This window comes from Coffea eugenioides, chromosome 10 (assembly GCF_003713205.1).
Source record: "Coffea eugenioides isolate CCC68of chromosome 10, Ceug_1.0, whole genome shotgun sequence".
Lineage (NCBI taxonomy): Eukaryota > Viridiplantae > Streptophyta > Magnoliopsida > Gentianales > Rubiaceae > Coffea > Coffea eugenioides.
In genome coordinates, this window is record NC_040044.1 from 13,852,299 (window position 1) to 13,924,387 (window position 72,089).

The 72,089-nt window shown below is 34.8% G+C and overlaps 4 protein-coding genes across 5 annotated transcripts; 2 read left to right on the forward strand and 2 right to left on the reverse strand.

Annotated features, from left to right (window-relative positions):
* Positions 1 to 2,956: 2,956 nt before the first annotated feature.
* Positions 2,957 to 6,466, forward strand: LOC113750467. The gene has a single exon (XM_027294436.1). It carries the CDS (start codon positions 2,957 to 2,959, stop codon positions 6,464 to 6,466), a length of 3,510 nt encoding a protein of 1,169 aa, XP_027150237.1.
* Positions 6,467 to 39,221: 32,755 nt separating this feature from the next.
* Positions 39,222 to 44,208, forward strand: LOC113749511. Its single transcript, XM_027293267.1, has 3 exons — positions 39,222 to 39,507; positions 43,765 to 44,032; positions 44,064 to 44,208. The coding sequence occupies exons 1-2, from the start codon at positions 39,432 to 39,434 to the stop codon at positions 43,986 to 43,988; spliced, it is 300 nt and encodes a 99-aa protein (XP_027149068.1). The 5' UTR covers positions 39,222 to 39,431; the 3' UTR covers positions 43,989 to 44,032; positions 44,064 to 44,208.
* Positions 44,209 to 47,697: 3,489 nt separating this feature from the next.
* On the reverse strand, positions 47,698 to 49,773 carry LOC113749689 (transcription factor TCP23). The gene has a single exon (XM_027293516.1). The coding sequence runs from the start codon at positions 49,395 to 49,397 to the stop codon at positions 48,171 to 48,173; it is 1,227 nt and encodes a 408-aa protein (XP_027149317.1). The 5' UTR covers positions 49,398 to 49,773; the 3' UTR covers positions 47,698 to 48,170.
* Positions 49,774 to 61,250: 11,477 nt separating this feature from the next.
* On the reverse strand, positions 61,251 to 68,428 carry LOC113749519 (probable alkaline/neutral invertase D). 2 transcript variants are annotated; one of them, XM_027293278.1, is made up of 5 exons: positions 68,285 to 68,428; positions 66,994 to 67,417; positions 66,297 to 66,728; positions 62,210 to 62,768; positions 61,251 to 61,755 (listed from the first exon to the last, which is right to left on the reverse strand). In XM_027293278.1, the coding sequence occupies exons 2-5, from the start codon at positions 67,381 to 67,383 to the stop codon at positions 61,460 to 61,462; spliced, it is 1,677 nt and encodes a 558-aa protein (XP_027149079.1). In that variant the 5' UTR covers positions 67,384 to 67,417; positions 68,285 to 68,428; the 3' UTR covers positions 61,251 to 61,459. The 2 variants fall into 2 exon arrangements, with proteins under 2 accessions (XP_027149079.1, XP_027149078.1); XM_027293277.1 differs by having other exon boundaries at positions 66,994 to 67,422.
* Between the last annotated feature and the right edge of the window lie 3,661 nt (positions 68,429 to 72,089).

The window sequence follows — 72,089 nt, forward strand, 5'->3', positions numbered from 1 at the left end:
GACTCCACTGGGGAAGCTAGAGAGTCCAAGCACTTGGTTTAGTTGTCTTTTCTCTTTTTAACCCTTTTATTTATCATATTTGGATGTTTTAGGTTGCATTTTTCTTTTTTTGGGATATTTTGCATATCACACTCGTATTCGTACATCGTTCCTCGTGTATGTGATGAATAATTATTTATTTACTTTTGTTTATTTACTTATTCATTTCGCGCTTTGCATTTGGTGTGGGGAATATTACCTTAGAGCCTTCACGTGCATTTAATGTTAATCCCTCCCCTCAGAGGAGCACTTCATACGTGCATATGTTATTACTTTTAACCCTTTATCTTATTTTCTTTTAGTGGTTGTCACACCACTCCTCCCTATTAGAATTAGAATCGATCCAGTTAAACATGTGACCGTGGCACGACATGCACGTAGCAATGTCTGGAGGATCACTCGAGCCACCGACCAAAGGCCTTGGGATTGATGACCCTTCGCCTCTTGGTCTGAAGGCTTGGGAGCCTGAAGTTTATCGAGTCTAGATGCATTAGTAAGCCAAACCTCATGCATCCATATTAGAAATTACCTAAAATAGAGTCAACCTTACCAAATTAGTAACACTAGACACGAGGGGAGGGATTTCACCCTTATTTCTTTGCTGTTCCATTCTTGTATCATCTATTGTCCCAACGTGTTATGTGTTATATATTGAACTAACCACTTCTTATTTTTTTCTTTTTCTGCATACACGAACCTTAGAAATAAGGGTCCTAACATGGTAATCGTTAAGGACAGACCACCTTTTGTAAATAGCACGTTTAAATTTCAATCCATCGCATGTATACATATATGCATGTCATTTTAGGCTTATCCCGACATCTAAATGGGGCACCCTTAGATCATGTTTCAATTATCGTATTGCATATGTATTCGTTTAATAAATTGTCATCATGCATTAACCCTAGAAGAAATGCCATTTAGGAAATCCTATTTTAGGAATGTACCAATCTTGTTTTCCCTGGGTAACTAACTCTCTATGGGATATTCATGTTTAAATTTTTGTAAAACTAAAGAAGTGAGGCCTATAGGTAAGGTATTTAATCAAGGCTACGTGCTTCAGATGGACAAACTTCAATGAACCAGTCAACTGTTAGCGGTTCCAATGGGAGTTCGAAGATGGCCAGGGCTTCTCTCATTTAGCAAGATCAATCAGGTTGCCTCTCACCTCGGGCCAATTGGAGATTTCAAAGACATTGAATCAATGGGTATTTGGTAGAATCTTTAATTCAACTGTGGGATCCCAACAGTTCAACATTTAGGATAGGAAACAAGGAGTTGACTCTGACAATTGAAGAGGTAGCCGGCCTTCTGAATTTGCCAGTAAAGGGTACAACAGTGATATTTCCGATTGCTTCTGGCAAGATCAAATTCTGTCATTTTACTGGATTAAAAGAGTTTGTAGTACGAGGATCAGATCAAAGCATAGATGTAAAATTTTTGTTTGATAGATTTTCAATAAAGACGGATTTGATAAGCATTCGAAGGATTTTTCATTTACATCTAAGGCAACATGGGAATGTAAGAGGCCACTGGTGTATGGACTTGTAATGGCAATGATTTATTTGTTTCCTAGAAAAGATAAGAAAATTGGTTTCAAAATCACTAAGCTCCTATCTGACTTATTTTTTGGGATTAAGGATCGACAAGCCTCTATAATACCGACTGTGTTGGCTGATATTCTTGTTGCATGTACTAATTGTCAAAAAAAGGTCAAAGTTCTTTTATGGGTCAAATCGAATTTTACATATATGGGCCATGGAACACTTTCGGAGGCAGTTACCTGCTCCTGATGGTTTACCATTGATTGGGTATAATTGGATAGTTACCCATCATAAGAGGGTTGACAAAAGCAATTTGCCCAGAAATGCATCGAAATGGTTAGATTTTCTGAGGATATTGTCAGATCAAAAGATTAGATGGGTACTAGATTGGACCGACTGTTACAAACCCGCTCTGTGTGCCAAGTCAACAGATTTTATACCGCTATTGGGAACTCAAGGCATCATAGCATACACTCCAAAAAGATTTCTCAAACAGTTAGGACGCGTTCAAGGAATACCACTTACACCTGATTTGATCGATTTCATCATCAGTTTTGACAAAGGGATCTGTTCGGATAAAATTCCGATGAAAATGTCAATTGTCGAAGCCTGGGGAACATTGTCCAATGATGAGGAGATCGCTTATACTCCACAACTTAAGCAGATGGCCTTAGTTACTCCTCAATACGAGGAGTGGCTCAGAGAATCTAATGCCGAGCGACCACTGATGGAACAATCCGAGGAAGTCAAGAAATTAATGGCTATCATTGAGGCGAAAGACAGAGAAAATGCGCAATTAAGGCAATCTGTGGAAGTGAATAAATGGCTGGCAGAGAAGAATAAGAGACTGTGTGAAGAAATGCAAGAAAGACATCAAGAGTTGAAAAGAAAGTGTGGCAAGTTGTATGATCAAGCTGAACACATGCAGAATCCCTATTCCAGAGAGTCAAAAGACACTGTGATAAATAGATTGAAAAAGTTTAATGATCTTGCACGAAATCAACTTCGAGAAATGATGTAGATGATGTATGAGATTTTGAAGTTCATCAATGAAACGATCCTTATCTTCTGCAAGGTTATTTTCGAAACACAGGTTTGGTGAACAGGCCTCACTTCAAAGGTGTTGCATCATATTAGACCTACCCTTGGCAGAAAAGGGCTTCCCCATAGGACATGCATCCGAATTATTTAAATATCTACTAATTCATGTTTTTTTTTCTTTTTTTTTCTTGAATAAATTACAGCAATTTGACAGAAAATCCACTCCTAAATCAATTTCTTTTCTGCACTATCAGATATTTCTCACAATAGCTACCCGAAGAAGCCCCATCATCACCAGATCTCGAAGTAGAGCCTTGAGACAGCCTGTAAACATGAGTTTAGTACCAGAAACTTCGGAAAGATCTGCTATGGTTACATCACCGGACTTCACAGCATTGGGAGCTCAGTTAAGTGAGGTACTTGGCAAGTTTAATGAGTTAAGTACTGAAATAGCCGCACAAAGGCGTGTAATTGATCAGTTGATCGCAAGCAGTAGTGGTGGTGTCCTGAACGACCAAAAATCTGTCGATAATCATCCATCTGCACAAGACCATCAACCACCCCACACATCCAATGCCCAAACAACTTTCCTTCCTCCCTTCGCTAATCCTCTTGAAAATACCTTTACCCGACTAAACTCAGACCTTTACTATATGCATTCGAATTATATATTGATTAACTCAACCAATAACCAAATCCCTCAAACTCATCCACAAACCAATCTGAACGTTCCCCCTAACCCTCAGGAACCCCACCACCACATTGCAGAACCTTTTGTGTTGGATACTGCATCTCAAGGGAAGGCGGCGATAGAAGAACAACCCGCACCTATTGACAAGGATCTGTTGAGAAAGTTGGATCGATTCGATGATTTTATGAAGAAGAATCAAGGATTGAGCAGACATGGTCGGTTGGACTACTATGAATTGTGTCTTTTCCCAGATATTCAGCTACCATTGAGATTCAAAACTCCCAAATTCAGTAAGTATGATGGAACTGGAATTCCTAAGACGCATCTCAAGATGTTTGCCAACAAGTTGGGTAAGCCCATGGATGATGAAAATCTGCCTATGCGTCTATTTTCGGAAAGTTTAGAGGGAGATGCTCTAGATTGGTATTCAAATTTGAAGTTTGGAGAGGTCAAAATCTGGTTGGATTTGTCAATAGCTTTTGCGAAGCAATATGAGTTTAACTGTGAGTTAGCACCGACACGAATAACACTGGAGGGTACAAAAAGAAAGCCATTGGAAGATCATAAGACCTACGCAAAGCGGTGGAGAAAGTTAGCTGCCAAAGTGGAACCTCCTATTACTGAGGACGAGATTGTTCGTACTTTCATCAAGACTCATGATCCACCATACTTTGAAGAGATCTTTCGCATGACTGAAAGTTCATTTACTGCTATTATTAACAAGCTGGAGGAATACGATGAGTTTGTCAAAACAAGGAAGATTGTTAATGTATCGGCATTAAAGTTGCAATTGGACGCTCTACAGAATCAAAGTAACATTGGAAAAAAGCCCCAATTCAAGAAGAAAGAAGGAGACACTGCTTTTATATGGGATCAAGGCCCGTCTTTTAGACCCAAAATCCGAAACCCTCCCACATATTCGGTTCCTTATCCATATTATCCTAACCCTCAACCAGTCTACCAAACTACTACCCAATTTCATCATTCCCGACCAAGTCACTTGAATACTTCACCGTTTCCTCCAACCCCACAACCTATCTTTCAAAATCACTCCCATCCCGTTTACCATTCTAGACCAACCCTGCAAAACAATAACCCCACTCAAAATTCTTTTCAAACCAGTGGAGTTCAAATTCAAAGGCAATTTCGAACATTTACCACCTTGGGCCGACCTATTGATCAATTGTATGAGCAGTTAAAAGCAACTGGAAAAATTGGCACCGTTCCTCCTAAACTTTATCCCAAAGGCATTCCTCCAAGTTATAATGCGCAAGCAATTTGTGCTAATCACTCTGGAAGTCCAGGTCATACCACTGGCAATTATTGGGCTCTAAAACATAAGATCCAGAATATGATTGTTTCTGGAGACATTCTTCTTAGAAGAAAGGGAGAACAAAGACCCAATGTCAGTAAGAATCTTTTACCTGAGCATGGAAGCACTGTAGGAGTTATCATCACTGATGAAAATTTTATCGATCCCACTCAGTACATTGTAGATGAAACTGAGGTGTTTGGTGTAATAGAAACTGACCACACGAGAATGAGAAAATCGCTGTCTGCTGAGAAGTTCATGACTAATGATGATGTTGAGGAAAATTTGAAATCTCTTGTATTTGAAAAAGAGGAACCATTTATAGTGGAAAGAGGAGTTTCTGAGGTTGACAAATCTCTTTTTATTCTGGATCTACCATCTTTTGAATGGGATATATCAGAGCCTGTCATTCTTGAATTTTCGGAACAAATGCCTATCAATAACTTGCAAGAGGTGCCATGGAACTACAAAGAGTCTATTCTATTGGTTGGAGATAAAAAATGCTTAAAGGAAGAGGTATCTACTATTGCCACGTCAGGGAGAATTGTGAAAAACTCCGATATTGATGTTCAGTCCAGGGCCAAGGTTAAATCTCCGACGCCCAAGCCTCGTGTGTCTGAAAATGAAGCTGTAGATTTTCTGAAGATGTTGAAGAGAAGTGAATACAAAATAGTGGAGCAGTTGGATAGGATGCCTAGTCAGATTTCTTTTCTGAATCTTCTCTTGACCTCCCAGCTACACAAAGAAGCATTGCTCAAAATTCTGAACGAAACTCAAATCCCTAAAGATATTCCGGTGGATAAATTATCTAACATTGTGGGGAATATACTTGCTGCTAATCATATTACCTTCTTCGATGATGATCTGACTGCAGAAGGGATCGGGCATAACAGAGTCTTGTATATATCAGTCCGCTGCAATGAAAAGCTGTTGCCGAGGGTTTTAGTGGATAATGGGTCAGCGTTGAATATCTGTTCATGGAACACTCTCACCAAACTTGGATTTCTTGACATTAAACTCCGTCCATCTGTAACTGTAGTTCGAGGATTTGATGGCTCAAGGAGGGAATCTATGGGTGAAGCAGATCTGGTATTGGAGATAGGTCCTGCTCAATTCCAAGTTACTTGCCAAGTCATGGATTTCTCCAGCGTTTACAATATTTTGTTTGGAAGACCTTGGATACTTGTTTCCAATTCAGTGTCATCTTCTTTGCATCAAATGTTGAGGTTTATTGTGAATTATCAGCTCATTACTGTGTTTGCTGAGAATGACTGTACCATGATTGTTGATGCAAAATTCAAAAGTGAAAACAGAAAAAGGACTCCAATTTCATCTCATCACATTGCTGACATCGTCTCTGTGGGATGGGTATCCAGAGATAAGTCGCTAACTAAATCAGACTTACCAGAGGCCAGTATCATGATGGCTAAGGAGATGGTCAGAGGCGGATATGAAATAGGAAAAGGTCTTGGGCGGGAATTGCAAGGAATTTTGGAACCAATAGAGATCCCGATGCAAATTGATACATTTGGACTGAGATTTCATCCAACTGCTAAGGATAGAAAGGAAATGCAAGCTCGAAAACAAGCTGAAAAAAAGGGTAAGCAAATTGTCTTAAATGTCCCACCGCTATATCACACTTTTTCTCGGCCATCAGAAGTGATCATGCCAGAAATAAAAAATCCTGTGGAGGAGATTGAAGTGGACCTATCTCAATTATTTGTCGGGGCAACTTGTGAGGAGGAGCCATCAGAGAATTCAGAATTTTTGCCAATTACCGAAGGAGCCATTCAAAATTGGACTGTTGATTATCTTCCCTCTCGAAGAGAATTTCGGTAAATTTAAGGGGATTGTCTTTTGTCTAGATTCATATCTATATTGGACGGTAGTCTGGATCTTTTGTTAAAATAAATTATTTTTACTTTCTGAAGCTTTATTCTCATTTCAGTTAATATAGCCTGTTTTGTTCAAAAAAAATTGTTGAAACGGAAGTAAAGGTTTAAGTTAGATATGTCTTTAAATGGCAATCGTGTCTGTGTATTTGTCTTTTTGTGAAGTCTCGATGCATTTTAAATTTAATAAAATGGAAGATCTCTCATGAATTTTCTATTTATTTTTTACGTATGTTCTATTTTATTTACAGATGGCCACAAATAAAATCTTTTGACCATTTGGATGTCACCATTTTGGAATTCAATGGCTGCAACCTCGATATCTCTCATGAACTTGAAATTATGCAATCTGAAATTCAAAACGAAAGCGATATCGAGGAAGAATTTGAGTCTATTTCAAGGAATTTAAAATAGTATGAAGAGAAACCCAAACCGAATTTAGAAGAAACAGAAATCATCAATATTGACACTAAGACGGAGGATAAAAAAGTTAAAGTCAGCATTTATTTGAATAAGAAACAGAAGGAAGAAATGATTGAATTCTTAATGTTATTTCAAGATGTGTTTGCATGGTCATACGATGATATGCCAGGGATCTCTACAGATATAGTGGTTCACAAGTTGCCAACTGATCCAAATTTTTTATCTGTAAGCAGAAGCCCCGTAAATTCAAACCAGAAATGAGCCTCAAGATAAAAGAACAAATTGTGAAACAGCTCAATGCCAAGATAATCGTGGTATCTCATTACCCCATCTGGCTCTCGAATCCTGTGCCAGTGCTTAAGAAATCTGGGGAGGTGCGAGTATGTGTTGATTATAGAGATCTGAATAAGGCCAGTCCGAAAGATGATTTTTCTTTGCCAAATATTCATATTCTTTTGGACAAAACTGCTGGACACGAAATTGAATCTTTTGGTGATTGTTTTGCTGAGTATCATCAAATCTTAATGGTAGAAGAAGACAGAGAGAAGACTTCTTTTATCACCCCATGGGGAACATTTTGTTATTGAGTGATGCCTTTCGGGTTGAAAAATGCTGGAGCCACTTATCAGAGGACCATGACTACCCTGTTCCATGACATGATTCACAAAGAGATGGAGGTTTATGTGGATGATATCATAATTAAATCCAAGAAGGTCGAGGACCATTTGGTTGATTTAAAGAAGCTGTTTGAAAGATTGAGAAGATATAATTTGAAGTTGAATCCTGCGAAATGTGCTTTTGGAGCCCCAGCTGGCAAATTATTGGGTTTTATTGTCAGCAAACAGGGTATAGAAATAGATCCTGCGAAAATAAAAGTAATTCGAGATATGCTGCCCATTCCAAAAACTCAAAAAGATGTGAAGAATTTTCTTGAAAAAATCAATTTTATTAGCCGATTCATTGCACAGTTAACCTCTACCTGTGAGTCTTTGTTAAAATTGTTGAAAAAGAATGCGCCAATGGATTGGAATGAAGATTGTCAGCAAGCTTTTAATAAGATCAAAAATTGCTTGTTAAATCCTCGGTCTTAGTGCCACCTCAGCCAGGAAGACCTCTGATTATGTATTTGTCTGTTCTTGATGAGGCTGTCAGATGCATTCTGGGACAGCATGACGAATCTGGGAGAAAGGAACAAGCATCTACTATCTGAGTAAGAAATTTACAGCATATGAGGCTAACTATTCTTTCCTTGAAAAGAGTTGTTGTGCTTTAGTATGGGCAGCTCAGAAGTTGAGACATTATTTGCTCGATTATACCACTTACTTGATTTCTCATTCTGATCTTCTAAAATACCTGTTGGAAAAGTCTATGCCCAAGGGACGTATGGCTAAGTGGCAAATGATCCTTTCCAAGTTCGACATTATCTTCACAACACAAAAGGCAGTCAAGGGTCAAGCCATAGCAGATCATTTGGCAGAAAATCCAAGAGATGATGATTACCAGTCATTGCATACCTACTTTCCTGATAAAGAAATTCTGTTCATTGAAGCAGTTGAGAACATGAGTGAGCAGTATCTTGGGTGGAGGTTATTTTTCGACGGTGCGTCAAATTCTTTTGGAGCTGGAATTGGAGCAATTTTAGTGTCGCCTGAGAGGAAACACTATCCTGCTACTGCCAAATTACGATTTTCTTGTACCAACAACATGGCCGAGTATGAAACTTATATTTTTGGATTAAAAATGGCATTGGACATGGAGATTAAGGACCTGATAGCATTCAGTGATTCCGATCTACTTGTGCACCAGACGGTTAAACTATGGGTAACTCGGAATTCAAAAATTATGTTGTATCATTATAATTTGCTGAGTTTGGCCAACAAATTTAGGAATTTGGAACTCAGACATATTCCCCGCACTCGTAACGCCTTTGCTGATGCTTTAGCTATTTTGTTTTCGATGATCCAACATCCAGATGAGCTGGTGGTTGAACCCATACAGATTCAACTTCAAGATAGACCAGCGCATTGTCTAGTTACAGAAAGGGTCTCTGATACAGCGCATTGTCTTGGTATAATGACATTAAGGAATTCATAAAAATGAGATCCTACCCTCCTGATGCTGATTCTGTTGCAAAAAGTTTTTACGCAGAATGTCCTCGAGATTCTTCTTAAACGCGGAAGTGTTATACAAGAAAACATCTGATTTGGGCCTTCTGAGATGTATTGATGTAGAGGAAGCTGATTATATGATGAAGGAAGTGCATAGTGGGGTTTACGGGCCATACATGAATAGGCATCTACTGGCTAAGAAAATCATGAGATCAGGGTATTTTTTGGTTTACTATGGAGCATGATTGTACAGATTTTGTCAGAAAGTGTGTCAAGTGTCAAATGCATGGTGATGTCATACGTGCTCCCCCTACAGAATTGCATAGCATGACTGCTCCATGGCCATGTTCGATCTGGGGAATGGATGTGATCGGAACTATTGATCCTCCTGCTTTGAATGGGCATCGATTCATTTTAGTGGCGATTGAATATTTCACCAAATGGATTGAGGCCGCATCCTATAAGCATGTGACTAAGAAAGTGGTGTCGGATTTCTTGAGAAATAATATTATCTGTCGTTTTGGAGTACCAGAGACATTGATCACCGACAATGCCAAGAACATCAATAATGATATGGTGGATGGATTGTGTGAACAACTCAAGATTAGGCATCGAAATTCGGCTATTTACAGGCCTCAGATGAATGGAGCCGTTGAAGCCACAAATAAGAATTTGAAAAAGATCATCCGCAAGATGACTGAAACACACAGGGATTAGCATGAGAAACTACCTTTTACACTGATGGCATACAGAACTGCGATCAGGACTTCTACTGGTGCAACTCCTTACTCTCTTATGTATGGAATGGAAACAGTATTGCCTGCAGAAGTTGAAATCCCTTCCTTACGCATTCTGATGGAAGCTCAGATAGAAGAAACTGAATGGGTCAGAGAACGTCAGGAGCAGTTGTCTTTAATTGATGAAAAGAGGTTGAATGCTGTCTGTCATGAACAGTGTTATCAGCAACGAATGGCTCGGGCTTACAACCAAAAAAGTCAAGCCCCGTTTGTTTGAAGTTGGAGATAAGGTCTTGAAACGGATTCTTCCAATGCAAGATGAGGCTAAAGGGAAATTTGCTCCCAATTGACAAGGACCATTCATTGTTAAGAAAGTGTTATCCGGAGGAGTGTTTATTCTTATGAAAATTGACGGTCAAGTTTTTCTCCAATCAATCAATGCAGATAAGTGCAAAAAGTTTTTCATTTGATTATAAAAAATTTTCTTTAAAAATACAGCAAGAAACGGATTTAAGGCATACTTCCTCTTATTTTTTTTCATTTCGATATTCTATCCCTAATTTTTTTTTCTTCTTCCTTTTGACTTTTCATAACCACCTTCCTTTTTTTTCGCTTGGCAGTCCCTTAAGATCACTAACCCCATACTGGGGCAATTTTGTATCTTAAAAAAAATAAAAAAAAAGATAAAAAAAAAGAGAAGAAAAAGAAAAAAAAATAGAAAAAGAAAAAAAAATAGAGGAAAAAAATAGAGAAATTCGGTGAGAATTAAATTAGGGCAAATTTTATCTCTTTCTCACCCTAGATCGGAGCAAGTTTTGAAAGAATGCTATCTTAAATGATTGCAAACCCATCATATGATCCACTGTCAAGCCTTTCAAGCCTTAACCTTTCCTTTATTACTCTATCCGATCCTAATCACAAGAGCCAAAATTGCCGACTTTCATTTTTTGAAGTATTTTGGAAAGAAATTTTTTCTTAATCAACTAGCAAATGATGTAAATACAAACTTTTATAAAACATGTCAGAGAAGATTGTCTCACTGATGCTACTCATTATCAGAGTATGACTGAATTGATACAGTTTGGGTTAAAATTGTCTTGTCTATGTCTCTAGGTGAAAATCTGAAATGGTACCTTCTAAAAAAAAAAGAAAATTGAAAAAAAAGAGAGAAAAATAAAAAATAAAAAAAAATAAAAAACAAAGAAAGAAAAAAAAAGAAGAAAAACAAAAACAAAAACAAACAAAAAAAAGAGAAAAGAGGTGAGGATAACCTTAGTGAAAACCCGAAAGGGCGTTGAGGTAGGATTTTAAAATACAAGAGGATCAACAACAAAGAAGAAGATGCTGAGATCTGAAAGCTGGTGACTATGTTGATTTGGGTCTCTTTCATACTGTTGTTCTTTTGCCGATAATGAATTCCAAAATGGATGACATCGAAGGGGTCAAATGGAGCATTTTTCCTCATCAAAGGCCGTCCTCTAAATATGAATCCAACTTTTGATCCTTGGACCAATATTCAAAAAATTCAACAATTTTGTTTTATTGTTCTATTTACTATTTTATTTATTTATTCTGTATCATTATTTATTTCATATTAGCATTATTGCATGATGAATAATATTTTTTTTTGTTTATGTTTCTCATTTATTGGGTCTCATTCAAAAGACAATCCCCTATAATTTATCCCAAAGGAGTCATGAAATTGAAAGTCCTATGATAATAAAGTATGGTCAATTGACATTGAGCAGTTGCAAAGATTCTGAAAGGGTTGTCGACTGAACGTAAGGGAGCGATTTGTCGATATTGAAACTCATGTTTACACGGCTCTCAAGGCAAAGGGATCACATGGTGGTGGCAGTGTTTCTGTCACGGTTGTTTCTTTTCCTTTTTCTTTTTTGCAGAAAAATTATGTGACACAATACTAGGTTAGTTGAGCATGATTTACACTGGGGCAAACGGTAGAAGGATTGAGCTCCAAGTTTCGTTGTACATTTCCGAAGAAAAAAAAGCAAATCATTATTCTCTTTCTTTTAAAGTTCGAAAAATCAAAAGAGTTGTAAGTCCAACAGGTAAGTTTTCTTGATTTATTACCTTTTGAGCAACATGCATTCTGATCTTGTAGTTCGATAGCATAGAACTTGTGTTTTTCATTTCTTTCGTTTTTATGTTCGTTGGACTTGGATTTTATCCCACCAACCTCAGCAGGCTCGGGTTTCATCCCACTGACTGTTTTTATTTTCGTTGGGTTTGGATTTTATCCCATCAACCTCGACAGGTTTGGGTTTTATCCCACTGACCGTTTTTATTTTCGTTGGGTTTCGGTTGTATCCCACCAACATCGGCAGGCTCGGGTTTTATCCCACTGATCGCTTTTATTCCGTTGGGCTTGGGTTTTATCCCACCAATCTCGGCAGGCTCAGGTTTTATCCCACTGACCATTTTTATTCCGTTGGGTTTGGGTTTTATCCTACCAACATCGGCAAACTTGAGTTTTATCCCACTGATCGTTTTATTTCGTTGGGTTTGGGTTGTATCCCACCAATTTCGGCAGGTTCGGGTTTTATCCCACTGACCATTTTTATATTCATTAGGTTTAGATTTTATCCCACCAACCTCGGCAGGCTTGGGTTTTATCCCACTGACTGTTTTTATTTTCGTTGAGCTTGGCTTTTATCCCACCAACCTCGGCAGGTTCGAGTTTTATCCCACTGACCGTTTTATTTTATTGGGCTCGGGTCTTATCCTACCAATTTGTTATTTCCTGACAATCAAATTTAATTTCTTGTTGGCGAATCTCAGCGACCGCCGTGCACTCTTCTAACTCCCTTCTTGGAGTGTAACTGCATCTCTCCGTACATCTTTTTCTAGTTATGACAATTTACTTCTTTTGACTGTTTTAATTAACAATTGTGTTTTTTCATTCATTTTGTGTTTCATGTTTAGAAGTTCTGAGAGCTCAGACTTCTTATACTTTGCAAAGATCATATATGGTCAATGCCCTTGTTTCATTTGTGGTTCACTGGTATTCGAACTACGTTTGACCTGATTCCCATGGTAGGATACGTAGGCAACTCTATACGAGTTCGGTCACGTCTTTTGCAACCTTATTGCATCATTTTTTATCCAATAATTTTAACCAAATGTTGGCTTGTTATTTCAGCCCCGATGCAGTTAGAAGAAACATGTAAGTAATTTGGTGTCTACGTCTTTGTCTTGAATTTCTTCGAAATTTTAGACAAAGAGGGGCAAGTTGTAGACATCAAATTTTTGTCAAATTTTAATGTTTTTTTGAATTTTTTTCTATTTAACGAGCTATTTATTTTCTTGCAATTTACTATGCATTTTTCTTATATTTGCAGGTTTGTTTTAAAAAAAATAAAAAATAAACAAATAAACAACAGAAAAAAAATTAGTTTTTGTATTTTTTTTAAAAAAAAGGGAAGTCATCATGAGCCATCATGAGCCTTCATGATGACTCATGATGGCCATCACCTCTTTGACCAAAGCACACGAGAGAAAGGAATGAAGCAACGGAAAGAAAAAAGAGGCAACGGATCCAAGAGAAAAAATTGCAAAGAAGGGCTCCTAAGATTGCCTTTAAGACCTCTCTCTCGGCCTTTTCTTTCTGGACTCTCGATAGACAAGCAAAAAGGAAGCAAGAAAAAAAAAGACTCCACCCTTGCTCCAGCATATACCAAGCTCTCAGCTCTCTCCCTAAAAAGAGGAGACAAGACACAGAACAAAAAAAAAAAAAAAAAAAGGTCTCCCTTTCGGCTTTCCTTGAGCTTTCAACGGACAGAAAAAGCCAGACAAAAGAAATTTTGGGTGCCCGAGGCTCCTGACTCTCCATTTTTCTTCGGCTACCAACACATTCTCTCCTTCATTAAGGTACTTATTTATTTTTTATTTTTTTTTCTTTTTCCAGCTTTCCTTTCCTCAATTAATCAGATTAAATTCATGCTGCCGTTTATTTATCCCTTGCTTTCGTTTGTTGTTGTTACTACTGATATTGTTGAAGTTTTGGGGTAAAGCCATGAATAAACATTAAGAAAAAGATGATTTCTGTGAATGCATATTAGGTGTTTGTAAAAATGCAAAAAATGGAAAACGAATTAAAAGCTGAATATTGTGCATGTTTTTCTTGTCAAAATAGATAACCGTTTGATAGTGTAGGTCTGAAAATGTTGGAATTATCTAAAAATTTTGGAGTTTTTGAGCTTTAAAGGCATTGAAGTAGTTTTCTTCGTTTAGGGGCTGCTTTTGCTTTAATTTAGCCATTTTATGTTGTTTTCTTGTCAAATTAAAATCATAATTGTATTATAGAAGTTGTAAGAGTCTGTAGTATAATTTTTATGATTTTTGGTGAAAGATAAGGTGATTTGAAAAATAAAAACCGCGGCTGTTTTTTGGCATTTTGGCCACATTCAGGTCATCTTTTGTAAAAATTAACTCCAGAAATGGAATCTACGCGAAAAATGAAGTGAGGGGGTGTATTTTAGCAATTTTTGGCGACCGGAAAATTCGCCGGTGGCCAGCGGCGGCACCGTCGGCAGCTACCATGGCCACCAGCTGAAGAAGGCTTCCGAAGAAGAAGAGAAAGAAACGGTTGTGAAGTGGAGGAAGAAGGAAGAAAAGAAAAAAAGGAAAGAAAAGAAAGAAAAATGATAGGTTGGGCTAATTTTTATTTATTTTGTGGGCTTGTTTCTTATTTTCGGTTGGGCTAGAAGGTCAAACCCAAGTTTTATTTTGGTTGGATTTGAGTGATAAAAGACGGGTTGGCCTGTGTGTTTTGGCTTGGACTTTTGGCTGGGCTTAGGTAGTATCTGGCCCAAGCGCCTGTTGGGTTAGGAAAACCAGAAATGAATATGCTCTTTCGTCCCTGTACTTTTACTTTATTGTATTGTGACCCTAAATACTTTAAATTTCTTTCAATTAGGTCCTTAATTAATTACAAATAGGTCCTTAAACTTTATTTTCCTTTAATTTGGACCCCTAATTTTTGTAGTAATTATAATTTAACCCTGAAACTTTATTAATCTTTGTAATTAGGTCCCTGATAGATTTGATTTCTTAAATAGAAGTTGCTTTTCTTCTTAGATTATTAATTATATTCCATTTGAATGATTTAATTGATTGATTTCATATTTATTTTCATTTTTTATGATTTATTTGTTAATTAAATTGGTGCCTTAATGATTCTGTTAATTTTGGAGTTAAATAGGGCAAATCCCATTCCTCATTAGCTACTACGTCAAGGGAGGTTTCTTCTTGTGTCATTTTAAATTCTCCTATGTGCTCCTATGTGATTTTATGTGTGTAATTGCATGTTTTTGAATGTTTTTATTTTATTTTATTTAGTTATTCATTTTATTTGTTTTTTAATTTTGTATATTTATTTTAATTTAATTTTTTATTATTTGAGAGGCATTTAAATGCCAAATTGTAATCGTTAGATTATTATTTTATTCTTCGCCCTTTTAGATTGTAGTTAGGACCCCCGAATATAATAGTTAGGTTTCTATTTACTTTTATTTATTTGTGTGCTTGCATGCTTGTGTGATTACGTGTTTACTCGCTCCTTTAGGATATTTGCATCTAGATATTATGCTCACGTGTTATGTGCTACGTGCTCTTATATGTTTATTTGTTTTAATTTATGTATTATTTATTTTACTATGTATTATTAATGCATGGCGTCACCACACTATCCAACGCTAGTTGTAGTTTCTCCCTCCGTATGCTTGCTAGTTCAACGCTAGTAAGGTTCTTTAGAAATGGGTTAGTCCAACGCTAGACCCTTATATTGTTCATGTATTAGATTCATTTGTGTGATATTCATTACATTTTCATGCATATTTTTATTCTAGGATCTTTTCTCATTTGCATGATATTTTCTATTATATTATCCTCTATCCCCTACCCTCTACATGTGTTAATCATATCATTTAGAATTGCATTTCATTTAAGAAATTGTGGAATAAGTTAGTTCATTTGCTTGTTCATATTAGGAGAATTATTCTTTAAATATGGATATGGGTGATTATAACTATTTAGTTTAAATACCCCATTAATCTTTGTATAAGAAAATTATGTCACGAGTTTTCGCCTCCCGTACCCATTATGTTGCATTCCCTATTCTTTGATCACTTATATCTATGTATACAATTTAATTTTCTTTTCTTTTTCATTAAATTTCATCATTCGTATATTCGTGACCCCTTCAAGGAATTATTTTGACATTCGCAATTAATACGATTGGTATCAATTAAACCCTTGAATGGACATTTTGTCCCTCTCGATATTTTTATTTGCATCCATGTAGGAAACATCCAAATGTGATAAATTTAAGGGTTAGATTAAGAAAATTTTGACTAAACCACGCAACTAGCTTAGACTAGGTTGAAAGGGTGCCTTAGATTTGAGATAATCAAACCTTTGCATTCCCTTTTTTCAACTGACTCCCGAACTCATTTTCTCTGTTTTCAAAGACCTGGAGTTGTCGAAAAGAGTTTTATTTTATTTTATTTAAAAATATATTTGGGTGACTTGGTACACCAAAACTCAATACCAAGTGGCGACTCCTATTTTTTCTTAAAAACACTTTTTAGACTAAATTTTGGACCCAAACTGTCGCATTCTTTAAAGTCCCATTTTAGGTCCTTTTTCACTTATTTTTGAATAAAATCACATTTTTATAAACACCACCTCTTATTTTCTCATCGCGAAAAATGGGACGCGACAAACATCTCCTAGGCCTAAACCTAGAGCTGAACCATCTCATGAGTCATTTTGAGAAGTATATCAACGTCTATTATGCCAAAAACAAATGGAATCAAATAAATGCCATCAAAGTGAGTCTTCTAAGGAGGAAGTAATTGAATCTATTCCTAACGAAGGAGTATCTCATTCCATTGGACCATTTGTTGAGGAGGTTGACAAAGAGTTGAAGCCGAGCAACGAACAAGCGCTTGAAAATCTTGGAGTTACATCGACATTAGAGTCTAGTCATGAACTCGTTGGGAAAGTTTGTGAGAAAATTATTGTAACCCATGAGAGTGAGAATAGTGTTGTAGAGCTTGAATATGAGGTAACAACCGAGGGCATTAAGCTAGAAAACAAGATGGGAGAATCTGATGAGAGGATGAAAATAGCTCTTATGTGTTCGGCCAAGGGAATAAGCAAAGCTAGGAAACATGGCTTGTTTACAAACTTATTTGCTCCTAATTTCCTTCCTTTTTCTCAGGTTAAGCAAGGCCAAATGGAGATAACCATACAATGTTCTATCCCAAAGTCGCTTGTACAATTTACTGGGTTCCATGGAGTTTGTCTTCTAGGAGTTAAATCAATATGGTATCCTTTCATGGAATTGGTTAAGTTCAAATCTGTTAGTACCTTCGGTGAGTCAATCTATGTTCATCATGACGGGAAGACTCCAAATTCTAGTTCTAGTTTTTTAACTATGGTTCATTCATCATCTTTACCTTGTTTTGAGCATGTTTCTAGTCATAATTTTTGCTTTTCTTTTGCCAATTTTCAAGGGAAGTTTGATGAGCCAGCTATGAATAATCTAGTGGAATTTGATGCCTATGTTTTTGCACCTTGTCTTTGTGACAAAGTGTAGCTGAATTTTGTGATCATTCAAGTCGTTTCTAAGGGTTTATTTGCAGTTGAAATTCATGAGTTTTCGTGTTTGTTTCAGCCTATTGAATCTCATTTTTAGGAATATACATTCCATCGCTATGAAGATCCCTATCTAATGGGTGCTAATGGTAAGTATTCAGGTGGTTTTATATCTAAGCTTGCTGATAAAAAATTTTCTTGTGTAGGTTCTTCCTTGGTAGCTAATTTTGAGCCAAGGAGTATGCTGTCAATTAGATCATGCTTCGCGTTGTTGCTCGTATGGATTTTGCAGTTATCTGAGAGACACATTGCTTGGATCTTTTTCGTGAAGATTGACATTGTGTTGTCTCTTTCTTCCCATACCTTCGATTTGAGACAAATCACCTTCAAAAGGAGGAGAATGATAAAGGGCTCAAGGTTGTGCAAACTCCACATGCTCAAGTTGTTCAAGTTCCAAGTGGTCCGATCATGAGGTCTCGTGCAAGAAAGCTTAGAGATTCATTACAAGCACTTGTTTGTTCTATTAAAGATTGCATTGGTGAAGATATGCGAACCATCGAAGACTTTCAACTTAAAGAGTTTCTATGTGTTACTTTGCTCCAGTTTGTTGTCTCAAATGAAGAGTAGTTTAGTTAGTTATTTTTTTTACTTAGTTGAGTCATTTGAGCAAGGGTTTAAATGTCAATTCCGTTGATGATTTTAGTCATTTATTTAGAGCTCAAATTCAGCCAGAATTTGTCTTCTTTTAGCCGAATTAATTAGTCATTAGTTTAGTGAATTAGTGAATCCAATTCACATTAGGGTTTATAGTCATGTATGGCAATAAATAGCCTATTTTTTTCCAAGGGTGAATGAGAATTTTCCAGAATTATTGTGAGCTTTATTCACTTTCTCGTCCAAGAGAACCTTTCTTGAATATTTGAGAGTTCCGTGAGAGTATTCAATTCGAACTTATCAATCGAGTAATCGCCCTTGGTTGTTGCGTTCTTCTACAAACAACATTGGTTCACTAAGTTATTAAGTTGTGGGTTAAGAATTTTTCCTAGTTCATAGCTTCGTGGCTTTAGAAGGGTCAAAAGTTTCCGCAATCCAACTTGATTCTTCGTTTAGGTCCAGGGCTTTGTGGGATACGAGTTCATGCCATTCGTTGTGGGTTCGTGCCAATTTTCTTCCTATAATATTGCCAAATTGACTAAAAGTGGAAAAATATCATCCAAATATAGCACAAAATAGTCACTTATCAACTTCCATACACTTAAAATCATTGCTTGTCTTCAAACAATTAAACACACAATCAATTACAATGATTCAAGAGGTGAAACACTATATGCACTTTTTCAAATTTAGTTCCTCATGACTTGACAAACACTCATTATACAATCATTCAAATTACACTAAATACTCATAATATCAAGTAAAGGAAGGATAATTAGCCTCTAATTTTAACAAGTTAAACTTAACCTCTCATCCTAACCTAATTTCACAAGTAAGCAAATCACATAGCCAATTCATGGCTATCATTCTCCTTCAATCATCTTTTTCTTAAATTTCACAACTAAGAGGGATTTATTCATAAATTTTTTTACTCAAATAGTGAAAATGCCTTTTGATGTGAAGATCGATACTTTTAGGTGAAAATTTCCGGTTACTCAACATTTCACTTATTCAATTTGTTATGCATACTCTTAATTCAAGCACTTTTTTACGTAAGTGTCAACATTTGTAGATGCCAACCCCAGGTTACTTGATACAAGAATCATTGGAGTAGAACAAAAACTCTTATTCTCTCTCTCTCTCTTAAGTAAAAGATAATAAATAGACATTCCCTCTTAGCAAATACATAAGAATAATCAAAGGAAGACTATAACTTTTATTGACTATATCAATTACTTACTTGTAAAATTAAATAGAAAGGAGAAATCTCATTAAACATGCAAAATTATAGGCATAATTCTCCCTACTTTACAGGATATACTTTCTAAAATGCAAAAATCTCAATTGCATAATAACCATTTCCAAGTCAAATGAGAATTAAATCTTCCAAAATACATATAAAGTTTCAACAAATAGGAGAATGGCAATACTTCCAGTTGGAACAATTTGGCCCGCTTTGTTTAAAACGAAATTGCAAGACTTGGAAGAATTTTTGGGTCATAGTGAAATTTTGAAAAGATTTTTAAAAAATTTTGACAGAGTTTCCCCTAGATGAAACTCCTGCCAACAAACCCAAATTTAAGTTCCACATGGCAAGTTTTTCAAATACAATTCGAACATTTCTAATGAATTTAAATCCATAAAATATCATCACATGGCCTAAAATAGCAAGCCATTTATTCTCCTCCCCCACACTTAAATTTCACATTGTCCTCAATGTGAGAAAAAGTAATTAACTAAAGAGTAAGAGATAATATTCCTCTCATTAACTTGTGCTATCCAAGTGCAATACCTTGTGATGTTGTTCCAATCCCAATAAGTCTTCAGCACTATGACATAAGTGAAGAAAACTTGGATGAGTTCATACAAAAAGAATTAATAAAACACTAAAACCACTAAAAAGGAAAACTAGAGGCAATGATAAAGTAAATATGCAAATTTGAGAAAATGAATGGAGGTGATGGTGATGAGCACTCCCTCAAGTAGCCACTTGGTCAGGTGAGAAAGATAGAGTCAGTGGAGTCTTAATGCCAAGGGTAGCCTCAATGCGACGAGGACGCTCGGAGTTTCATTTATGCTCTTTTTCACTCTTCTTCACTTTGACCTCAATATAAAACAGCTTATCCATCATCTTTTGGAGAAAATATCGATTGTCTTGAGGTGACGAAGGAGGACGTGAAAAGAAGGGATCGGTTGAGACTGGTTGGGCAGTTGTCTCAACACTTTGACCTTCTTCAAGACATGCAATTTCAGCTTCTTCCTCTTGCCGAACATCACCTTGAGCATCTTCTTGAGTTGAAAGATCACCCATATTTTTTATTTTCAAAAGAAACTTGCAAAAATTCAATGTAAAGATATTCTTCTTCTTGAGACGTGTAGGAGTAGCATTAGAGAAATCAACTCCAGGCCTTTGAAATATCAAGGTTGAAAAGCAAGCATATGGGAAAACGTGTTTGACAGCGTTACTACGAACCACAGTCCACATGTAGTTGGTGATAATGCTTCCCATTGGAGTACTTGGAGGTTGCCTAATCTATGCTCTATTTTGTTTAAGAAATAAATGTCACTTGTGCGCGCCTCATTAGTACCACTTGCTCTTGGAATTACATTGGAGGCAAGCAGGTAGATGAGAAGACGATGAGACTCTAGAAATAAGGAAGTTAACACGGAATATCGCCCACTTTTACGAGTGGCCTTGTACTCAACTCCCAAGCGTACAAGTGCCTCTAGCATGTTCCATGAGTCTAAATCATGAGGTTTAAATGCTTTCTTCAAATCAACCTTATATCCAAAGTCGGAAACTTGAAGAAAGATTTGCAAATAAGGTCTAAGGATTCGGACGCTGGTTCCTCATACTGTACTTGTAATTTCTTCTGTGTCAAAGTGAAAAGACTGCTTGCCCTTTACATTTGCATAAAATCCATGGACAAACTCTTCATAATAAAAGTTTAGGAGGTTAAAAAAAATTTTCCATCCCAATTTGGTAAAGTAGGCCTTGTGATGGTAAACTTACTCGGCATCAGAAGTGACATCCTTCTCCACCAATACCTTAGCTCCCCTACGAGAATTATACCAAGTTTTATTTTCAGCGGAGGTGAAGCGCGACTTATCATATGAAATTTTCTCCTCTTATTCCCCTTGTGTTTCTTCTTCTTCTACTTGTTGTTGAATCTCCTCTTCTAATAATGGTTCATCTTCAAGCACAAGTCATCTATTTGCTTTTCTTTTCATTCGTGGTGGTCTAGAAGTAGACATTGAAACTCCTCTTTTTCTCTTGGAAGGTGGAGATTTTACCCCAACTTTCTTAGAGTGAGCCATTGTACCTAAATAAAATTGTACCTAAATAAAATTACTGGTTAGTATCGATCAACACCATAAGTAAGTACCAAGTTTCACTATCGACAACAAATGCTCTTGTAATTTCCCAAATGACACATATGAATGCAATGAGAAATAATGTCCAAATAATTAGAGAAAACAAATAGGTGAACACACTACTCACTCACTTTTTAATGACCTAAGTAAGCATAATTAAATTCTAAATAGCAGTTAAAACATGAGATTTAGGCTTAAAAGGTCATCAATTTATTATTCACCAAAAATCCTAGAATAAACATGCAAAAATCAAGAGATAAGCAAATGAAGCCTAAATTTAGCATGTTAGTATCCTAGAGCAAATCACCTATCTTACAAAATTTTCTCCAATCTAATTAACTCAAGAAATTAGATAATAATTATCAAGTCACATTAACCCTCAAAATCAGCTAAAATTTGCTAAATTCACCAAATAATCACAAACCCATGAGTTGATCATCACCAATAATCATCAATAACCTCAACAAGTACAATGGAAAATACCAAACATCACAAAATTAAGAAATTCGAAATTGCCGAAAAATTAGAAAAAAAAAAGTGAAAAATGGCAAAATTCAAATGACAAAATTTGGTGAAATTTTTTTATCTCAAACTTGTTTGTTGATAATTATGGATGCAAATGGTGAAGAAACCCCCTAAAATCTCACTCCAATTCGGCCTCAAATAGAGAGTTCAAGAAATTGAAACCCTTATTCTTGTGATACTAGAATCTGAATTAAAACTTGTTTTTGAAGAAGTTCTTGTTATGAAATCTTCTCTAGAGGTGAGGGGAATGTTTTGGTGAAATTAATTGGAAGATTTGATGGTGAAAAGAGAGATTTAGTAAGTAATGTGTGTTTTAGGTGTGAGTGCATGCGTGGGGTTGAAGAAGAAGGGAAGAAAAAAATGAGGAATTTGTGAATCCGGTCGCTTGCTAGTGATCCGCCAGAATTCCTTTCTTTTGCTAGTGATCTGCCAGAATCCAGTCACTTTCTAGCTGGATATCTGGCCAGATTTTTTGTCGGATACGAATTAGAGAGCCAAAAAAAATTTTTAGCCTCCCCTATTAATCCGACCGGAAATCTAGCCGAATCTTGGCCTAATTTCTGGCCGGATTTACTGCAAAAATTTTCTTATTTCTGCAGTTTTTCCTCTAGTTTTTTATGTAGCCAAATTTTCGCACTCACCCGATTTTCAACTGTTTTCATGTTCCTAAAGAAAATCAACCTTTAACCTTAAAAATGCACTTTTCTCAATGAAATACACCGAGAAACTCAAGATCATGCATCACTATATCACAAACATGAATCACACTAAATGCACGAATTGAACATGATAACTCCCTTTTTGCCTCCTTATCAGCTTTTTTGCACTTGAAACAATTTGCATCAACCCTTGCCATTGCTACCTACAAAACAGACAAAAATATTAATCAAACCACTAAAACCTACTAAAAACAAGAAATCATTGGGTTGCCTCCCAACAAGTGCTTCTTTATAGTCATTAGATTGAGTATATCATCTCATTTTTCAAGAAGGTTTTGTTAACGAATAATTCACCATTAAAGGATGTGGTGGATCAACAAATTGTGGCTCGATAGCAAAAGCCACATAATCAAATGATGTGAGAGATGAAAGAGGCTTACCTATCTCAAGTGATTCATAAAGATTACCTTGAATGTGTATTAATTGAGAATTAACCAAAGGAATGTCCATATAACTTTCTTGGGCAATTATGACCTTAGAACCTTTATTTGCAACACACTCCTCAAGAGGGGTTGTATATACATCATTCAAGTTTGTCTTTTGAGATTCAAACTTCATGCTAGGGTCATTTTTCATATCATTAGAAGAAATAACTTCACACAATGCATGTAATTGATCTTGAATTCTACCAAAGTGAGAAATTAATTCATCTAACATTTTCTCAATCCGACCAAAACGATCGGATGTTGCATTAGCTAACTTTTATATAGCTAAATCAAATTGATTAGAAGATTTTTCTATGGCTAGCTCCCAAGGTGGTTTAGAATCATTAGCTAATGTTTCACTTTCTAATTCCCAAGATAAAGATGCATTAGTTAACCTTTCTATTGCCAATTCTCAAGATGGCTCAGATGCATATTGGACAAATTCGGATTCGTAATCATACAAACATGAATAAGCACTATAATTACCTTGATTACCCCAACCATAAGCACAAGAATTACCCCAATTAGAACCATTTTGATCAAAACAAGGATTATAATGCCCCAATTCATCATAATAATCCACATTTTGTACTTGTCTACATGTATGAGTTGCATGATAATCTCCACACAATTCACAAATCACATGATAAGAATTGAAAACATTAATATTCCTCTTTTGCTCAAGCATATGTCTAATGGTGTTCAATTGAACTTTTAACATTATAAAATAAAGTTTAACCTTTCAACCCCTTATGTCATTTTCGAATAACATACCTACGGTAATTTCTTGGTTACCTCTATTCATAGAGCTTTGCACGTGGTGATCATACTACTCTTCTTGAGTTCCTAAACATGCTTTCAAAGTAACTCAAAAACAAATTTAGTCAAGAAAAATAGGTGACTCAACACATACAAAAACACACAAATACAAACTCAACAAACATACAAGATACAACAAAAATAATAAGTAAAATGTCTAAACTAATAAAGTTACTCTTTACGCCGATATTGCCATAATCTTTCCCGGCAACATCGCCAAAAACTTGACAAGCACGGGGTATATATATAATAATTAACTCATTCTACAGTCAAGTTTTACATTTATAACATTCTAAATACCCCACACGCGATTTTTCACAAATATACGAGTCGAGAGCGAGTATGGGGTATTAAGGGTCGAACCCACAAGGAAAATTGTCAATTATCGGCACTACTAAAATTTCTCTATTATTTAAACGACTAACAAATTAAAAAAAATAAAAATATGCTAAACTTACGCAGGAAAATAGAAAATAAAAGCTCTTAGGCTATGGTATTCTAACTACTGATGCAAGTGCTATTTTTGGATCATTGAGTACTACTATCTTGGTTAGTTATGGCGTAATTTTCTTATGTATGTGAAACCTACTCTCGTAGTGAATCAACTATACTTATAACTAATCCATACCTACTCTCGTGGTTATGAAATTAGCTACAAGTTAATTACATCTATGAAATTACATGAAATGAATCACTAAATCCACAAACGTATACCTCTACTATCGTGAGTATACTCCCTAGGATTTTGAATTAGTGTTAAATCCCAATTTTCATTGAAAAAACAGCACCTTTAGATAATCACAATTAATGGTACCAAGTTAATCATGATTTAAGGAGTACAAGTGTTAAATAAATTGCTCAAAATAAAAGTATCAAATAACTAAGAAATTAACACAATATAATCATAGAAAGTTCAACCAAAACCTAAGGCATAAACTTTAGAAAGACATAATAAATATAAAATCAAAACTTGTGTAATAACTAAACAATAGAATCAAGTACAAAAGATAAAGTGTTTGGAAAGAAATGTAATCCTTGTCACATAAGTTCATCTCGTCCATCTTCATCTCCTTCTTCATCTTTGTCTACCTAATAAACAAGAAGGATAAACTCCTTCTTCATCTTTGTCTAACTAATAAACAAGAAAGATAAACTATCCTATGCCATACTAACCTAACACTAAGAAAATGTAAGAGCTACATTTTAGTAGTATTTCTTGTACTCTCTTTCCAAACTCTTTAAAATGAAGACACAAGCTCCTATTTATAGAGAAATCTTCAAGCTCTTCACTTGCATCTTCAATGTGAATACAACTCCAAATAACTCAATAATTTTGGCTCCAAATTATATCACTTCATTATGGAAGAAATGAGTCAACAATTATAGCTAGAATATCCCTTTTTACAACTACATATATTGTACAATTTGTCCTTCAAAAAGGTGAGAAAGAATGGAGGTGAAAATAAGTTGCACAAGTTGGAGTCACAAAGTTTGATCAGAATCCCTCCAAGCAATCCCTCCAAGTTTCAGCCGGATTCCTTGGAGGGATTCGTCCCCTATTTCACCAAAAATTCTATGCCTTGAATCCCTCCAAGCAATTCCTTCAAAAACTAGCCCGATTGTTCGGAGGGATTCGAGTCCACTTCCGTTTCGATAAATTTCTTTTTTTTCTTCTTCTAGCGACTCGAACCACTTTTGAAACTCATCATCCTTGCGAACTTTAGAATTTCAATCATCATATTGTAAGCCTATTTCTTGTCCAAAATGAAGTCCACTTTCAACTCCTACAAAAATAACCAAAAATATGCAAGTAAAAGGGACAAATTCTCATTTAAGTTTTGGATTGCACTTAGAACCAATTCTAACCAATATTGACCATTTTCTTCCTATAATATTGCCAAAGTGACAAAAAGTGGAATAAAAATCATCCAAATATAGCACAAAATAGTCATTTATCAGTAACGTTATGCTAAATAGTTCAGATTTTGGAGTTGCATGACAATATGTGGGTTTTTCATTTCATTACAAGTTTAGCTTACAAGAATTGCAGATAAATAGGCTATTCAACATCAAATTGTAATTAATAATTTTTCAATTTGTGCTTCACATGTTTTTTTAAAAAAATAACCCTAATCCAATACCAAATCCCAAGGTGAACACTAAATAAATGCGAACTTTTAATAAAATGCTAAAAAGTTATTAATAAAAATTGCAACTTTTTGAACAACCAAACAAGAAAGTTAGGTCCCCACTAGTAAACCCCACATTTAGGACCACCACCACATCATTTTGAGGACCCATACAACCAAAATATCAAACCCCACAAAAGCCTACCCATATTTAACAATAATTTCTACCCATCCAACCCCTAAGTAAGACAGATATTTCACTTTTAAAGATACAAAAGTGACATATATAAGCAAGGGCCGGATCAAAGTGTTCATTTTGCGGCCTAATTTTCCACTCCATTGTTGCTTCAATGATGATGACAGCCATATATTTTCATACCTAAAGTGCAAATCATGTCTTGCTCATCTCTGTTAACTAAGATCGTCAAAGAAATATGAAAAAGGGTGTTAGTTCAAGGGCTTAGTTTAGGGCGCTAGGTTTTAAGTATCTTTGTTCATTTTTTGCTTGCTTTTTGTTTGTGTGAGGACAAAAAGGCCCTTCTACAAAGCGTGGTGCCTATCTCATGATTGGTCTTTCCAGTTGCAAAACCGGATAAACTGACCAAAAAGAGCCACGAGTTCACTATTTTATCAGGTTGCGGGCTAAAAGTTGACTCTTAAAGTTGAAAGGCTAAATTTTACCTATATTAAAAGTTCAAGGGCCAAATAGATAATTTGTCCAACTCTATAAAGCATCGGGTTATTTGTAACCAACAATTACAATGATAGATTGTAGTTATTACTTTCTTTTACTAAGAAGTGTTATGTATATAACTAATTACTTCTCTTTGGTGTCAGGTTTAGGCCTCGAATTCTAAATGTGGCAGTTGGGATGGAAAGGGCGTAACGGAAAATATATATATATGTGTGTGTGTGTGTGTATGCGTGTGCGTGTGTGTATACATATACACTAGTTGAGCTACCTTGTGCTACGCATAGCCAATGCCCACTGAAAAGTATTCACCGTATCAATTGATCAAGTAATATATTCGTGGTAGTTGCAATCATATATTTTGGAAAAAGTAACAAAACATATAAGTGTTTTCATAATTTAGAGGTAACAACGTAGTTGATGTTTAATAATAAAAAGAAAAATTTGTATATTTTTTTCACGAAAAACATTTTTTTTGTCACCTTTTAGTAGTATAAAGGAAAATGTGCATAGTTAAAAAATATACCAATTTTGTTAAACTCTAAAAAGTATTTATTTTAAACTCTTTATTTTTTATAGTATAGAAACCATTCAATTATATATGAAAAATTAGTTTTTTATTTCTGTTAGCTTGGAATAGTATAGTCCTGTTATTTTTTTATTTTTTTATTTTGCATGAGGTTGCACTATTGAATTATATTGTGAAGAAAACAAATAATTAGAAGACTGGAAGCTCATTATTTGGAAATTTTCTTGGCTCATGGACATTATATGATAGAAATCTCTTTGATTTTCATCTCAAATAAGCTTGCCGCCTATATATCTAAAAATCAGGGACAATATCTAAAAAAATAATGGTCAAAGGTTTTAAACTCTAACAAAGTGTATCACAAAGTTAACAATCCAACAGTAACTATGAGGAGAACAATTGATAAATTCAAATCCAACAACTCAAAATTGACAATAAAAAGGAATTCATTTAATAAAATAAAATAAAAATAAAAGAGTTTTGTTTCTCTTATACTTTTTTTGGAGCCATAGTATAAGTTTTGGTAGATTTGTTTCCTCTAAATCCCAAACAAATAGAAAAAACCTAAAATATAAATTCAAACGCATGATATAGTTATATTTACTTTCTAAATAAATAAGCTTGCATTTACACTTACTGTTTGTAGGCTTTTTCTTTGATTTTAATACCATAAAATAGATTGTTTAGATCATTTTCCATTTTTTTTCTTCATAGCAAGTGGCTAGACTACCCTTCTCTTACCATACTTCATATCATATCATTATTTCATGACCCAATTTTTGCAGCTCGTTTGGATTCTTATAATGGTAGAATAAATGTCAAGGCAGTAAAAGAAATGCAAACTTTACCTCCCATCATGCCACATGGTAGAAGGAGTTATAGTAGAACCAACTGATTCTTATATTATATACTAATTGAGATTGGTTGTGCTACGCACAGCAATTCCACCCTGCCTGGGCGAAAGCATTTAATTGCAATCATATTTTTGGAAAAATATAATAAATTGTTCATGCCCTTTTACTTTTACATTTATAGTATAAATAGTTTTATAATTTTGGAGTTGATAATATAGTCAGTGTTTAAAAGTAAAAAGAACAATGTGTATATCTATACATAAATGTTCTATTTTTGTTAGTTTTTAGTAGTCAAAATGAAAAATGTACATGGTTGTTTAAAATTTTTAACTATTTTATTAATTTTTGATGAAGTACTTAATGATTGTTAAGCTATGTATTTTTTATTGTATAAAACTATTCAATTATACGATGAATTTTTGCTGTTAATTTGGAATAATATATTCCTTTTTTTAATGAGGTTGCACTGTTGGATTATATTGTAAAGAAATGAAATAATCAGAAGGTTATAACTTTAATAGATTAATGCAGTCACATGAAGAAAAAAGATAAAATCATCAAAATGATTTTTTACTGTTTATTTCTTCTATACCTATATATATATAGGTAATTGTAGAATTATTAAATTGTGAGTAATATATAAATTTATAAATTTGCTTTGTGCTAAAGTTTTTATAAGCTGGTAAAAAAATCTTTACATTTCTTGCTAGTGTTTTTGTATATATATGATAGTAGGAAATAAATTATCTTTAATTTTCCAGTGTTTTTTTTTCTCTAAATCCCAAACAGCAGGAAAATCTAAAAGAAAAAATAAAGCATAAAATCTCATAATGCTACACTCATATGATGACCAGCCTACGTGAGGAACTTTGCTGCCCATAGCCGAAGTCATTCTCATTACACTCCATGATCCAAAAATCATTCAAGCGTGCCACGTGGTAGCACTGTCGTTTGAAGGTAGAACAAAACATTGAAGTTCTCCTTCTAGCGTGCCACGTGGTAGCATCGGAGTAGCTACAGTAACAATGAATTGATTCTTATATTATAGTTACTAGCTTGGATCTAGCCGTGCTACGCACTGGCCTACCCACTGATAATTTTTGCTGTTTATTTAGTCCTTTTTTTTGTCCTATGCAAAATCCAGATAATTTTGTGGATATTGATAATATATCTGTGGATTTGATAGGCTAATTGTGTTTAAAAGAAAGAGATATAAAATATAGGAAAAAATGCACTTTTCATCCTCAAAGTTTGGGGGGTTGACCAATTTCATCCTCAAAGTTTAACCCCAAACACATTTCATCCTCAAAATTCCGTAATTTTGACCAATTAAGGACAATTGAAGGGAATTGGAGGACAAATCAAATATTGGGACGGAACTTTGCGCGTGAGAAGCACAATTCGTCAGATCCAACTTTATACCCAACATAACCGGGTCAAACCGAATGGAGCCACTTTTTCTAACGGACAAAAATGCACAAAATAGCAAAAGGAAAAAAACTCCTGTCTTCTCCGTTCTCAGCCCTAAAAAAATTTTTGGCCAATCGTTTCATCCACTTTTCAAGCATCTGCTGGCAAGAAGGAGGGCATAGACGGCATCCGTGGAGCATTTTAGGCGAAGAAAAAAATGACATTGTGGAAGAAAGAGCTTCACATTTGTCCACCCCCAAATTACGGTATTTATACCCAAAATCAACAACTACATTGCATAAAGATATGTGTTTTTTTGGAGAAGGAAACCTGATATGTGGTCCCTTGTGTTTGTACTTTTTCCCCACTACAATTTACGGCTATTTTTTTTCCAGATCTGGCCATTTGCATGAGGTATAAATAAATCAAAAAATTTGTCTTGGTTTGATTATTATAGTGTGAATGTGGTCCCTTATGTCTGATGATAGTTGCCGCTTGACTATAAATTTGTGGTGAGAGTGATTAATAAACAATAATACTTGGCATATTTTGCTGGCCATGTGTATGGAAAAAGTGTTAAAGTGGTCCTTGTTTGGTAGTTTTTGTGTGGGTCAACAGTTTGTTGTGCTGAAATGATGAAGTTTTTTTTTTTCCTGAAAAGTCTTATCTATATTATTTTCTTTAACCAGAAACGGGCAGCACATTTATTACATTAAGATGTCACCATGGAGGCCTCATTTCATATACTCCTGATCCCCATTACGAAGGTGGAGATTTGTGTGTTTTTTACTATGTTGAGAGTATAGGTCTAAGTGTTTTCGAAGTGGATAGATTAACTGAGAGTGCTGGTGTATATGGTCATAAGGTGTACTATGGTTGGGAAAATAACACCTTTAGAAGGATAGACAGCAGTAGGGAGTTGAATGGTTATGTTAAGGGGGAGGTTCGACCAACTAAGGAAGTTAACTTATATCTTGAAGTATCTTTTCATGAAATTCTAGTGCAACAACTTGGTTATGATCCGTATGAGATAGACGAGACAGAAAATGAACTCCAAAATGGTGATGGTAACAATAATATTAGGGATGAAGGTCAAGGAAGGTGTGCTGCTAATAATTGTGATAATGATTCTAACGCAAGTGATGAGATTTTTTTTTCAGCTATTGATTCAGATTATGAAATAGGTTATGATGCTGATGATGGTATATTTCATGATAATGTTGACAAAAATGCTAAATGGTTGGGAGTAGACAATCACAGGAAAGAAAATGTGGTTCCTGATCCTTTAATGAAACAGAGAAGGTTCCTGATTCTGATGAAACAGAACAGGTTCCTGATTCTGAATCTGATTTTGAAAGCATTCATGAGTCTGATGATGAAGAGTCTAAATTGAGGTCTCGTACTTTTGATCCTAAGCATATTGACAATCCAAAATTAGAGCTGTACATGTCCTTTACAAGTCTGAAACTTTTCAAGACTGCTGTACATAATTATAGTGTGAAACAAGGCAGGCCTTGTAAGTTTGTGAAATAAGATAGAGTGAGGGTGAGGGCTAGATGCAGAAATAGTGAATGTAATTGGGTTATATATGCTAGAAAATTAAGTGGGGATGGAACTATTCAAATAAGAATATTTGAAGATAATCACACATGTGATTTTACATATGATAACCCTCTTATGCATTCTGGATGGGTAGCTAAGAAGTACTGTGAAGAGTTTAGGTGTAATCCTAAATTAGATTTGGAGCATTTTAGGAAGACAGTAATGAAAGAAAATAGGTGCTCCTTTACAAAAAATCAAACATATAGGACAAGGAGAAAAGCAATGAAAATTGTTCAGGGCAGTGAAAAAGACCAGTACAGCAAATTAGGAGTTTATATGCATGAAATTCTAAGATCTAACCCTGGTAGCATTATTATAATGAAAACTGTTGATGGCTTTAGAGACTCAAAAACAGGGAAAGGCAGATTTGAGAGGCTGTACATCTGTTTTGCTGGAGTGAAGCATGGTTTCCTAACTGGATGTAGGCAATTAATTGGAGTAGATGGTACTTTTTTGAAAGGATCAGTAGGAGGAGTTTTGCTAGCAGCTGTTGGAGTTGATGCCAATAATGGCATTTTTCCAATAGCATATGCTGCAGCAGAGGGTGAAAGTAAGAACTCATGGTGCTGGTTCTTCAAACTATTGAAAGAAGATTTGAAAATTGAAAAGGATTATGAGTGGACAATAATGAGTGACAAACAAAAAGGTCTAATTGAAGCATGTGATATGATTTTTCCAAATGTAGCCCACAGATTTTGTGTGAAACACTTGCACAATAACTTGTATCTGCTGGTTTCAAAGGAGAAGGTTTGAGGAGAGCGTTATGGATTGTTGCCAAAGCAACAACACCAACCCAATTCATTAGCAGAATGGAAGCAATGGCTGAAATTGATATAGAGGCAGCCAAGTGGTTTGATGACAAACCACCAAATCAATGGAGCAGAGCTTATTTTAGCACTCATCCTAAATGTGCTATGTTATTGAATAATATCTGTGAGTGTTTCAACAGCAAAATTCTTGATGCTAGGGAGAAGCCAATAATTGAAATGTTTGAAGCAATACGGCTGTACATGATGCAGAGAATGCAAAAAAATAGGGATCTGGCCAAAGAGAAGTGGCAGACTTATCCTTACTGCCCCAGAATTCTTCACATTATGCAGAAAAATATAGATAGAACACCTGACTGTTTTCCATTCAAGTCAAATGATGATCTTTATGAAGTCAGTTGCCCCTATGGTGACCAATATGCAGTGAACATCAAGGAGCATACATGCTCTTGCAGAAAATAGGAACTAACAGGTATTCCCTGTCCCCATGCCATTGTTGCATTGTGGATGGCTAGAAAGGATCATCTGCTATATGTTTCAAAATAGTATACAGTGGAGACATATATGAAGTGCTATGAAGGATCAATGTATCCCATGAATGGAGAAAGTGAATGGGGACTTACTGATGTTGGTTAAGGTCCTTTGCCACCCTTATATAGGAGAGCACCTGGAAGGCCTAAGAAGCTGAGAAAGAGAAGTGCAGAGGAGGTTCAACAAGCCAAGGAAAAAACTAAGAAGAAGGTGACAAGAGTGGGACAGATTAACAAGTGTAGATACTGTCATCAAAGGGGACATAATATGAGGTCCTGCAAGCTTCTCAAAGATGCTCAAGATCCTGCAGTTGCAAAAACTGATATTAGTTCAAGCCAAATTGCTGCTTCTACCAACAATCCAGCTAGCCAAGATGAAAAAAAAGTTGTAAGTTGTTTTGATGACTTGTTACAGCTATCTTTGCTATTTGGTATATAAATGACATGTTTTCCTTTTAAACTGTAGGGAACAAAGAAAACCAAGAAGCCTGCTGCTGAGTCTTCAAATAAAAGGGTAGAAAAACTTGCTACATCTTTTGATTTTTGTCTTTATGCAATTTGACTTTTGCTACCTCACTGTTTTGTGCAGAAGAGACATAGACGTACAAGAAGAGTTGCAGCTGCAGTTTGTAATGATGATTCAAACACTGAACATCAACAGGATGATGAGTCACTGATTGAGATTGACATAACATCCTCTGCTCCAGATCAAGTAGACCAGGATATGTACAAAGTGTTTGGGTTGTCAAGGTCTCAAGTGAAATATAGCACCAAGGAAGCCAGAACACAAACTAAAGAACAAGTACAGATGCCCTTCAGGATTAGAGATGTTCATATGCATGTTGCTGCTGCTGCCAAGGCAGATTTAAGTGTTCCTAGTTCATCTAGATCGAAGGGAAAGGAGAAACTACTGTGATAGGAGAAACAACATGCTGAATTTTCTTCAAGCCAAGCTGCTTTTGTTCAAGCCAAGTTGTTGCTTTTGTAATTAGTGAATGACTTTTGTTGTTTCAACTTTTGCCTTGCCTAGTAATTATGGAAGTGCAGGCTGTAATGTGATAGCTGGCTTTATTTCATTTATGGACCCATGTTCAACAACAGTCATGTCGTTTGCTTTATTTCAATTGAATGCACTTTAATTGTATTGAATTTATGATATACATATATGGCAGCTGTTTTCATGTTCATCTGTTTGTATTATTTGCATTTATTTTCCAACTTGGTTTATCAGTACATGTGGGACAATCTTGGTTTATCAGCTTAGTTGCCAGCTTGGTTTATTTGCATTTGTTTTCCAGCGTGGTTTATTTGCATCTGTTTCTATTATCAATACATGTGGTTTATCAGTTCATGGCCATTTTATATATATGATATGAACAACACCTTGACAAGGACCATTTTCTTACACTCAACGCATAGCTTTACAAACAAATAAATTACAGAGTTCATAAATTGCATTTTTGCCAAATACATTTCCCTTCCTAAATCCCACCTTTTACATAAATTACAGAGTTCATTTGGAACCTTTGTACAAACAAAATAAGTCCCTTTCTATACCCTGCAATTGGATATTACTTCATAGGGAAAAATGCAACTCTCGTTCCAACAACAAACACAGCCAGCTTCAAAATGTTCTTCTACAATTTTAGCAAAATCACTCCAGTGTTAGCAGCAACTTGCCTCCCTTTACTTTTCCCTCGCCTTTACTGCTCCAACTCAGTACTAGCAAAACCACCAAAAGCACAATTATCGTAATAAAAAATTTCTCCCTCTTACGCATTCTTTCAACTTGTTCTTCCATTTTGTTAATCTTTTTCAACAAACCAGGAATGAGAACTCTCCCTCTTGGACAAATTGGCTCATCAACCCATTCAAAGTACCTACATCTCTCGGGTCTCTACCATAACAATAATGACATTTCTCAGAAATTAGTTAGCTAAATTAACACATTGAAGGACCAACATTTTTAGACAAATATTTCTTACCGGCCACAGAGAGCAACCAAGGAATCTTCTTCCCGGATTCTCGTCGCGCCAACAGGTGCTCATTTTTGTTCTTAACCCACAGTTGCATAATGGAGTTGATGAACCACTGGAGACTTCAGAACTTCTACTCCTCATTTAGGCAAAAATGAGAGCACAGGGAGCTCCACTGCCAGATGCTCTGAGGATGAAATGTTTAAGGCTGCAAAGATTGGAAAAAAAATTTTGGGGTTGAAAGGCAGAGGGAATAAGGACAACAATGGAGCTTTTCGTCCGTCCGTTGCATTTGGTCCTTTAAAGTTAGCTCCATTCAGTTTTACCCATTTTTTGTTAGGTAAAACCGTTGGTTGTAACTGTCAATTGGATATTTCCCGTCAATTGTCCTTAATTGGTCAAAATTACGGAACTTTGAGGATGAAATTGGTCAACCCCCCAAACTTTGAGGATGAAAAGTGCATTTTTCCCTAAAATATATTTAAAACAGCGGCAAAGATTATATAAACAAAATCATTCACTTTTGACAGCACATGTGCTTTAATACTGGATCTTCATACATATTAGCACCTGCAATTAAGTTTCATGATCTATGCAGGTCCAAGATAACAAACTAAACTATTAATAGCTATCTCATGATCCCTTATTTGTCAAGGACTGAAGCAGTTCCAAAGAAAGTATCAAAGCAATGGACCTAATCATTTAGCTAGCTAACAAAGATTTAATAAAAGTAACATAATTAAAGCAGTTCAGGCCTACTTGGCCTTAAGCTTCTTTGCTGGACTTATCTTCAATATTCTCAGGCGGATTGCTGTCTTCTGGACCTTCTTTAGTACACTGCTCAGAAATATTGGATGGCTCTTTGGATAGTGTTTCTACTGGTGTAGCTTCATTTTCAGATAGCCCTTTTGGAAAATCAAGGCCCCTGTTTACTCCACTGCTCCCATATGCATCATCTTTCGTGGAACAATTGCCTCCAGCAATTTCTTCAAGCACCAACTTAGTGGTTGGTGTGAACATTTCTTCCTTTCTTTGTTGTTTTTTGTTGATATCTTGGTGAGGAAGTGCTCACTGCAGAAGAAACTTCGGTGCGATCTGGAAATGTTACAGTAACAAATCATCTGCAGTGTAAGCTTTAGACACAACAGTTTTAATCTGTCCCTGGTCTTAAAAGTGAGTCTCATAAGCCTTGAGAAAGTAGACAATTATATATTTCTTCAAGGAACCATTAAGTTCAGTGTCTACTTCAAAGTGCTGCAGCAAAAATTATTTTTTGAGTTGTAGTCAGCTGTTGTTATCTTTTTTGTTATGTATGGATATAAAATAGAACGTTATCACTTACATTTTCTTGTGCTAGTTTATGCCGAAGTGAAGTGAATAGAATCATTTTTTCTGCATCTTCTCCAGATATAGTGCAATTGATTGATCCCGAATCATCAGTTAAAATGATGGGAATTCGAGCCCTCAAATTCAACAACAGAAAGTAACAACAATTTAAATGCAGAAAGAGGATTAAATTGTAATTAAAGAGCATGAATTGGTAACTTTACCTCATATCAACTTCACTTTGTTGCTTGCAAGAAGGACAACTGATAATCCAATCAATGTTTGCATTCATTGTTCCTGTATTTAGTGTATCCAAAGGCAAGTTTCACAGTTGCTTGAAGCCAACCTATTTTCTGCGAATCAAGTAGATATGAAAGATATCTGAAGCAAAAATCATAGTTAACAGTAAAAAAGGCAAGATCTAATCATACCTAAGTTTTTCATCCTTGGCTCAATATGATGAAAGAAAGAACCAACATCTAAAGGGTTTCTCCTTTCCCTTCTCCCTTTTGTATATATGGTAGGTTTTAGAAACCGTACCATAGATAATTAAAAATTGTTTCCTAAAAGAAAACATCACTTCGTAGCAGAAAAAAGGAAGAATTCACTGGTAAATTCAAACCAAGTACAATCCCTAAAAGAAGCTGATTCTTGGGGCAAGTGCAATCACGTGCATGTGGAGGGTTTTTGTGGTTCTAACCGAAAGAAAGTACAATGCTTTGTACAGAAAATTGGTAGAACAGTAGCATCTTTTGCAGGTTCATATTCGGCTATCTGAGCGGAAGAAACAGAGAAGAAGAGATTTTCGATCTCTTGAAGCTACAAGAAGACTCTTTAGAAGCATAAAATTAATAGTCAGGGCCGCGTGATACCAACAATGCAAATGGCTTATTAGTGAGAGGCCTAAAACTGACCCATATGTTTTGGTCAACCGACAAACAGTATCAAACTATTTGCATCGAAACAAAAAAATAAGAAGGAAATATTTTCAAACGTACAAATATAACCCTAAATAATTAGTAACTATTCACACAACCACCATTCACGAAAGGACGCAACTGACTTTTAACACTTATTAAAACACAAACAAAATTAAAAAATAAATAGATTTAATCCATTATTACCAATTGACCCCTAAATAGGAAGCTACTATTGGAATTCTCAATTGTAAGACCAAGTCCCAAATAGACATTTACCATTCTTTAAGATCCAAATAAATAAAACAAAGTTCCTTCCTCCAATAAGAGCTTGACACTTGCCAATACATGGACAACTTAAGTTGTTCTTTTATATAATAGGTAGACTAGAGGTTGCACAGCCAGGGTCCTCTAGAACATTAGTTAAATACATAGTAACAAATGTTTTAGTACATAATGAATAGAAACATAGGAAAAAAATTAAGTATAAAAATAATTAAAATTTGCTGTGAAAAGAAATTTCATATATAAAGTTAACCCCAATTTATTGTGATTTGGAAAAAGAATTTTTAACCAATATTATGTGTACGTAATGATACCAAAAAAGAAAAGAAAGCAAATCCATTATGAGTGCATTATCGGTTTAATAGCAGCATAGTTTTAGTTGTAATTAAATAAAGAGTAGTCATAATGTTTCTAACATTTTAATAATTAGAAAAAATATAGAAAGCCACAAAACCTGTCACTATCTTCAACATCAATAAAAAAAAAAATACAAACTTGCATATTTTTCTTTCTTTTTTGAGAGAAAGAGCGAGTTAATCTATCCATTTAAATCATGTCTAATAGCATTACAAATAGATGAAAACATTATCTAACCAAATAGTTATAGAATACGTATAGCAAGTTTAAATAAAAACATGAATTGCCATATTTGTAAATCTACATATGCAAATTCAAATCCAACAATTTGTTTGATTGCAAATATGTCTTCTTAATCAAAATAGAATTTTCTAATAATATTTTGTAGAGTGACACTCTAAGCTAAAAGCCTCAATACTAACTTCCCACCAAATGCATTCCTTTGAAAACTGCAATTGTTTTAGCTAGTCAAATCGACAAAATATTATTAACTTCTTTAGCCAAATAGTAATGATATGTCCAGTTCTATGCCTAACAATCATCTCAAACTCTAATTACATTATCTATCATTATGGGCAATAAAAAGGGATAGGAGTACAAAGTCATATAGAACCAGTTTAAGTAAAAGATTCTGAAATCTAATTTTGCACTTCTTTTATTTCCAAGCTATCATTTGCTAAAATTAAAACCATGAAAATAAACTACCTATTATGGATACAAGCTAGTCATTCAAAATGATGAATGAAGAGATATAAAATATTATCTTCACATTCTAAATTGCTAGCCCCAACAATTATTTTACCCGTCATCCACCTTATCCAGTTTATAAGCACTTTTCACAATTAATAAACTTTATATAAATTAAAATATAATTACCTATCCATAAATTAAGAGATTCTGGTTAATTTTTAATTTAATAGGCATCATTTTTTTCTTCCTGATCATCGTTTACCTTGGATTTTCATTTATTAGATTTGTTTCTCCTCTACTATAGTACTATCACCCTATTATCAAATAACAATTTTAATAAATAAAAAATTAGAATTAGAATGTATCTGCATAATGGTGTTATTTATTTTATGAGGGAAAAGTAGTTACAATTCTTTCATTGTTAGCCTAAAAATTCTTCATGTAATCACCACCCGTCTTGTTGTTAGCCTTTTCCAAAAATAAAAAGATCAAAAAGTAGTTTCAGAATAAATAAAATATAAAAAACTAAAAAAAATGTTTCTTTAGATTTGGGGAAAAATATTCACAGCATCACATACCTATTTTGGGCAGAAAAGAAAGTCAGATGAAGAAGAAATAGGTGAGAAAAGCAATAAGCAAAGGTTGCTGATCAAGACGCAAAAAATGACAAAAAAAAATATCAAATAGTATATACCAAAAAGAGACATTAAAAGTAGAAGATCATGAATCATAATTATTGGACTATGGAAGAATGGAAATATCAAACCCATTCTTGATCTCCGATAATGAAATCATTCATTTAGTTAATTATGGACAAAAATGAAAGAAAATGCATCAACTAATCCAATAGAGAAAAAATAGAATAAATGATTAATTAGGATGATAGGGGAAAAAAATGGAGTACAAAGTGGAAACTAAATAACAAACCTACAGTGTACATGAGGATTTGTTTAATTATCTTTAATCAAAAAGGAGAAAGGAAATAAAGTGAATAAAAGAAAAAACAAAGCAAAATGAAAAAAAGAAAAAGAATGGGCCATGTGTCAAAATGAGAGGGATCCACTTAGCAATCATTGGAGTTGCTATAGTAACTCTACTTTCTTCTTATATAATAGGTATATTAGATATATATATATATATATATATATATATATATATAAAGATATAAAAAACCAATTATTCAGGATAAAAGAATTTTCGTAAAGATCAATTCCTAATATGAACAATTTTCTTTGATTAGTGGTGACACAATTAGAAATTAGCCGGGTCAAAATAAATTTCTCAAAAACTCTTTTTCCTAAAACTAGAATTTTCATTTTTTAGGAGCTTGCACCTGCCCTAAGTAGACATAGTGTAGCCCCGCCTCCGCAGAAACGCTTTTCGCTGGTCCATTGTTCTTGTTCTTCTTTGTTTTGCTGCCTGCAACAGCCGATTTGTGTAAGATATGGCGTTGAACAACGGGATGAGATCATGCGCCTCCAAGCTCCTCACCTCCACCGAATCACTGCTTTCCAAGTCCAGTAAGCTTCTACTGCATCTTGTTTTCCTTTCTCCTTTTCTAAGAGAAGAAATGTTTTATCTGCAACATGTCATGTAAAATTGCAATCCTTGTTTCTGTATGTGATTTCTTCAGATCTGCTTAATGGGTTTCTGATTTTATCTATGGATTTTTATGGGTTTTCTGTATTCCAGGGAGTGTTTTGTCTATAGCTAGGATTTTTATCTTTTCTCGAGTTACCCGGAAAAAAAAAGAAGAAAAGATTGAATCTTTTGTTATGTTGTCTGTGCTTTTGTGCTATAATGGATGGAATGGACAAAGAAAGCCTGATATGAACTGGGAATTTTTAGGAAAAAGAAGTGGAATGGTTAAACTTTGCTTGAGTTTGGGAACAATTGCAGCAGCGCCTTAGGCCGAGCGCTTTCCTCATGAAAGAAGGGGGGTGGCGTGGTATTCCACGGAGAGAGGTTACTAGACTTGGCACATTTTCAATGCGATTGGTGCAAATTTGGTGTTTATCACGGGGTTTCCATTACTGCCTTGATGCTTAGTTATGCTACCAAAGCGAGGGGATTGCCCTACATTTTGAAGTGAAATATAGCATATTTTTAATGGAATTGAGCGTATCACTAAATTATCAATGAAATGGTTTGCTTGAGAGATTAAGAGTTTTTTACGTTTACTGAGGTTGTCAAGTTTGATGTCTTCTCTTCAATTTGTTTTCTGAATATCTTAAGGAGGATGGTGTGTGAAGCTTTTTGGATTCTGGCAGATGGAGCGTGAACTTGGTTGCTATTCAGCCCATTGAAGTCTACTGAATGATTTTGGTTTTGAGCTATGTGCTAAATTTGAAGTTACGGGGATGTGGTTACAACCTGGACTTTTATTTTTTGACTTGGATAGGGAGCATATTTTGGTTAAATCAAATACTTTTGTGCTACTGCAAAGGTGTGTGATTCTTGAGATATATTTCCTGTTCTGTCATTTTCATGTACTGGTAACATTCAGAAAGCAAACAAGGTCTCATGTCTGCCACTTCAAAACTACAGGAACTTTTGGCTAGTTTTTATGGTTAATTGAGATTCTAAGGGGAAATTTCATTGTGATTCTGTTTGAGAATGTTATGAAATTTTTAATGCAATTTTGTAATACTTCGATTGATGTTGTTGTTGAGGATGGTTTAGACTCTGTATGACAGTATGATATTCTTGAATTGGTGCTGTTTCCATTATTTTGAAGTTTATGATTAGATGTAGAGTTTCCTGTGGTTTGCTAAATCTTTGTTACACTTCAGCTTTTGTGAAAACTTGTATGATACCCCATTTGTTTTAAGGTGTTTTTTTGCACCTTTTTAATGAGTGAAAATATTTTGCTAAACTTTTTTTATTTTTCAAATGGTAGATACTTTTATTGGTTTATTACAACGATGAAGAAGTTTATTAAGTGACATCAGTTGATCTTTTGATGCTTAGAAAATTTAGGAGCAAAAAAAAGTCAGTTTTTTTTCTGGGGTAAAGAAATTATTCCAGCGCCTTAGGCCGAGCGCTTCCCTCGTAAAAGAAGGGGTGGCGTGGTATTCCACGGAGAGAGGTTATTAAACGTGGCGCATTTTCAATGCGATGGGCGCAAATTAAGTGTTCTATCATGGGGGTTCCATGGCCGCTTTGCTGCTTAGCTATGCAACCAAAGCGAGGGGATTGCCCTACATTTAAAAAGGTTTCACAATATAACTGGAGTGGTAGGATAGAATATCCTTGATGAATTGGTTTGCTCAATTGGTTACCTTAATGTTCATGTTTTGTTGGGTATACAAGTTTATGCCTATTCTTATGAAAACTTGGAAGGGAAAGAGTATGTGGAATTTTTTATTTCTGGCATATTTTCATTTCAATTTGTGTTGCTGGTAAACCAGTTTATTCTCCATTTGATTCTGACCACTCAATTCACATACACTACATAGCTCTGAATGGGAACTAGCTGCATGCTAAAGTCAAAGTCAAAAGTAAAGGGCAAAACCTGGTATTATTTCACTTGACCTTCTTCTTCTTCTTCTTCCTCTTCTTCTTCTTCTTCTTCTTCTTCTTCTTTCCTCCACTGTTTTGAAAGATATACTTTAAGATTCTAAGGAACATGGTTGGCTTGGACTCTCTGTTACACAGTGTTACGAACTTTCATATCTCGTTAATTGCACTGTTTCCTTGCATCTTGCACTTGAGTTTTGGATGACAAAGTTGATCTTTCGAGGTTTTTGTTCTGGCAAAAATATTGATAGAATATGATATTCTTACACTCCTCTTGATCTCCTAAATTACAAAGTTGACAAGTAGATGTAAATTTGTTGTGATCTGCTAAGTCTTGCTGCATCTATAATTTATGTGATGCTGATATGGCATTCCATTTGCTTTTAGTTGAAGTATCAAATGTTTTTAGTTTGTCAAAATAATAGATTTTTTGAAAAAGTAGAAAGTATCATATATTAATTACTTCAGTTATGTAGGAAGTTCATTAAGTTCCATCAGTATTTCTGCAGTTGCTGCCATTTTTCTAGTTTATCAAATATGTTTTTCTTTTTCTTTTTTCTGAATGTCTTTTGTTGAAAGTAAAATGAATTTGTGCTACATTGGAACTTTTACTTTCAATTTGCATCGGAGGAAAGGAGTGCAATAATCTGATTTTCTTACCGAATAAATTTTGAAATATAACCTGTATTTCCGTAATGGAACAAATTTGGGATAGACTGTTCCACAAGTTGATCTGGTTAGTTGAACTATGCACATTTTGAAGTAGATGTTTTGGGTGTGTCTGGCATTGTTATGTGACAAGTTTTCTTATTGGACCCATTCTGGTGATATAATCTTGGTGCAACTGTGCAAAACTTTTGTTAATGATCTTCTTACTCCTCTTTAGATAATCTGTGTGCAACTGTGCATAATACTGGTATCCTGGTGTTGTGATAGACTTGTCTTTGGAAACCGTTTAGTGCAATGTGAGTCATGGATCTTGAAGGTGGTGGTTAGACATGGAAATTAAGAAACTTGATGGCATATGGGTAAACAGTGATGTTGAATGAGGTTAAGGCTTCGTTCCTACCAAGCCTCAAACTCTGTCCCTCCCCTCCATGCCTACTCAGTCTTCGTTCCACCTCTTGCCCTTCCCTCACCTTCACCTCCTATCGAATTCATTCCTTCTGCCTCTATAGCCTCCTACGATGCCTTTTTGTCCCCACTTCCCCCTCTTTCTCCTTCCTCACCTAGACCTCCAATCTGAATCAGTTCCTTTTGCCTCTATTCAGGACATTGGCATGTAAGGCATTTTTTTGTCTACTGTTATGCAGTTTTGCTGATTTGTTGGAACTGCTCTACCGCCTCAGCAAGTTAAATGACTTTGCTTTGAAGTGATCTGACATCCTCCTTGTCTCGCTGACCTCCCTGTGTTATGTTTTATCATCCATCCTAACCCTCCTATTGGCTAGTTTGTAGGTGTTGTATGTTGTAGGAATAAGATAGGAGATGCGGATGTGGAGGAGGAGAAAATTGCAGAAAGAAATAGAACAGTTCAATTCCTCTAGAAAGAGGGTATCAGTTATATTTGTCTAGGCAGGGAAGAGAACAGTTCTATTCCTCCTGGAGTTTTCTTTTTTTTTTTTTTTAGGAAAAGCAATATATCCTTGCGTGATACCTTCTTTTTCATCTTAAATAGTAAGGTGTTTTGTGTTCGTGTTAGCGTCAATAGTTTATCTGAAAAGGAACTGGAACTTATCTTCTCGTTATCACAAGCAAAATCTCGAGAAGTTAAGCTATTAGTGATTACTGCTTTCTTTTTGGTCATACATCTTTGTTGTGATGATATGCCTGGTGACGTTTCTTTCCTTTGTTGTTTACTCATTTGTTGCTTGTGACGTTGAAGTTAATAACCACACCTTTTTGGGAAATGGATGCTATAAACTTTTCCTAGCAACCATGACAAACTACCATATTGGCAAAGCACTTTGTTTCTACCTATTTAGTGTCGTGATTCTATGTCATATGAGCATTCCGAGACAAAGTCCCTAGCAACTATGACAAACTTCAAAGCAAGCTAAGCGCTTTGTTCTCTGTGTGTGTCCCAATTCTTCACGAAATTTGAGTATACCTTGAATCCTTAAGATCAGCATTATTTTACCTCTGTCACTTTGTAATCTGCATGAATTATGCTTGAAACTTGTATTTATGGAACTGTGAATTCCTTGATAAATTGTAGTCTTTGTACATCAGAACAATGAAATTCAATCTTGTGACAGCGAACAGAGGGTTCCACTCAAGTGGTGTTAAGAGAATGGGAGGAGGACATGCTCATGGTCATGATGAGCCATACTACCTTCATGCTAAGCACATGTACAACTTGGACAGGATGAAGAACCAGGGCTTGAAGATGTCACTTGGAGTTTTCACTGCATTCAGCATCGGTGTTGGTGTCCCAGTTTTTGCCGTCATATTCCAGCAAAAGAAGACTGCTTCTGGATAAATTTTTTTCGCCTTCTCCACCTTCTCTACCTATGAGGCAATAATAGAAGCTACTTTCGCCAATCCCTCCTTGTGCAGACAGTAGACATGAATCTATTGCTTTCAAGAACTTGACTGTATTCATGTTTGCTTTGATTTTGTCTTGCTTTTTGACATTGGTATAGTTCTCGCATCCTGAATTTGAAATAAATTTTCTGAAATTATGCTGCCTTAGACTTACAGATTGGTTAACCACAAGTGTTGTTAATTGGTAAAAAGAAGGTGTATTTTTGGGTGCAGCCATAGAAAAAAGTACAATTGAGAGCCTTATAGCACCCATATCTTTTGCTAGTCCTGCATTCTCGAGAGTCTTTCAGGGCCCAAGTTGTTACCCAGAGGAATTTTGGTAGACCATAAAGGGCTGTTGGTCCGAGCATTAATGTTAATAACAACTTTTATGACTGGAAAAAGAAAACTTTTTCATGTACAATGGAAACTGGAAATTTCTCTTCCTCATCCCTTTTTGTCTTTTGCTTAAAGAACAAAACATTGACTTGCTTTTATGAAAACGATTTGCATTAGAGAAAGGTAAGAGAGTCCTGGTAACGTATAAGCAATCCACCGGAAAAATGTTGCTCAGAGGTACACCTGGGTCAATCCACAGTGGACAATTTGTCCAAAATTGTAGAAACTTCTACGTTCAAGTGGGATTTAATTATTTATCCCAGAAGACAGGAAAAACAAAGTTGAAAAATTTTATCCATGGTTTTTTATTTTAGGGAAAATGGCCAATTTAGTCCCCAAACTTTTTTTTATTGTCAATTTGATACCTACTTAATTTTTTTGGCCAATTTAATCCCTATACTTACTTATCGGTTCCAATTGAGGAACACCGCGGCGGCGCCACCTTGTAATTTCGATCAAGCTTCTAATTGAACACTTCAGTAGGGATATTTCGGGTACTTCACTTTGTAATTTCGATCAAGCTTCCATTGTTGGCATAAACCCTCCTCTCACCGCCGGAATAACTACTTCTCCTCTTCCCAGCAAGTGAGCTGCCATCCCTCGAGTACCTCCCGCAATAATAGGCTATCAGGAAGGAAGCATTTGGTCGCTGTCTAATTAACTTCAAATATACCTGGTTCAGAAAAGCAAGGAGCAAATGCTTGAAGTTAGCTGCAGTGACAGGCGTTCTGGCCTCGTTGGTATGATTTGTGCTTCTGCACTTATATTAGCCAGTTGTTTTGTGAACTTCCATTTTTTTTTCTTTTTCTTTCTGGGTCTTGCATCTTTGTTTAAACTTTCCTGTTGATTTAAATCAATTCATTGTTTGTTTAAAATTGGCATGTCAGCCCGGCAGCCTGCATTTTGTTAAAAAAAAAATTGCAAAGGCTACAATAAAAAAGGGAATTAGCTCCAATATTCCTTGTGAGGAAAAGACATGCCTTTTCTGCTAAACCAATGAGATTTTAAATTTGACTCAACTGGAGAAACAACTTACTACAAAATAGAAATGAAAAGATTGCTTAAAAACAAAAAAAAAAAGGCAGACGATAAAGAAAAAAAAAGGAAAGTACAAAAAAAATTTTTTTGAGATAACCTTCATTGTTTCAAACTGGGAAGTGATCTTTGCAAGAAACGAGCATTCATTTTCCGATTATTTTCAACATTTTCCGTTTTTGCATGTCCTCTCACTTTAGGCTAAAAGTTGCAGGCCCATCCCACCGGCAAAGGCAAAAGGCAGCAGCAGATGGGTCGCGGCAAAAGCACGAGGGAAATTACCGAATATTAATATTTTTCTTTTTGGGTTTTTTCTTTCTGTTGATGGGAGTTCCGATGGGATTTCGCCGGAGATGTCGTTGCTGGAGAGATAGAGGAGCTTGAGGTTGAGGCAGCGGGTGAGAGGGCTGAGGGTGCCGTTAAGGCGGTTGTCGTGGAGGTTGAGGAGGCAGAGCTGGTCAAGGGAAGAGGGGAAGTCAATCGGGCCTCGGAGTTACCATCAGAAATACCCGAAATACCCCTGCTTAAGTGCTTAATTAAAAGCTTGATCGAAATTATAAGGTGGCGCTGCCGCGGTGTTCCTCAATTGGAACTGATAAGTAAGTATAGGGATTAAATTGGTCAAAAAAATTAAATAGGGATCAAATTGACAGTAAAAAAAAGTTTGGGGACTAAATTGGCCATTTTCCCTTTATTTTATTTCTGCAGTAATATTTGTTTTACATACATACATACATAGATACTTTTTTCCTCCCGCAGAGATGATGAAATCATAGATTATGTTTCATACACAGCATCTTCTACTTTTTGGAGACCTTATGTAACAGTGACCATTTGCTAAGACTTTGTTTGGATTGTGATTTTTCACTAAAAAATTTTACGTTTTCGTAAATGCATTTTCTAATCACCTTTCTATCTCACATATATCAAATCGTTATACTTTTTTTTTTTACAAAAACTCCTAAAAGCAAACCTTTCTGTATTTTCCAGTTTAAGGTATAAATAGATCAAAATTATCTGTCTTTCTGGATAAATTTTTGGGTGGTTTTTCCCTAGAAACATACATGCCATTTTTTTCTACCAAAAAGAGACAAGACTATACTTTTTTAAGTATGACATACAAATTATGTGCCAAAATAATACTGGTCATTTTTGTGAAAGAATCAAGCAAACTGCAAAAATGTGGAAGAAATGTTGTCTAAATTGGGGTAAAAGGATGATCGACAACATAAGAAGCCCATACACACCTAATCCCTACCCTGAAAGAATATTGGCTGTGGCATATAATGGGCAAGTGGGAGGTCCAATTATTGAAGTGATACCGTGTTGTTCTTTCTGGAGAATCAAATACTTTAAAGATTGGTTGCGTGTGTTAGTGTGGGTTTCTGGAAGAGAAAATAGTGAATTTATAAAGGAATGGTGAGTAAATAATTGTCAATTTCTAATTGAAAGGGTGAAACAAACTTCTCTCTCTGTTTCATTGATTCTACCCCAGCACTCCACAATAAACACAAAATATCAGCTCAAGAAACTGCTCAGCCCACGAATACGAGGGACAGAATTTTCAAAGATAATTAATGTTGTTAGTAGAATAATTTGTACCTCACTTCATTCTTGTTTTTGGGCTGCAAAGAAATTACTATTAGCTTAATTTGAAATCATTTTCATTTATTTAACCTAAGTGTTTATAGTAGGATGCCTTGTTGTTTAGCTTTGTCCTCTAATTTCCTCGTCTTAACTGAAAATTTTTGTTTGAATTGCAAATTTTTGTGGAAAAATTTCTTTATATTTTTTTATTACATTTTTATCTCGCATACATCATATCATATCACATCATATCATATCGTTCCAGTATATAGTTTACAAAAACTCTAAAAATTTGCAATCTAAAAAAACTCTAAAAATTTGCAATCTAAACTGGCAGGAACATCTTCCGCTGTCTAACATTTTTCGGACAACCATAGCTTAAATTCTACCAAAGCAATTATGGCAAAAATGGTATTTAAATGTAATTTTGAAAACTCAACTTCAACCATGTCTGTCCCACAGCCCATTAAGTAGCTATCCAAGCATCCATGGATCTTGGATAATTCAAGGTGTAGGACAGGTGTTAATTCACACAGAAGTATCAAGTCAACAACCGAAAAAAAAAAAAAAATCTTATGCTTGTAGCCTAGCTTGGATTGCTTCCTATGAAACAAACACAGAAATAAGAAAAGAAAAGGACCAGATTGTCAAGAATCAAATGCAACCAATCATTAATCCAATCTCCATTATGTACAAATATTTTGAAAGCAAAGGAGGTTGGGAATGACTTCACTCAATACAATTGTCTAGTGCACTATCAAGTGGACTTCATGTTACTCCAAATTGAATGTAACCAAAGACCAATTCAACCAAATTCTTCTTTTCCAATTCAAAAGCAACAGCCCCCTCTCCTCCTACTACTCCCAGAACACACTAATTAGCTAAAAGAGCCTTGAAAAAAAAATTGCAGAATTTCAAACCTTTTGTTCCACAAAAAGAAAAAGGAAAAAAATAGGGACCAAAATAAAAATATACAATGAACATCATCCTCACCTAGTGACACTAAATTCTACAATCACTCAACTGAATCATAAAAAAAGAAGAGAGAGGGGATGTGCACACTCAAATTAAAAGGCAAAGGAAAAAGATAAAGCAAAAATAAAGGATCATGGTGAAATTATTGGGAATCTTTTGGATTTTCATCACCACTATCACTACCTTGAGGCTGGCTTTGATGGTGATGTTGCTCCAAATTCATGCCCAAGTCAACCCTACTACCTCCACCACCACTATAGGCATTCATAGAAGCCAACATTCCCATATTAGTCTCTGAGACACCTAGACCAAGCTGGTGAACCGGCTGTGATTGTTGCAATACCATCGACCCGAGTTGAACCGGAGTGAACCGGCCTCCGCCCGAAAAATCATAACCCCCAATTCTCTGCATAGCTGTTGGAGCCGCCTTATACTGCCACAACTGGTGGTCCTGCTGACTCCCACCTCCGCCGCCACCACTACCAGCAGCTGCCGACATGGTGGTACCTGCCGGTAGCATCCAGAAGGTGCTTCCCACGCTGGCAGCAGCAGCCGGTGCAACTGCCCACATGGCTTGAGCTGGAATAAACCCGGAAGGCTGAGCCAAACCGGTTTTTGCTTCTGAACCCGGTTCATGATCTTGCACTCCGGCTCTCTCCGGTTTAGCGGCTGATGGAGAGGTAGCGCCGGTTGTATCCTCCCTGAACCGCTTTTTCATGTAATTCTCATCTGGGTCTTGCCCAAAACCGGTGTTTCCGAGCTGGTGATGAAACCCCAGCATAGCCGTCGCGCTCCCGCCGTGTAGAAAAAGTGGTGCAGACTTAGAAGGTGGAGCTGAAATAGTGGTGCCACTACTCCTCAAAGAAACGTTAAGCGACGAGAAGTTCGCCGGAATTGTACCGGTTCCAGTTGCAGCAATAATCGCCGGTTCAGCTTGATGTAACAGCCATTCAATAGTTTCACCATCGGACTTATGGCCTAATTCTCTAGTCAGCTGGAAAACTCTAGCAGCACACAAGGCAGGCATCCGTATCCGCCGCCCGCGGCCGTCCACCTTGGTGTGCCGGTCTTTAGAGGGTTTCTTGGCGACTTTATTGCCACTCGAATTATTGTTATTGTTGGAGGCGGTGGAGGGAGCCGTGGTAGTGGTGGGAGTAGTGGTGGTTGAAGAAGGGGTGGAGGAAGAAGAGAGCAAGTTTCTTGAATGCATGGAAATGGAGCCCATGAAGGGACCATGCCCGCCAACTGGGGCCGCCTGACCCGACCCAGGTCCACCGGGTTCTTGTTGTTGTGGTGCATGATGGTGGTCTGAGGCACTAGTATTACTAGTATTGGCTTGGTTTTTGCTATGAGGTTCCATAAATTCCATCTTGGTTTTTGGTTTGTGGGGAAGGGAGGTTTGAATACGGAGTTTTTTTTTTTTTTTTTGATTTTGGGTTTTTGGGGTTGGTTGATTCTTTCAAAACATATGTGACCAATCCAATTGCCAAAAAAATTGGATGTGGAGCACAGCAGAGAAACAGAGAGAAAGAGAAAGGAGAGGAGAAAAAGCTTGGAGATCAAGTTGCTGTTGTTGTTGTTGTTCTCTTGTTTGTGCAAAGTCTTTTGAGCCAAAACTGAATTCCCAAGTGGAAGTAGTGGGGTTGTTTCCTACTTTCCTCCCCTTTCTTTTGTGGTTGACTGCTGTCTGCTCTGTCTTATTTCTTTGTGTGTGTGTGTGTGTGAGAGAGTGAAGGAAAAGAAAGGAAAGAAAAGAGTAGGTGTGGGAGCCTACACTGCAGCACAGAAGAAGGAAGGAGTTCATACTAATCATACTAAAAACTAGAGAGAATTATTGTTCGATTCGCACCTTATTTATACACCGCTTATTTGCATCGTTAACATATTTTTTAATTATTTTTTATTTTTATAAATATTATATTAAAAAAATATTACAGTATTTCTATAAAAAGAAATTATTCAAAATAATCTCCTTTGAAAGCTTTGAATTAATTTTATGTTTAATTTAAACATATGGAGCTTGTCTTTGTTTTGGTATCGTTTTTGGTAAACATACTTGAACTAAGGATGCCATTTTCCATCTGTTCTTAATCCCCAATTAAATACACACTCTCTTATCGTATAAATAAGGTAATTTTGCCACCTGTATGCATATATAATCGTACAAGATCAGTTTAATTTGTTATGTATTATTATATCGTATTCTTTTCGATTCGTAATTTTGATATATCGATAATTCTTCTCAAGCAAAGCGTAATTTAGTAAAATCACAATAAATAAATACGCTTTGTTTTGATAATAAAACATGAATAGTGAAAATTTGAGAATAATCTAAACACGAAAAAAGAAAATTAAATTGAGATTAGTTGTATACAAAGTAGACAATGATGAAGATTGCCTCTCAAAAAGAATCAGTAGTGTGTGTGTGCTGTGTGTGTATCTGTGGGGTGCTGGGATGGGGTCCAAGTCCAACTGGTGGTGGCAGGTGGGGACCTGAAGCAATAAGTAAATGTACAGCAGAAGCTGGAAGCCCACTCGTGGGGTCCCTTTTGTAAGGAATGTTATAATTAGCTAATTAGCTGGCTCCAAGAATTGCGAATTGCGAATTGCAATCACCATAGCGACACATGACAAGCTGTTAATCCTCTTTTCTTCTACCTTTCTACTTTAAGAAATCTGCCTTCATGTCATAATTATTTGCAAACAAATTTTGAGTCTAAGTAGTCCGACAATGTCCCAAGTTTCATATATGTGTTGATTATCACAATGAGTCAAGAATTTTAAAATTTATACAAGAAATTTTAATTATTTATATTCGATTCCTCGACTATATAGACCAAAACTTTGAAACGGTTAAATATATAGTCTAAAAGTAAACAAAACTTCAAACATTGGATGAACTTTGAATGATCTAAATCGTATTCTAACGTACGAGTTTCTAAAATATTATTACACTTCAAACAGGTTTGTTTGGATAGTGAAATTATCCCAAATAATATTTTACTTGTATCATAAACACATTTTTCAATCCACCTTTTTATATTTCCAACCATCTTTTTATCTCACATACATCACGTCACAAAAAGTGCTACAGTAATTATTTCAAATAATATTCTATCCAAACAATATTGTCAGGCTGACCAGAAAAAAAAAAAGGATAGTGAATGTATCTACGGTAATATTTTCGTTTATTAGTACATTTAAGAAGAAATATTGAGCCCGTTTGGTTTGTACATTTTGGGAGTTTTGTTAAAATAATATATATATACATATATATATACATATATATATATATACATACTGGAGTAATGTAACCTGTGTGAAATAAAAAGGTAATTAAAAAGCATGTTAAAAGAATATTTTAAAATTTTTTCTGTCAATAACTGGTGATCCAAGAGGATATTATTTTTTTTAGTTACACTAGTATAAGCTTTTTTATTTAATAATATACTCCATAGTTGTTAATTGGTAGAAAATTAATTGGAAAAAAAACATTTGGAGTAACAATATAGTGTTCATTGTAATATCATATATGTGAGATAAAAAAAAGTGATGAAAAATGCATTTATGATAGAGATAAAAAAAAAAACACTCCAAACACTTGTTTATGAACAGTATCACTATGTATGTGAATAAAAATGCTTGAACATTAAGGTCTTTAAAATTTCATGGCCCTCAATTTGGTCCCGAAAGATAATTAATCATCATAAAAGTAAGGCCACTCTTTACGAAAAATACAGCCTAGAAGGCAGAAGATATTTCCAGTGTGAAAGGGTTGACAAGAGAATGGAAAACGTGGGAGTCGACATTCTTTAATCAAAAAAGCTTTTTTGCTAAAGTCTATTTCAAGCCCTTTTGGCATTTTGCTCTGATATGATTATTATCCACTTGCACGATAGTGTATTGCTTTAGTTTCTCTCACTACTCACTCATTCAATTAATGCAATGTTGCAATGTTGATAATGACGATTATGATGACGCTAATCAAGTCCAAACCTCTCTTCTCCCCTACGTCTAGACATGATACACGCGCGTGCACATATATATATATATATATATGTATGTATATATGTATGTGTGTATATATTATAATTCCTAATATAAATCGGTTCAATTCATAAGAACATATCCATTTTTTCATAAAAAGTGATGTACTCAAATCTTACAATTAATTGTTAAGATCGTATTGATGGACTACCTGTAAGCGTCCTATAAATGATCTATAATTTGAGAGTGCATCCTAATCTAATCCATTGGAACCCGTCCGAATTTTTTCCTTACATATATATATATAGAGAGAGAGAGAGTAATTAGTGGTGGATGTTTAGTGGGTTGGGCCGCCATGTTGCTAGAAGGGACAGATTTTGCATGTGCTTGTGACCACAAAATCTGAACAAGGCCACCTCACGCTATTATCTGTGCATTTCTGATTTCTAAAACTCACACAAATACTACCAAGTTTTGAACCCTTCTCCCCCAACGCAGCCGCCCATCACTCTCCAAAAGTTTTGAACCATTGCCAATTGACACCCCCCCCCCCCCCCAAAAAAACACAACAGAAAGGTTGAAGAATTTTGGTTGAGTTATTAATCACCATTTACCACATAATTTCAGGATATAATCCATATAATGCTCGTTTCTTTATCTTTAGACTGTGTATGTTACTATAGTGTTACTTTAAGGTACATTTTTAATAGATATTCGCGAGTTAAAAATTTATACTCTTGTTTTTGTGATTAATTTTCATACTGACATGTACGTATAAAAGATAAATTCTTGATCTTGTGCGCAATAGTACCATTAGCTACGTGATGCATGTGGTATTATACATAACAATAAGTCAAAACTTTGGTTAACATAACAATAAGTCAAACTTTAGTTAACATAGGCTCTGTTTGATAACTCAATTCAGTACTTAAACTTAATGGATTCAGATGTTAATATTGTTCAGTTGCATTTGATTACCAAAAGTAAAACATTTGAATTAATTAAGTGGCACTGAATTTTCTAGGTAAAACTTGGTTTTAAAAATAAGTGATAAACTATTCACTTATCACTTAATGTGACATACATTTAAATGTATCAAATTTAGTACTTCACTATTCAATAACTTATTGAATTTAGATTTTAGATTTTATATTTCAATTTTATCAGACGCACCCAAAGTAAAAACAACATATTGTGTAATTGTTCTTTCTTATTTCTAATCTCCTTTGAGGAGACTTTGGTGGTTAGAACTCTTAGCACTTCTATTAATCAAAACTGGCATTGTCCTATATATGATATTAAAATACTAAATGAAGTCAGCAAGAGCATAAAGTTCATGTATCTCTCATTGGCTAAGCAATTTGCTGATGTCCATCAATAAACCAGCCAACTTCAAGCTCAATTATGCTGAGCTTTGCACAAAATGTGAACGTGAAGATAAGCTGAAGTTTCACCAATACGTAAAATAGATCAACACTGAGAATATATGTTCCTCTTTTAGCTCGACTAGTTTATAGAACAACATAATTAGGACTTTGGAATTTCTATTTTTTGGCCGTAAAAGTTTTCGATAATTGTCACTTATGTCCTATTAGAAGTACTTGCACATTAACCCCCCCCCCCCCCCCAAAAAAAACCCCGAAGTAGGCATAATTACAAGTTATGCCCACCAAATTATCACAATGTATACGATTCTTAAACCAAATAAACTGAATAATGTTAAAAAAAAATATTGATAAAATGTATACTATATAAAAATGACAAATCCTTAATTTTAGTCGGTCTTGTCTCTTCATGCGTAACTTTTTCTTTAATTTAAAAAAAGAATATTAAGTATTATTGTCAAGACTCTAATCAATATTTTATTAAGTTTTATAGTTTCAGAATTATATTTATTATTTGGGAACTAGATTAGAATTAGTATTAAAGTTGGTTTAAAATAAAGTTAAGTTGTGTTTCGGAATTAGAAATAGAACAGGTTTTATGATTATATTTTTCTATTTAAGGCTTTGAAGTCTGCATTTTCGAGAGAGTAGTAATCCATGAGTAATAAAATTTATTTTCCTCTCCAATATTGCCTTTGAGTTGTCGGCATGGTGTCCTTATGGTGATTAACAAGATTGTGTAATTCTCTGTTCTCCATTCTTGCGTACTAGTACTAGTAGTACAGCTCGGCTTTCCTCTGTTTTGAGAGATCAATATTCCTAGTCCAAACTTTTCTCGTTTTTGGCCTGGGGCAAGTTATTCCTCCTATATATATTTAATATTAGTTTCACTGCATGAATTTTTTGTGCTAACACGTTTCAAAGAGGTCTTATTGCTATACGTCTTCACAATCTTAATTCCAAAGCTATAATGCATAAAATCAATTTCCACAAATGAATTTTGAAAAAAGAGTGAATTTTAGTAACTTGCACACACCTCGTGTTCCATTATTGTTACAAGTATAAAATTAGAAAGGTCCCTTTTGGCTGTATTTTCGCCAACATTTAATTACAAGAAGTTGTGAAAAATAACCAAAAATCCTACCCTTACACATGGAGTAGTCATTCTCATGATTCTATAAATGGACCAACGATTATAATGTCTGATAAAAGACACCATTTATATATGTGTGTGTACATATACATATATACACTCAAATAATATAAGAAAAAATAGTTAAGCTACATCTATGGACTCATTTGTTCGCTACGTAACATATATATATATATATATATATATCATAATCTCAATATTATTTATCATAATGTATGAAAAGTGACCATAAGTGCTATATAAAAATCTAAAAAATTAACTTTATCTTGTATTCATCGATATTGTATATATTAATAAATAGAAATATATATCACGTGTATAAAAGTTGAACTTCAATTTCAACTTCTAATTAACATATTTGATTAATCCAACGTATGACTATTGTCTGTACCATAAAATATACAAGTGAGTCCATAAATATTTAAATGGTCAATACATTTTTATTTTTATGTTTTTTGCAGAAGCTTGCCACATGCCCTACTTATAATATAATATATCAGATATACAGTTAATAAGTTCGGTACGGAGTTCAGAAGAGGGACCAAAATAAGAAAGTGATCTCTAAGAGGTTATTTACTGGGGACACAGAAAGAGAGAAGAAGTTTTGAGGACTTAAATAAGAGGGGACCTGGAGACTGGGTCTGGTCTGGGACAAGGAAAGGACAAACAATTAAAAGGTTCAGACTCGTTGTGCAATTCAGCAAATTGGACAGCAGGCAGGAGCTAGCCAGTTAGGTCTCTGACATGACTTATCCATTTCTTGATTGGTCCCATTAATTCTATCAGCCAACCAATAGAGGAAAATAATTAAATGTCAAATTACTTCTTTAGACCCTAAAGTGTTTGCACTATCTTGATTCTGTTTGTAAAGGATATGTAGCTATGCAATTTAGTCCTTACCTTGGCAAATTGGATCAATTGATGCATGTCTTCCCTAGATTTGGAGGCACAATTTCTATCACAAGACAATGGAACATAAATAATACAAATTATCTGTTTTTCAAAGGCAAAGCTTGAAGATTGTCCGCTCTGATACAACTCTATGCCTTTCTTTTGGAAGAAATTGAGCTTCTCGCTTGTAAATCGGACTAGATGGCCAACACGATTTTGAAATGTTCATGTTGTATTTCATAACTATATTACTAGCCGGCCTAAGTTTGAATTTAGATGTAGAGCAAGCAAATTACATAATTTCACTTGCGAGAAGCACATGCAAGAATTTGTTGCTGATGAACTGGTTGAACTACCAAAAGAGTTGGGTTCAATTTGGAAGAAGGGAACAAGAAGAGTGGAAATTTTAGGAAATTTATAAATGGAGTATCTATTTACAAATTATAAGAAATAGATTTTGTTGCAAGTAAATTTCCAAATTTGCAATATTTAAAGCTAAAAAATTGGGCATGAATTATTTCGTAGCAATTCGTTTTTTCCTTTTATACTTGAACCAAAAAAATTCAAGTTTAATATATTGGTTTTATCACTTTTAGGGGTTATGTTTTCATTTCTTTGAAGTAATACATATTGCTCAAGTGATGATATACTACTCCTCGATGAAGTTGACAATTTAGCATAATAATCTTGATCATAAAATTAATCGACCCTAAATCTCTTAAATAAATGGAGTATTACACAATCTCCTCTTTTAGATTTTAATCATTGAATAGATGTAAATGGGCAAGTATAAAGATGATGCAAATCGGACTCAGCCAATCTGGAATGAGTCAAGACAGCTCATGTAAGAGGAGTAGAGGCTCTAAAAGCATCTACGTGCAAGAAGAGAAACAGCTCATCACAACTCAAATCCACTGTTCATTCTCTACCTAACATTACAATTATAATGTCCATTTATTACTCTTTTTTTTTTTTTTTGTCAAAGTCCATTTATTACTTCATTTCCTCCCTTTTGTTGTGCTACAAAATTTTCAAACAAAATACTATCTTTCAAGACTTGGTCATTCAGTCAACTCTCAGCCCCACCACGCCCCACTTGCTCTTAAATCATCATTTGTTATACACTTAAATCAACCAATAAATAATTTCAAAAAGCAGTCTCATAATGTATTGTGAATGTACTAATTTAGAATTTTACAAATGCCCTCAAATTTTCTATTTTTCACATTTAGTTTCTCATATTTAATGTAATTTAGAGTCCTTACCTTAAACAAATTATTTTGGTGTCCTAACATCAAGCAAATTCAAGATAGTTATCAAACATCCGGCAGTGATAGCATATATACTATCAATCTCCATAAGATTGATCCACATTATATTCAAAAGGTAATAGTTCTATAGCAAATCTATTTCTGGTTGCCTTTTTTTATTAGTGTCTGCCCAAGGCACTAAAGTGTCCTTTAAATTGAGAGCAAACAATGGAAGGCTCAAGTTTCATCAAACTCTGTACAAAGACAAATGATGTGAACATATGCTAAATTTATCTCAGAACAAGTTGTGTACTAACCACATTTTGCCCCACAACTTTGAACTCATTCGGATTGTTATCTTTTAGAGTTTCTACGAAAGAAAAGCGATTTGATATATATAAGGTAAAAAAAATTAAAAAATATATTCAAGAAAAATATAAAATTTTTCTTTAAAAAACTGCAATCCAAAAAAGGATAATTAGTACCAAGTGGTATTACCATAGTATTTCACCTAGAGTAATTTGCAAATGTGGAGGATCATCTATGCTATTTTCTTTTTGTATGAGTAGTAGGATTGGTCCTCCTATATGTTAATATCAGCTTTTTATTATAAAAATAACTTTAAATGAGTTGTATACTATGTTCAAGAAAACTCCATATACGTTCCCTACATACCTTTTTATTCCAAACACATGTTTTGAAGAAGCGATTATGACAAGTTATTTTTTTTATAAAAAAAAAACCCAAAACAACCGTTTACCACACAAAAAGATTTGTAATTATATGGTCATTTTTTAATACAATTTTTTCTTTTCTTTTCTTTTTGCAGAATTCGTGTACTGCATTTTCTCAATTCAACTGCAATTCTGTATTTAAAGGAATAAATTATGCCAATCGATTTATATAAGAAAAAAGTTGTAAAAGTAACTTAACAATGTCCTCACAATTGTATATTGCTAAGCTATGTCACCTTTGCAGCTTTTTTCATATTCTCCGGATATAACAATTCAATTGGCTTGAAATGATAAACATATCAATCTGGTTAAAGATATAACCCAAAAAAAATTCCTTATGCTGATTTTCGTAGCTAGGGAAGCATGACATCCAGAATGGAAAAACAGAACAGCATTTATGACTTTTTTTTCTAGATCAGATTTTTTTTCTTAGTATAAGTAGGAGGGTTCGAATTCTGGATCTCTCATTTACACTTCTTCCTCTCTAACCACCCTACCTATCCCTAATGACAGAGCCAGGGGGGTTGAGAGGGGCTATGGCCCCTCCTAACTTTTGAAAATTTTAATTCATAGTGTAAATATATGTGCCACTGGCCATTTGGTCCAGTGGTCATCACCATTAAAGGTGATGCTGGAGGTCAGGGGTTCAATCCCTGCCTCCCACAAATTTGCCACAATTTGTGGCGGTCTTAATTGACCTTCATCGATGGAGACTGTACTCACATCGAACCCCCTCCCCTTCCCCTTAGACTAGGCTAGATTAGGTTATAGGACATCTATCGTTGCGACAAAAAAAAAAAAAAGTGTAAATATATGTGTAAAATAAATTTGGCCCCCTAATTTTTAAAATTTTAGTTCATATATATATATATATATATGAATTAGCCACCTTTGAATTAATTTTTTTGCAAAAAAAGTTATTTATTTTTTATTATGCTAATTATTTAACTTTCAAAAAAATTAAACATATAATTTGACGATCTATAGTAAAAGAATCAATTCATAATTATCAATGGGTTAAAACAAAAATAATTACTTTATTGGCCCATATACAAATATATAACTTAGCCCAATTGATGAAATATTTAAAATCAGTGATCTATCCTCTTATTAACTCATATACAAACATAAAAATAATTACTCCAAGACTTGGTGAAAACAAGAAAATCAGTGATCTATCCTCTTGTTGACCGATTGATTAGATTTATTTTCACTCTTCTTATATCAACTGTAACTATAGAACATGTATTTTCGATTATGAAGATATCAAGACAAAAACTCCGAAACAAGATGATAGATAATTTCTTGAATGATTGCTTAACTGTGTACATACAAAAAATAAGTTGTTGGAAAATTTAGCACTAATTCAATTATAAATGAATTTTATTTTATGAAAGAATGTAAAGCTCAAAGCTCATAGTTGAATTTAATTTTAAGAAAAAAGGTTGAAATTTCAAGGCATGTTAACACAACTTTTATCTTTTTTCAATGGAAAATAGTTATATTTATATTGCATTGTTTTATGTATATTTTTTTTAACACAAGTGATATATTGGAGCATCTTCTCATAATCTGCAACTTGGGTGCTTTGTAATGGTATAAGATATTTAATCAAAATTTATTTCTTATCTTAATTTTCATTATGATGGTGCTGCATATATGTGAAATAGACATACCTTATAATTAAAGTTAATATTTGATATTTTTAGATATCATATATTTAAATAGAGATATATTATTTTAAACATAACATATTAAAATAATTTTATAGAAAAAATTTTGGCCCCCCAGAAAAAAAAATCGTAGCTCTGTCACTGCCTTTCCTTCCCCCAAAATCAGATGTTGAATAATTCGGGAAACGCTCGTCTATTAAATGGTGAATTTTTATTTTCTATGTCAGGAAAAGTCAATCGTCCATACTCGTCTCCAAATATGAACAATCATGGGCCGACAAAAAGGTCAATCTCTGTCACTCATTTTAAGCAGATAATGTGGGTTCAACTTTGACGTTCTAGGGTATGCAATTTTTTTTTTTTTTTTTTTTTAGTGAGATTATCCACTTGAAGACTTTGCCATAATCAATTAATACAGTTTCATTCAGGTACCACAATTTTCTGAGGCAAAGAAAACGAGCTAAGAAAGAAACGGACGCAGTTTGTGTGTGTGTCTGGCCAAGTAATGCGTGCAACTTTGTCCAAAACAATTTGCATTTTGTACGCATGAAAATTGGTATTTTTACAACTATGGTAACTGATATCATATGGCCCAGCTTGGATTGCAGTTTTCTGGGAAAATTTTTTACGTTTTTCATGAATATTATTTGTAAATATTTTTAATTACTTTTTTTAAATTTATTTTACATACATCACACTCTAAAAAAGTGCTAAAGTATTTTTTTTTTCCAAAAATCCTTAAAAAATTGCAATCCAAACATGAGTCCAAATAAAGTCTAAATCGGTTATTTTTTTTTAATGAAAATCACTTACTATAGGATCTATAGTGTTTTGTTTTTAGTGGGGTAAATTCCAGGTAGGAGTTATGTTCAGGGACCTTAGGGTAATTAAGGCTGTGTTTAAATTACAAGTTTATGCGAAAAAATTCTCTCGACGCATTTTCCAATCACCTTTCTATGTTATATACATCATATCGATATAGTATATTTTTTTTAAACAAAAACTCTAAAAAACTTGCAATCCAAATGGACTCATAATTGCCTCCCGCGGATAGTCCTACTAGTTCTGTAGTCTGGTAGTTACCGGTAGGTCCCATGATCGATCCCCGTGTGCTATCTCATTGTATATACCTTGGAACAAAACTCTACATAGACTTAGGGAATTAGCTTGGCCGAAAAACTGGGATACCCTTAAATTTAAAAAAAAAGGACTTATAATTCCCAGCTTTCTTATTCTTGAAAAGGGTTTTCGTTTGTAGCACAAGTTCTGTTGATGGAATTTGTAGTAATGCCAAAGCGGAAGAAAAGGAGGCAGTGTCATTTGGTAATGGGCAAACTCTTACTGCCGAAATTGGTTCAAAAAAGACGGTAAAACTTAAAATGTTACATAAGAGAGTCGATTCCATTGGAAAAGGCCAGATACTATACCCAGAAGAAAATCAAAGATGAGATTTATTACCAGAAATGTTCATTAATTTGTAGCATTTGATAAAAATTACTGTGGTCATAGAATGAGAAAACTAAAGAACTTTCAGGTCTTTGGAATCATTAGGTCATGATAATATCTAATATATCACATGCTTAATGCAACCCTTTTTTTTTTTCTCCTATGATAAGGTAGACAAACATAACGAGAGTTTTAATGTTTAAGTTTCGTTTTTTATTATACTGATCCAATTTTTCAGCTCAGAAAATTCGAAGATTAGCCATCGTATAAGTATGTTAAAGCAATTTCTAAGAAACAAAGGCAAATACACAAATTAAATTATCCAGACTACAGTAAAATGTGTGCTTAATGTTCAACAAAGAACTGTAATAGGTTCTCTTAAACATGTACATAATCCGATGAAACTATTTTTCTAATTTCAAGACACTTGGTGAATGCGAAAATCCGTGAAGATCATGTAATAGCATGAATGATCAGAAACCAATTCAAACAAAAGAATGTTCTTGTCTTATTTTCTTCACTCTTCGAAATTATGTGTAGAGTAACTTTGCCTTTCACATTCATTGACATTTTGGTAATTGAGAAAGAGCCATTGACCATAGAGGTCCTATTACGTTCATAAATTTCACCTGGACATTTGATTTCTTTTGTCTTTGGATATTTCAATTGGAGCAATTGGATATAGGCCTTGTAAACCATCAAGTTATGAATGACAAATATCAAAAGCAGTTTTTATTTGAAAAGCAAGATGCTCTGAAATTTGCTAATGTACACAAAACCAAACTTAATAAGGAAGGCTAGAACGAGATATGTTGCCAAAGAATTACTAGTTCTTTTGTCAGAAAGAAATGTTCTCTCACCTTTAATTTTTCTCTACTACTTTCTGCAGTTTTCTTGCTTCTCTCAGGTTTGTCAGCAGGTCCACGAGGAGGATCTCTTAATCAGAGGCTTCATTTGCTTGTCTTCTTCAAGAGAAATCATCCCCAAGTGTGAAGGATCCTCTAACATCATCTTTGCAACCAGATATCCGGCGATTGACCATGTCTGGAACTTTCTAGCTTGTTTACCAATAAATCTACCAAGTTTGCCATCATAGTACTCAGGCCAACTGTCCTTGAGCAAACGGCTCTCAGCAAGATCAATTGCACGTCTAGCAATTTGTATTCGTCCGGTCTTGATGCATGCAGCCGTTAGCAACCACAAAAGCACTGTATATGACAGACAGAAAAGTTTTTCCATGCATTAAGAAAAGAACTAGTTTAGGTGAAGGGCAAATGAGGAAAAGCAGCAGAACAGTTTCGCAGCTTCAAAATGTCAATAAAGAAAATAATGAGAAGCCAGTGGATTGTATTTCTATCAGAAGGTGCATAACAACATAGTGCTTCAGGTAAAAAATGAACTAAAATCGATCAAACCAGTGAGTTTTTAGTGTACTGTTATATTCTCTAAGAGAATAAAACTTCCACATAAAAGCACCATACAAAAATGCCGAGTCGGCTCTTAACATGCTCACAGGGGATTAAAATGAAATTGCTGCTGTTCTCGTGGAAATATGACGATGAATTTAATATAATTCTCACGGCAAGTTTACCTTCAAAGTATTTATAGCAGGCAAGCAAAAAAGTAAGTTGGAATTAAATGAAGACAGAAAAGTGGAAGAACCTGGCCAAGATCCACCATTGTGGTAACTCCATCTTGTATTCTTTGGATCACAGCCAGTAACAATTCTCCACTCATGACTTTCTATTGCAGGATAACATATTTTCATAGGCATTTCCCCAACAAGCTCTTCCCAGCGAGCCTCTATAAGATCCATAATAGCAGCAGCTTGCTCAGCAGTAGCTAGACAAGATAAAATAGCAACACAATTTCCCAATGCAAACCATCTCATATCCATTCTTGCAGGACTAACATTGCCAATGAAATAACCACCACGTGTTGGCATAAAATCAAACACCCAATCTGAAATTGAATCTGGAATAACATTAAACTTATTTACTGCAGTATGTGAGTATTCTTCAGTTTTATAGCGATATATGTCATTTAATTGTTGGAAGTCAAGCCAGAAATAACTTCTCATGTGAAAGCTTAACGCATGCAAGCGCTTTACTATTCTCTCAATGAACTCTTTCCCTTCCGTGTCATGCTTCAACATCACCAAGGCACATCTCAGTGCCATAAAGAAGAGTGCTTGGATTTCAATAGGATAACCATAAATCCCCTGTAACATCAGAATAAATATATAAAGACCATGAAAAACGTATATTGCCATCAACTACTGTGAATAAAACAAATTAAATAAGCAGCTCTGTTACAGATGCAGAACAATTGAAAGAACAGCACCATGATAGTCTAATCCTTTTCAGTGAAAATTATTCTACATAATAATCAAAGTTGCACAGATGCCCATCTCTTTCTGTAGTATCTGGGTGTCTTCTAAATGTAATCAAAGGGGAAAACAGACGAAAGAAAAATATGAACATCTTAACAATGTAATATTTGTACAAATATCCTTTTACTTCTATTTAATAGCATACTTCCAATAAAGGATGTAGTGGCACCTATAATTAAGCCAAACAAAAATGCATCAAATCCAACTTTCAATAAGAAAAAAATATCCAATACTTGTCATCCCAAAGAAGGAAAAAAAAATGGCATCCAATTGAGGAGAACTAGGCAAGTGTGCTATCTTCCCTTGACATTCCAATGCAGAACAAAACTGAATATCTTACAACGACAACGATCTCCAGAAGTCATTAATTCTGATAGCATATACTGGCTTATACAGTACTCTGGCTTGTAAATAGATTAAATAAAACCCAACAAATTTATTATTGTTAGTTTAAGACCAAGACAAAGAGCATCAACACAAGCCACACTTCTTGAACCGAAGAGGATTTATGCATTGAAAAATCATACTTCTCAGCCATCACAAGACAAAAATGTTGGAAGGCATTCCAAAGCATCAAAATTTTTAGTGAATCCATTACTGAGTTGCAGCTGGTCATTGACCAAGTAAGTTCGTTGATTGAGTTACAAAAGAAGATACAAAAATCATTAAACAATTCAGTATTGTTATTGAGGTGAATGGTATTCAATACTGCAATAAACGAATTGAAAGCGCGTGTTCATTATCTATCTGCATCTACTTTCACTCTGGAGAATTAATAGAACTGATTAAGTTCAGGACAGGTATAAAATACAGGATGATGAATTTACTATCGTATTTGCACATTGAGTTTTCGAGATAGGTATTCAGTTAGTAACATTTCATGATATAGAGAGTGAAAATTGTATAGAGTATTAATATTGGATAAATATATGGAAACAAAACCTCAAAGAAGAGGATAGAAACCAGTAAAGCCAGAAGTGCTTAATGCAAAATTTTCTCCAAAGTTAGAATAGTATACAAGCATATCACTTTGTGAAGAAGCACTTCCATAAAGTATCAAGGATGTTGCAGAATTGGATTACTGGGTACTGTAAATTATTGGTCAAAGAAAACTTGAACATGCAGAACTAAAGAAAACACTGGAGAGAGAAAAACAGACAAGAAAAAAAGAAAGGAAAAAAAACCATTGTCATGACTTCCGGACTGCTGATCTACCCCTGAAGAGTTTTTCACTAACGGACTAATTAGAACCGCACACCTAGGTTTAAAACTGTTTTCTCAAAATGGCGCTTGTGAAGAATAAAGCAGAAAATACATGCACAGAGATAACATTGTGTTCCACTTGACAAATGTTATACTCCCTCTGCCCCATTGTTAATGCCATGTTTCCCCTTCTTTTTTGTTCTCCCAAAATAAGGCTCTTCAAAGCCAACAAAACATTTTAGTTGCTTCCCAGTTTTGCACTTTGGAAAGGTAACTGTTCTCACATCCCAAACTTCACTCATAATGAATGAATACAATGAATCAATGGGTCACATTATTCAATTTACCCCAAGCTAACTCATCTAGGTATAAAGATTAAACATCTCCATAAATAAGTGCAATTCCCCAGAAATGACTGTTATTTTGGGGCGGAGGCAGTAATACTTATCCGAATTGAGGTGGAAAAGTCAGACAAATGGAGTTATAGGGTGTGGTCTAAGCAAATTACATACTCATCACCATTAGATCTAGAATGCCCAAGAACATTATTTTCCATTCATGATCGTTTGGATACAACAGGTATAAAAAAAAATTGTCTTAATTTTCGCTATAGGTCATAATAAGTGGTTGAAAGTAAAACTTGTATACATGCAAACTGGGAAATTCAACAATATCAGAGGACTATGTGTTCTATTCCTACATGAGCCTATATGTTTCTCAAATAAATCTAAACTGAGTGAACCATGATACTTAGGAACAAGGCTCAAAGAGAACAGAAGAGATTATAAAGAATATTGTTTCAAATTCCGTGTTCCAGAATGCAAAGCATACATCCCAATGGTGAAAAACTCCCCTCTTCCACAAAAAGCCAGACCACCTTAAAGCAGATGCTGTTGTTCCTCTCTACCTTTCAGTAAAAATTCTATCTTCACAAAATGGTATTTGGTTCTAGCACTAGTCAATCAACCACACCAAGGCCATCCCAGTGCCAAATTCATACAAAATCATTCAGAGAAGAATAGGAAAATTGAATCCAATGGAAATATAGCTGGATAGTTAGAGTTTTATATGCAAGTTTAGCAGTTATTTACATCGCTAATGGAAGTCATATTGCTCCAATATATATATTGTGTGCCAAACCAAATTGATTTAGCAACTCCAAAGCATGGATTGAATAAAAAGCATAAATACACATGGCAGCTTCAACAACAGTTGTAAACTAGCAACTATTCCTCGCAGTCAATCTTGACAATGCAATGCAAGCAGGATTGAGGTATAGCAAACACAACTGGTAACATGAATCCAAGCACCTCATGCACAATAAACTCAGATTCTCCAACAAAAGGCGAATATTTTGTCAAGCAACATTCAACATAAACCCACCTTCATATCCCCTTCTTTCTGTAAGTCTCACATGGCTACTACTACTTTAAGTAAACATTGAATTATCAAGTACAAGCAGGTCGCTAAACCCCAACATCAAGTGGAATCTTGCACTTAAAAAATAATTATTCACTTGAAACTCTTTCAAGAGAAACACCAGGACACATGCGATGCTGCTTGATGGTTTGACCGTCCAATTGAGGCTAATGGAGGGAAGAGAGCCAAAAACGTGATGCTAATCTTCTGGATCCCAAACTAAAAAAGGCCTCCAAAACCACTAGATTATGCTGTTTTACTAGCAATGAACAAAAGCACGACTGCAGGCAACAGAAGACGATATATTACGAAATATCAATTGACATATTCATCATTATAGTTAGTTTTAGTTTCCTTGGGCTAAGAGAAAGAGCACTGCTATCCTTGGGCCAATGCAAAATACGCACTGCCTAATTGAGAATCTTTACCATAATTAATTCAGCTTGCAGCATTGGCACCGAAATATATCTCCTCATTCTAGTGAAGACAAACATCTCTCCATCAGATTACTGTAATTTACCAGACAGGAGTGACTATATTAGAACTTATGGCATCATTTCTTTTGGTTCCTTTGAATTTGGTGATCTTTCTTTTCTAATTACAAAAAATTTTCACCAAAAGTACGAGTAAGCAGGTTTTAGATTAGATAGACAATGCCCAAACAGCCATTAGCATCATCATTCACAATGATAAGAAATCCCTAGATTCCAAGAAGTATCAAGACAAGGATCTTACCATTCTTCTATCAATCATGGAGCATCCATCAGCACAAAGTAAAGTTGGAAAAGTATCAAATCCTTCAGACAAACACAAGCTCAATATAAGCCTCATCCCTTTTTGGCACTCCGGTGTTTCAGCCAGACTTAGGTCTCCAGTAGACTTAGTATACGCACGTAGAAGAATGATCCACCAAAATCCAGAGTCAATTGGAGCAACTCTTCCAATTGCACTCTCACCAAAATCAGCTACTATTGTATCTGTCTTACGATCTGGGTCGTGTAAAACTTTGAAACTAGCTGGCATGGCCCCTTCCCCAAGCTTAAATCTATCAATTCTTTTTTCCCAGCCTTGAAGCTGAAGTGTCTTCAATAGAAAATTCTTTACAATTTCAGGCTCACCATTCATTAAAAATGCCAGAGCACTTGGCACAAAGTCTCGTACAAAAACCTAAGCATAAAAAGTATTAACAAATCAACAGATTAATTCTACATAAGATCAATTAATCAGAGACACTAGTTGACTCTCAAACTAAGAATTTAATGTCCAGCATTATATAAATCACAGAATAAAAAACGCGTATGAGTTTCAAAAATTTAGCCAATAGCAGCATCTGACAGCTGCAATTCAACTAGTAGGATATCCCAGCACAAGTGAAATACCACCATATTGATAAATCAACAGCAAAGAACAAATCAAAGCATAGAAACTTCACCTGGTCATAGTTTAAAACCTCCTCAGAGGCATGATCATATGCAGCGATTGTGCCAACAGGTTGGTCACGGAAAAACACCAAAGATCTGCGGAGAGCTTCCCAAGCATCAGCAACCATAGGGTGGGGCTCAAAGGAATTCCTCGCAGATGAAACCGGAGTGTCTAACGCAGACCGGCCTGGTGAATAAGCTGTTTCATATGCATCTAACGCTCTAGATAAACCAATAGACAACTCACTCAGTGATCTCTCATCAAAGGATCTCTGCCTTTCTATGTTTAATCTGGGTTTATCTGGCTTATCAAGAAGCTTTGAGAGATCATAATCATCCATTTCCGAGATAGAACAATGCGAGCTAACATTCCTAAGTTGATATTCTTTAACACACTCCATGCTAAACCCTCAGACCTTCAACCCAAAAAGTGCTCTGCACTGAAAATCAATCTTCAGTTACAGACAAAAACAAAAACAAAATCACGCAATTCAAAACAGAAAGATCGACACAAATATCTTATATATGACATAGAACTAATAAGCTTTACTATTCAAGCCAAAAATACATTGCATTAAAAAGGATGTATTTTCAGAGGAAGGAGATGCATGGAAATACAAATGCACCTTGTAATATATGTAAGCATATATAAAGTCAAACGCTACAAAACATTATGCATAAAAAAACCCCCAAATGAGACTTAAAAAATGTAAAAAGTCAAGTGAACTACCAGAGCAAAAACCATCTTACTCCTTACCTAATCTTCATTTTCTTTAACCCTTCATCCTTTCTTATAAACATACGTGAGAAGAGTAAAAGAAACATAGAAAGAAGCAACCTAACTACCAAAACCAAATAATCTTGTCCCAGAAATAAGGTGGTTAGTACTAATTTTGAATACTTGTTTGATTAGTAAATTAATCATTTTACTTTCCATATTGAAAGAAAAAAATGCCAGCTAGTATTTTTACGTAAATTAAGACAGTCTAAACTAGGAAAATGATTCTCACTAAAGAGATCAATCCCAGGGTTTAAAACACAAGTTGCATAGCATTACCAAAATCCTACATAAATGGAAAAGCAAACAGTTACCAAAAAACGAGAAATTTCAAATTCCAAGATCCCAGTAAAACTAAATAATAATGCATAAAGCAACATTGGAAAAAGAAGTTTCAAACAAAAGGGTCTAAGAAAAAATTAACCAATCAGCAAAAGACAAATCAGATCTAAATCTCTTTCCTAAGAACACCAGTGAAGAGATAAAGAGAGACATGGAGAGGGAGAGAGGAGAGAGGAAGAGACCTCAAAAGGGATGAGAGAGAACAATAGGGAGTCCGATATTCCGGCGAGAAATGGGTCCGAGGGCCGGCGAGACTGCCGGAGGGGAGAAGAACAAGGGGGAAAAGACAGAGAGATAAAGAGGAGTGAAAAGTGGAAGAAGAGGGGAAAAAAGGATCACGTTCGCGGAAGCTGGTATTTATAGGCAAAAATGGGAAGAAAATGAACGAAAAAAATGAAACAAAAGAAATGCCAACTGTGTATTGTCCGTTTGCCATTTGGGCAGGGGCACCAACCAGGGGACCGTTACTCGAGCAAGATTACAAACTTTGCCTGGGTTAGGTGGGTGTTAACTACTGTACAATAGTACATCTTTGGTAAGAAGACTTACCGGTTTTAGCCGGTTATGGATAATTTTGTTATAGCTGTGTTTTTATTTGATAGGCTTCTTATTGTAAATTGGATAGGCTTCTTATTTGTCCCTATTTCTCTTTGAGGAAAAAATTGTACTTAGATAGACACGTGGAACTAGCATGCTCATGTGATGAGAGAGATTTACTTTCCAATGACTTTTATTATGAACATGAATTATGTAAATGTGGGTAGAATTGCAAGAGTATAAGATTTTCATATATGTTAGAGGAGTTATATACAAGTTGACATTTGACAAAATATATATATATATATATATATATGTTAGAGGAGATTTTAAGTTGATTTTGAGTATCATACTTTTACGTTAAATTTGCCGTTAGATGGTTAAATAAGCATTTAACTTTAATATTTAAGCCACTATCTTCATTGTGGCATGCATGTTGAAGGACCGATACTGTGAAGATATAGAATTTTTTATATGTTTAACGTTTGATAATAAAAAAAAACTTAAATTAGTGCCTTTTTGGAAAAGGTTGTATCTTGTGTACTTTTAAAAAAAAAAAGATAACACAGAGTGCTTATATCAATACAAAATCCTATTGATTTGAAAATTTTACAAAAACGAACGTACTATATTTTGCCATATTTATGCATATTATTATTTGATAATGTATCTTTCATAATTTATTTCAGTCTTTCCTTTTAAGAATCTTAATTATATAGCTGACATGGATTGCATTTGACTTTTGATGTTTTTATAGAATCCTAATGATTTTAACATTTCATAACCTACTTTATTTCAACCTCAAAGCTATTTAAATTTGATATATGTCCTTGTATCAAATTACTTCTTTATTCTTAATATTGTTATGATAATTGTCAAAGTGGAAGAAAATCACCACACACATAGAGAGAGAGAGAGAAACAATATTGATCATCGATTTGAATATATTTCGAGGATTACATACTAGGATGTTTTATTGTATGGGGTTATTTATATCATATCAATTTATTAAAAAAATGTATATCATATCAATTAAATAAATATAAACAGGAATACCAAATGCTTTCTGAAGGAAAAGAGATATTGATCATTATGCTAAATATTGGATGCATCTAGATATCAAAGAACATTTAATTGTTACTTCTTGTTTCATTTTATTGTTAAGAAACCATCATAATAATGTTATTACTTCATGTCATGCTATTCTATTATATTCTCTCTAAATTTAACTGTATCAACAATATGTATTAAAAATATGAATAAACAATATTTATCTTTTGTTTAATTACGTAAGTTTTTATCCCCTAGAATTGCTTCCTTTTCAAATATGTACATTTCTTTCTTTCTTTGTCATTAGCCCCATCTATTATTGTTAGAAAATTGGTTTAATTCTTTTAGGTAGGTTTCTTAATTTGTATGAAAGTAACTAGTTTGTTACTTGGCTTTAGTTACTTGAAATAGTAGTCAAAGAATTTTCTATTTTGTTTAGTATTTAAAATTATTTCCTATTCTGTACAAATCTAGAAATCAACACTAATTTCCCGTTGTTATTTGGGTATTGACCAAATAATGTTCCCTATAAATAGTTGGATTGACATACTACAAAGAAACACACAAGAGACATACAAGAGCACACAAGGGTGACATGTAACCTTATACATGGGGTGTGAAAGACGGTTCTTGAGAGATGAGAGATGGTATACAAGGGTTGGACTTGAATTCAAATTGTATTTTTATATATGATTTTTCTCTCATAATAAAGAACGGGTTTCTCTTCGTGAATGTAGGTTCAATGATAGAGTTGAATTACGTTAAATATTGTGTATCATTTATCTTTTATACTTGTGGCTTATTTGTCATTAAATTGTTATGTAATTGATATCTCAATAATTATGTGTTCCACGCTTGAATCCTAATAAGTGGTAGGTTGCGAGACTGGACTGCTCGTGGACACTTAGACCCCAACAAACTGGTATCAGAGTGAGGTTCATAGTTAGATCCTGGTTAACTACTAAAATCAAGTGGATTGATAGTTGTTAGTAATTAAATAATTTAATAAGTAGTATTCTTGTTTCAATAATTTGGCAAAAAGTATTGATTGTGAAGAATGAGAAGTCGAAAAGCGAGACATTTAACGGTGTATTTAAGCAGGTGATTCAAGAATCAAGAAAAAAGTGGAGTCCAGTGTTGATTTTAGACGCGAATCGGTAGAGACTTTCTCATACCTCTAGTGGTTGATACTTCATCTCGGTGATTTTTAGATTTCGGTTTTGCTCTTTGGGTGGTGTGGCATGTGTTCCAAAGAACAAAAAGATCTAATTTTCATGCGCCAGAAAATTTTGACAGTTACGAGTTTTTCATTTTATGTGAAGTCTTGAAAATCACACGTGATGAGATAATCCTGAGAATAGGAAGAAGTATGGTGATTTTACCACTTGATTACCTCAATTATTAGGGTTAGAACTCAAAGAAGGGGATCTCGGATTGCGAGTGGTGGTGAGAAGAAATCTTGCAAAGTATGACAGTAAATTGAGACATCTTCTCGCGAGTCAATAGAAGGTTAGATTCGGGGTAACTACACATGTCCATTTGCTGATTAAATCAATTTGGTATCAGAAATGTATTGATTCGAGTGTGTAGTTCGGTACCATATTATTTGATTGTTGAAGGCAAATATTTGCTAAAAGCAATTTTCACCAAGATAAAGATTTATTAGGAAATTAGTTTAATTTCTTTTAGACAGGTTTCTTAATTTGTGTGAAAGTAACTAGTTTCCTATTGGTTTTAGTTACTTGAAATAGTAGTAAAAAAAATTTCCTATTTTGTTGAGAATTTAGAAGTTATTTCTTATTTTGTACAAGCCTAGGAATTAATGCTGGTTTCTTGTTGTTATTTGGGTTTTGGCCAAATAATATTCCCTATAAATAGGTGAGTTGACATACTATAAAGAGACACGCAAAGCACACATAAGTGACACACAAGAGCGACATGTAACCTTATACATGGAGTATGAGAGAGGGTTTTTGAGAAATGAACGATGGTATACAAGGGTTGGTTTGGGTTTAAATTGTATTCTTGTATAGAGTTTACTCTCATAATAAAGAATGAGTTTCTCTCCGTGGATATAGGTTCAATGATAGAATTGATGCTTGTGATCATTTAAATATTGTGTATCATTTTATCTTTCATGTTTGTGATTTGTTTGTCATTAAATTGTTATGTACTTGATGTCCTAATAATCATGTGTTCCACGCTTGGATTCTAACAATTATGCTAATATATATGAACTTGAAAGTTTTAAGAAAACTTGAAAAAAGAAAAGACGTAAAATAGGATCATTATACTTATCATTCTTTACATACTTGGATTACTTTAATCGATATATTTTAAAATAGCCTTTCACCCGGCTTATTCCAACCTATTTTTTGTTTTCCAACAGCTCTTGAATTT

What these genes read in the sequence shown, in the direction of transcription:
- LOC113750467 (XM_027294436.1), top strand. Translation starts at nt 2,957, where the DNA reads ATGAGTTTAGTACCAGAAACTTCGGAAAGATCTGCTATGGTTACATCA.
- LOC113749511 (XM_027293267.1), top strand. Translation starts at nt 39,432, where the DNA reads ATGGCGTTGAACAACGGGATGAGATCATGCGCCTCCAAGCTCCTCACC. An exon ending in ATCACTGCTTTCCAAGTCCA is followed by an intron (nt 39,508 to 43,764) that starts GTAAGCTTCTAC and finishes ATCTTGTGACAG; the next exon opens with CGAACAGAGGGTTCCACTCA.
- LOC113749689 (XM_027293516.1), bottom strand. Translation starts at nt 49,397, where the DNA reads ATGGAATTTATGGAACCTCATAGCAAAAACCAAGCCAATACTAGTAAT.
- LOC113749519 (XM_027293278.1), bottom strand. Translation starts at nt 67,383, where the DNA reads ATGGAGTGTGTTAAAGAATATCAACTTAGGAATGTTAGCTCGCATTGT. An exon ending in CCATGATTGATAGAAGAATG is followed by an intron (nt 62,769 to 66,296) that starts GTAAGATCCTTG and finishes CTGATGTTACAG; the next exon opens with GGGATTTATGGTTATCCTAT. An exon ending in CAATGGTGGATCTTGGCCAG is followed by an intron (nt 61,756 to 62,209) that starts GTTCTTCCACTT and finishes TGTCATATACAG; the next exon opens with TGCTTTTGTGGTTGCTAACG.